General features: G+C 37.1%; 2 protein-coding genes and 2 long non-coding RNA genes across 6 annotated transcripts; 2 read left to right on the top strand and 2 right to left on the bottom strand.

Annotated features, from left to right (window-relative positions):
• Window positions 1-31,785: 31,785 nt before the first annotated feature.
• Window positions 31,786-40,435, bottom strand: LOC139149276 (metallophosphoesterase MPPED2-like). The gene is made up of 8 exons (XM_070720929.1): window positions 40,427-40,435; window positions 39,488-39,578; window positions 38,930-39,103; window positions 36,338-36,520; window positions 35,540-35,741; window positions 34,543-34,658; window positions 33,841-33,951; window positions 31,786-33,588 (listed from the first exon to the last, which is right to left on the bottom strand). Exons 1-8 carry the CDS (start codon window positions 40,433-40,435, stop codon window positions 33,476-33,478), a joined length of 999 nt encoding a protein of 332 aa, XP_070577030.1. The 3' UTR covers window positions 31,786-33,475.
• A 4,188-nt stretch (window positions 40,436-44,623) lies between these two features.
• Window positions 44,624-60,987, bottom strand: LOC139116056 (uncharacterized). The gene is made up of 3 exons (XR_011548232.1): window positions 60,888-60,987; window positions 60,067-60,223; window positions 44,624-44,723 (listed from the first exon to the last, which is right to left on the bottom strand). It is a non-coding gene; the product is annotated as an uncharacterized lncRNA (long non-coding RNA).
• Window positions 60,988-62,553: 1,566 nt separating this feature from the next.
• LOC139116049 (uncharacterized) lies at window positions 62,554-67,972 on the top strand. Of its 2 annotated transcripts, none has more exons than XR_011548230.1 (3): window positions 62,554-62,965; window positions 64,723-64,847; window positions 67,879-67,972. It is a non-coding gene; the product is annotated as an uncharacterized lncRNA (long non-coding RNA). The 2 variants fall into 2 exon arrangements; XR_011548231.1 differs by lacking the exon at window positions 62,554-62,965 and adding an exon at window positions 64,053-64,118.
• Window positions 67,973-68,551: 579 nt separating this feature from the next.
• LOC139115993 (nucleoporin Nup37-like) lies at window positions 68,552-71,250 on the top strand. 2 transcript variants are annotated; one of them, XM_070678480.1, is made up of 4 exons: window positions 68,552-68,714; window positions 69,407-69,588; window positions 69,795-69,924; window positions 70,299-71,250. In XM_070678480.1, exons 1-4 carry the CDS (start codon window positions 68,574-68,576, stop codon window positions 70,413-70,415), a joined length of 570 nt encoding a protein of 189 aa, XP_070534581.1. In that variant the 5' UTR covers window positions 68,552-68,573; the 3' UTR covers window positions 70,416-71,250. The 2 variants fall into 2 exon arrangements, with proteins under 2 accessions (XP_070534581.1, XP_070534590.1); XM_070678489.1 differs by having other exon boundaries at window positions 68,552-68,752.
• Window positions 71,251-71,544: the final 294 nt, after the last annotated feature.

The raw sequence follows: 71,544 nt of genomic DNA, 5'->3' as shown, positions 1-71,544 counted from the left end.
TGGATCTGCCAGTACAGAGAAGATATTTGTCCAAATTAGCAAATTATCTTCAAAAATACAATTTGCATATTTCATCAAAATTTGAACAAATCTGATAATGGTCATCCCTAGGGACCTGTATTCCAAATATTAAAGAAATACCAGTAGTACTGACTGTTTTGAAGAAGAAGCTTTGAATGTAAAAAGTTGACGGACGACAGACAACGCCTCACATCCACCTATTAGATAAGCTCCAAGTTGCTGACAAGGAAGTTAAAAAGAAAATTGTGACTTCGACAAAAAAGAACACAGCAATTTACATGTTAAAACATTCTTGAGCAAATGTTCACATCATTGATAAATTATGATACATATGAAAAATCATTACATGATTTGATATTTAAAGAAACAAATCAAAGCAGAAAAATATTGTATGTCTTATAATTACATTGCTCAAGTTGGTGATCCCAGGATATGGCAATTCAAACAGAAACATGATAAAAATAGATTATCGTGATATGAAAAAAAGGCAGTTGTAATAGCAGGTAAAACCTATAAATTGTCAGAATTCATAGAGTGATAGTGTCTTACATAGTTAAAATACAAACTTTGAAAATATATCAAAACTAAGGAAACAATACCACAACAACCAAACTTTGAAAACATTCACACCATTATATAGAAATGGTATAATACAGAAAAAATTGTATGTCTTATAATAACGTTGCTAAAATTGGCTGACCCAGGATATGGCAATTCAAAAAGAAACATGATAAAAATAGATCATGTATCTTGATATCAAAAAAGGCAGTTCTACTAGCAGATAAAACCTATAAATTCTTAGAATTCATAAATTGATAGTGTCTTTCACAGTTAAAGTACAAACTTTTAAAACACATCAAAACACAACAAAAGTAGCACAACAACTAAACTTTAAAAATATTCACACCATTATATAGAAATTGTTAAAACTTGTTTCCATTGGTCTCATGGAAAACATAAAGGAGATATAAATATACAAATTACACAATATGTACATGAACTAACAAAATAAAAAAATCTTAAGAACACTGATCTATTGCATCGTGACAATGCAAAGTTGCCTTTCATTTACATGAAAATATAACAGTACATGTATCATTCCAAAAAGTCATTAGTATGAATAGTACAAGTTTGAGCAGTAATACTGTTTTTGTGTGGGGAGAAATAATTGCATTCACTTGTTATAGATGACTGTGCTTATTCTATGTTGATGACACCATTGCACTGATATTTTGTTAACCTAATGGGCAGCAAAATTTCCAACAATGTATTATTTCAATTTAAAGCTTGTGAATAAAGATGTATCAAAACAATACCAGTAAAATCCTGTTACCAAAATTTAACTTTCTTATAACATAAAGAAGATTTAGAGGGTAGACGTAAATGTCCAAAATCAGATCAGAATTTATATTTGGCACTATTATGCTGAAAAAGTTTGACCCTATTGGACATAAAATGCTCTCTGTAATTTTGTGTGGATCACCTATTTTTGCTACAATTATTATCAGGTACACCCCTGTGACTTACTCTGGGGTAAGTTGATTATGTGGATGGAATTAATATTGTTTAATGTTGGTTATGTAATGACCTAATTAATGGGAACAACACCAGCTGTTATTATTTGCTTACAATTTTTTAGTTCTGTAAGCAAATAAAACATTGATGGTTTTGATCTTAAATACTAGTAATATGATTTTCTTTGCTCTTTATATAACCTACCACATTAGATGATAATGTTCTACCGTATGAGATGAAAAATCAATTGACCCCAGTTCCTTTGCAAGACATTGCAACAATAGTAACAGATTTGCCCTTTAAACTGAAAACAGTATCTCCTTGTGAGGCTGAACCAGCTGTATCACTCAATGCAAAGCCACCTGCCAATAATTTCTCTTTCACTAAATCTACATTTTGCAAGGACAATGAATCACAGAGCGTTATTGTTAGCTGGCTGCATCTGTGTTCATCTGCTTTGTTGACACTTTCGATGATTGCTGACTGACAGCTATCATTCAAATCACAGTCTTTGAACTCCAACTTTTCAAATGATTCTTTTGTAAGCAATTGTATCCACGTTTGTGAGAGTCAACCATTGAGGTGATTTTCCCACCAACAATTATTACCTTGGCCAGATTTGGTAATGCTAAAATGCATTCGTGAACATTTTCTATCAAAAACTCACGCAAATAATGAGTACAAAATTCATCTGACATAATGTCAGGTAGTTCAATACAGAGCGATTTGAGTCCAGAGATCTTTTGAGTCCGCATAACATAGCAAACTTTAATGTAGCTTTTTGTCAAAGCATTGCTGTCTTCCAGTACAGCATGGTTCACTTCGACATCGTCATAGCTCAAGTCAATATTTGACATGTGATTCAAAGCAAACTCCACTTCAATCGTTTTGGAGGAAGTCTTTATCCCCTCGGCATATGACCCTTGTATGGTCACTGTTTTGTCTTTGAATTTTACTCCATGTATGATTAGCCCATCACTGACAAGCTGTTCAATATTTACAGATATTTCAATATCCTCACATCTTTCAGTAGATGATATGACAACTGTTTGAGCAGACTGACATTGTAGCATTGCATTGCAAACTGACTTCATAAAATTGCACTGAAGAGATTTATTACTTTTGTATGAAAATTGCTGGGTATTAACTTCTGCTAGACACTCTAACACATCAAGAACTGGTGAGAGCTCATGTGATGTTTCAACATATTCAACATTGTTGAATGTTATATCCTTTGAACTGCCTATTACACACTGAATGTCGTCTTTGATATTTGAAGTGCTTTTAATATGAGCATCAACGATAATTCTCTCTTTGACTGTTAAAAGGTCTTTCTGAAGCTCTTGATACAAACTGATGATATCAAATTTTGATTTACAAATTCCAAACTCACTTGTGTGCTTTGGACTCTTAATTACGATGGTTGAATGTTCAGAAGGGGTTAGTTTGCAGCTACCTGAACACTGTGGCTGAAAGGACATGTGCATTAATATGTTTGGTACACATGTTACAAGCTGAGAATGTACAGTCATGATCAACTCAAAGTCCTCAGAAGGTAATCCTGTGATGACAAACTCTTTTGCTCTAACCTGTGACAAACTTTGGATTATATTTGAAGTATAAGACAGAACGTCTTCAGTGTCCAAGTAACTACCATTTCTTATGTGCATTGTCACCTTTTCAATATCAACTGATCCACTATTTACAAAAACACCTATGTCTTTACCGCTACTTTTCATACAATCGTAGTTCACTTGTATGGCCATTTTTACACTGCCATTATCAAGCGATACAAATTCTGATAGAGACTGATGCAGAATCAACAGATTGAAATTCATACTGTTCATCTTGTAACAAATTTTGAACTTTCCAAACCTTGCTTTAACTTCTAGTTTAGCCTCTTCATGTAATTTACAATTCCCAAGAAAAGTTAGTTCAACAGACTTCAATAGATTATCATCAGCCAAGCAGCAATGTACATCTTTCATAAACTTCAAACTTCCAACAAGAGGTAATCCGTTAATTACAAGCTTATTAATAGAAAGCTCTTGCAAGCGGTTTACAAAAGATGAAATTCGTTCACAAATATCCTTCTCATCATATTTCTCATAGTTAGATACTAGTATGGTCATTTTATACAAAAAAACTGATGTAATCATTGCAAGTGTATCATTTATATAACTTTCAACATTTGTCTTACCGAAATCAACCTCTGTACTTACTTCTACTGATACTTTCTCATCACTGATTGCTGCATACTTTGACAGCAAATTATAGATTGATAGAATATTTACATCACTGCATTCATATTTTGAAATTATGATTGTAAACCTTTGACACTTTATAATTATTTTATTTTTCTCTCCAGTTAATTCATTGATAAATAAAAGCAGTTGTTTATGCTCCCCAAAACTGTACCGATTTTCATTACTTTCAATCAGTTTCGTTTCCCAATTCCAAAAAATCATTTCGACTGACTTTATTGAGGGACGGCCACAAAGACATTTCATTGTATCTTCGAGAGACTGTAAACTTCCTTGTGGTAGCCCTCTAATGAGAAGTTTATTTGCAGACACCTGTGACAAACTTTGAATAATGCTTGGAACTTGTTTCAAAGTGTCCAAGTCCGCACGATCAAGATTAAACATTGTCAATACTATCTCTCCAATGTTGACTGATTTTAATCTTGGCAACATTTCAAGTATGTCATAATTCATTATGGTGTTAGAGACGTTATAATTAATCTCAATGTTTAGGGATACTCTGTCATTATTAGCAGAAGCAAGTTCTGTAAGCATGGTTTGAAAACAAAAAAAATGCAAATTCTTGCCATTAAGTTTATAGCAAGTTGTAAACGTTCCAACATTTGCTGTTATTTCCGCTTCAGCTGTTTCCCAAAATTGAACAGAATCATCACAGAATGTCATATCAACAGACTTCAATAACTTATTGCTTTGAAGTACGGTATGCACCTCGCTAACAAAGTCAAAATTTCCATGAGGTAATCCTCTCATGACAAGCTCGTTGGCAGACACCAGTGACAAAGCTTCCACGATGCTTGAAATATTTGACCAGATGTCTTTCTGGCTTGAGCTACCTGACAGTTCAAAGTTCAGTAATATGCGTCCAATGTGAACTGAATCACGTCTTTGAAAAAGGCCGCTTATGTCTGATGTATCCATAAAGTCACTGTTAATCTTAAAATCTAGAGAAACTCTCTCATTATTAGCAGATGCAAATTCTGACAGGAAATTACACAGATTAAGAATATCAAAATTCTTGTCATTAATTGTATAGTATGTTTTAAACTTTCCGAAATTTGCAGTTATTTCCAGTTTATCTGTTTCGCAAGATGCAAGAGAATCACAGCAGAATGTTATACAAACTGACTTCAATAACTCATTTTTTGAAGTACGGTATGTACCTCTCTAACAAAGTCCAAATTTCCGTGAGGTACATGTAATGCTTTGATGAAAAGAGAGTGTCTCTGAGACTCTCTCTCATTATTAGCAGATGCAAATTCAGAAAGGAAATTCCACAGATTAAGAATATTGAAATTCTTGTCATTAATCTTATAGTATGTTTTAAACTTTCCAAAATTTGCTGTTATTTCCAGTTTATCTGTTTCTCCATATCAAGAGAATCATCATATAATGCTATATCAACTGATTTCAAAACTCATTGCTTTCAAGTACAGTATGAACCTCTCTAACAAAGTCCAAAATTTCGTCAGGTACATGTATTCCTTTCATGACAAGATCTAGAGAGTGTCTCTGAGACATTCTCTCATTATTAGCAGATGCAACTTCTGAAAAAAAATTACACAGACCAAGAATAGCTAAATTCTTGCCATTAATTTTATAACAAGTTTTAAACTTTCCAAATTTACTGTCATTTCCTGTTGATATGTTCCCCAAGATTCAATAAATTCATGGAATGTCATATCAACTGACTTCAATAACTTATTGCTTTGTAGTACAGTATGTACCTCTCTAACAAAGTCCAAATTTCCATGAAGTAACCCTTTCATGACAATTTCATTGGCAGAGACCTGTGACAAAGCTTCCACAATGCTTGACATATTTAAACAGATGTCTTCCTCTATTAACCAAAATGACTTGTTAAAGTTCAGTAATAGGTGTCCAATGTGAACCGACTCAAGTTTTTGAAGGACAGTTATTTCTGATGTATCCGTGCAGTCACTGTTAATCTTAAGATCTAGAGACACTCTCTCATTATTAGCAGATGCAAATTCTGAGAGAAAATTACGCAGACCAAGAATATCAAAGTTCTCGTTATTAGTCTTATAGCATGTTTTATATTTCCCAAATTTTGCTGTTATTTCCAGTTTACCTGTTTCCCAAGATTCAAGATAATCATCACCGAATGTCATGTCAACAGACTTCAATAACTTATTGCTTTGAAGAACAGTATGTACCTCTCTAACAAAGTCAAAATTCCCGTGAGGTACAGGTAATCCTTTCATGACAAGAGAGTGTGTCTGAGACACTCTCTCATTATTAGCAGATGCAAATTCTGAAAAGAAATTACACAGACCAAGAATATCAAAATTCTTGTCATTAATTTTATAGCAAGTTTTAAACTTTCCAAAATTTGCTGTTATTCTCAGTTTACCCATTTGCCAAGATTCAAGAGAATAATCACAGAATGTTATATCAACAGACTTCAATAACTTATTGCTTTGAAGTACGGTATGCACCTCTCTAATAAAGTCCAAATTTCCATAAGGTAATCCTTCCATGACAAGTTCATTGGCAGAGACCAGTGACAAAGCTTCCAAAATGCTTGAAATATTTGAAGAGATGTTTTTCTGGCTAAAGCTACCTGACTGAACAAAGTTCAATAATATGTGTCCAAGGTGAACCGCTTCACGTATTTTAAGAAGGCCGGTAATGTCTGATGAATCCGTGCAGTCACTCTTAATCACAATATCTAGAGACACTCTGTCATTATTAGCATATGCAAATTCTGAAAGGAAGTTGCACAGACCAATAATATCAAAATTCTTGTCATTAATATTATAGTATGTTTCAAACTTTCCAAAATTTGCTGTTATTTCCACTTTAGCTGTTTCAAACATTCAAGAGAATCATCACAGAATATCATATCAACTGACTTCAATACTTATTGCTTTGAAGTACATTATGTACCTCTCTAACAAAGTCCAAATTTCCATGAGGTAATCCTCTCATGACAAGCTCGTTGGCAGACACCGGTGACAAATTTTCCACAGTGCTTAATATATTTGAAAAGATGTCTTCCTGGCTTGAGCTACCTGACTGTTTAAAGTTCAGTAATATGCGTCCAATGTGAACTGATTCACGTCTTTGAAAAGGGCCGATTATGTCTGATGTATCCATAAAGTCACTGTTAATCTTAAAATCTAGAGAAACTCTCTCATTATTAGCAGATGCAAATTCTGAAAGGAAGTTACACAGACCAAGAATATCAAAATTCTTGTCATTAATCTTACAGTATGTTTTAAACTTTCCAAAATTTGCTGTTATTTTCAGTTTACCTGTTTGCAAGTATTCAAGAGAATCAACACAGAATGTCATATCAACAGACTTCAATAACTTATTGCTTTGAAGAACGGTATGTACCTCTCTAACAAAGTCCAAATTTCCCTGAAGTAATCCTTTCATAACAATAGAGTGTGTCTGAGACACTTTCTCATTATTAGCAGATGCAAATTTTGAAAGGAAATTACATAGACCAACAATATCAAAATTCTTGTCATAAATTTCATAGAAAGTATTAAACTTTCCAAAATTTGCTGTTATTTTAAGTTTAGGTCTTTTCAAAGATTCAAGAGAATCATCACAGAATGTCATATCAACAGATTTCAATAACTTATTGCTTTGAAGTACAGTATGTACCTCTCTAACAAAGTCCAAATTTCCAGGAAGTAATCCTTTCATTACAAGAGACACTCTCTCATTTTTAGCAGATACAAATTCTGAAAGGATGTTACACAGACCAACAATATCAAAATTCTTGCAATAAATTTCATAGAAAGTATTAAACTTTCCAAAATTTGCTGTTATTTCAAGTTTATCCTGTTTCCATGAAAAAGTATCACTGAATGTTATATAAACTGACTTCAATAACGTATTTCTTTGAAATACAGTATGTACCTCTCTCACAAAGTCCAAATTGCCGTGAGGTACATGTAATCCTTCCATGACAAGAGAGTGTTTCTGAGACTCTCTCTCATTATTAGCAGATACAAATTCTGAAAGAATATTACACAGACCAAGAATACCCAAATTCTTGTCATTAATCTTATAGCATGTTTTAAACTTTCCAAAGTTTGCTGTTATTTCCTGTTGGCATGTTTCCCACCCTTCAAGAGAATCATCAAAGAATGTCATATCAACAGACTTCAATAACTTATTGCTTTGAAGTGCGGTATGTACCGCTCTAACAAAGTCCAAATTTCCATGAGGCAATTCTTTCATGACAAGCTCGTTGGCAGAGACCAGTGGCAAAGCTTCCACGATGCTTGAAATATTTGAACAGATGTCTTTCTTGCTTAAGCTACCTGACTGTTTAAAGTTTAGTAATATGCGTCCAATGTGAACCGATTCACGTCTTTGAAAAAGGCCATTATGTCTGATGTATCCATAAAGTCACTGTTAATCTTTAAATCTAGAGAAACTCTCTCATTATTAGCAGATGCAAATTCTGACAGGAAATTGCACAGATTAAGAATATCAAAATTCTTGTCATTAATTGCATAGTATGTTCTAAACTTTCCGAAATTTGCTATTATTACCAGTTCATCTGTTTCGCACAATGCAAGAGTTTTATCACGAAATGTCAAATGAACTAACTTCAATAGCTCATTGTTTTGAAGTACAATATGTACCTCCCTAACAAAGTCCAAATTTCCGTGAGGTTCTTGTAACACTTTCATGACAAGAGAGTGTTTCTGAGACTCTCTCTCATTATTAGCAGATGCAAATTCCGAAAGGAAATTACACAGACCAAGAATATCAAAATTCTCGCCGTGAATTTTATAGTAAATTTTAAAGTTTCCAAAATTTGCTGTTATTTCCGCTTTATGTCTTGTCCTATATACGAAATCATCACACAATGTTATATCAACTGACTTCAATAACATATTGCTTTGAAGTACAATATGTACCTCTCTAAAAAAGTCCAAATTTCCGTGAGGTAAATGTAATCCTTCCATGGCAAGAGAGTGTTTCTGAGACTCTCTCTTATTATTAGCAGATGTAAATTCTGAAAGGAAATTACACAGACCGACGATATCAAAATTCTTGTCATTAATTTTATAGCAAGTATTAAAGTTTCCAAAATTTGCTGTTATTTCCATTTTACCTGTTTTCAAAGGTGAAAAAATATCATCACTGAAGGTTAAATCAACTAAATTCATAACGTATTACTTTGAAATACAGTATGCACCTCTCTAACAAAGTCCAAAATTCCGTGAGGTACATGTAATCCTTTCATGACAAGAGAGTGTCTCTGAGACACTCTCTCATTATTAGCACTTGCAAATTCTGAAAGGAAATTACACAGACCAACAATATCAAAATTATTGTCCTTCATTTTATAGCAAGATTTAAACTTTCCAAACGTTGCTGTTATTTCCGGTTTACCTTTTTCCCTACATTCACGAGTATAATCACGGAATGTCAAATCAACTGACTTCAATAAATTATTGCTTTGAAATACACTATGTACCTCTCTAACAAAGTCCAAATCTCCGTAACGCACATGGAATCCTTTGATGATGAGAGAGAGTGTCTGAGACACCCTCTCATTATTAGCACATGCAAATTCTGAAATGAAATTACACAGACCAAGAATATCCAAATTCTCGTCATTAATTTTATAGCAAGATTTAAACTTTCCATAATTTGCTGTTATTTCCTGTCTGCCTGTTTGCCAAATTTTCAGAGAACCATCAAGGAATGTTATATCAACTGACTTCAATAACTCATTGCTTTGAAGTACAGTATGTACCTCTCTAACAAAGTCCAAATTTCCGTCAGGTACATGTAATCGTTTCCTGACAAGAGAGTGTCTCTGAGACATTTTCTCATTATTTTGTGAATTTTGAATATATTGTCTCCCCTTTGTCTGATACTCATATAAATCTAAATGTATTTCAACTTTGAAATCAACACGTTTTGGATTTTGTTGGAGGGCATCATAACATTTTTATACATGTCTATTGTGTCAACATTTGATGCTGACAATATGAAGCGAACCTCATCTGATCTTAAATTTGAACATTGAAAAACAGTAGTATTCACATCAAGTCTATTACTGTCAGACTGGGAAGCCATTGTGTTGAAGTCGACTGTTAGCCTTTTTGGTAAGAACTGAGCACAATGTTCAAAAACTTCAGTTGATCTACAACAGCTCTCATATAGAATTTGTCTTGGATCAAATAAGAAATTCGGGTAGAAATGCCCTTCATCCCACATCTCAAAGCGCCTTTTCTCCCACACCTTAAAGATTTCAACCACATTATCTTGTAGCCCAACCCCTATGAATGCAAACAAAGTGTCATCATAGAGAAAATTTGTTCTGCTGAAGAAGTCAATCGCATCAACAAATTTGGATCTCTCTGTCGTGAAGAGATCCGTCACATACATGGCTGCAAAATATTCCATGAATGTTAAATGATAAAAGCCATACTTTGCAGGTGTTTCTGATAGTTTAGTCAGTAATCCTAACTCACGTATGTAAGGAATATGAGAGATGTCTTGTTCACTGAAATAATTGTTTCCATCACGCTTTTTTAAACTTGTATATGATTTTCCCCCAATGATAAAAAGCTTGCTTGATCTCCATATCAAAATGTGCAGTACACTCATCATTTCCTGTGTATCTCCTTTTTATATAATTGATGATTTCTTCATAGAGTTCCGTAATTGTGTGAGGCAGTTTTTTTGCATATATCCATATGTCACATAACATCAACGTATTCAAAGGGCTCTGCATAAAATTCAACAAAACATTTTTGTGACCAGACACCTCCACTTCTTTCAGAAAGTCTGAAGCTTTTGCCTCTGTCTGAAGTTCCCCTGTTGAATTCATTGCTTTAATGTGTTTCTCAACAAAGTCCATTGCTTTAACACTGTCAAATCCTTTGATCAATAATTGCGTGTCATACATTTGTTTTGAGTTTTTGTCCCTAATTTTTCGAGAAGTTACAATGACTGGGCAATCAGGAAGGAGAGGTTTTTTTAATTGAATCATTTCTTTAAAATACTCTGGAAGATTTTCGGTTGGAACTTCATCCAGCCCATCGAAGACAAAACATACTTTCATTTGATTGTCTTGAATGTAATTCCAAAGTTCCTGTCTTTTTCCTTCCTCCCTGACATCCCATGATAACTGATCAAAAATAGCGTCTTGAATATTCTTGCCATTACACTCTAACAAATCCTTCAACTCAAAACAAAAAAGTAGGTTAAAACGAGTTAGGTAGTCTTCAGTGCCTTTTGCCCAATCATAGGCCAATTTTTTACAAAATGTTGATTTGCCATACCCTGGATCGCCCTCAATCAGCACTCTTTTCGGGCTGTCCCCGTCGTCTTCGTTACGAAGATTTCTTTTCTAGCGAAGTCTCTCTTAGTTCCGTCCTTAGTTTGCAGTTCTAATTCAGTGTAGACATTTTCAAGCTTCAATCTGTACGTCCCGTCCAACCATGGTAATGGCAGAATACGGGATAACCTCTTGTAATAAGACTTCAGTTTTTTCTGGCACTCCAAGACAATATCTGAAGAGAAAGACTCAAAAAGTCGATACTCACAACCTCATAGGTTTTACTCATTTTTTGTCGTAAATGAATAAAAAACATCAATTGTTTGTTACAAGTGTGAGTCGTTTGTGTCATGACTTGATTGACATTACCGCCTTTCAAAACTGCCGTCACCAATTCCCCCTTGCACAATGGTTATTAGTCCCCACGGACACCGTCCGGGGGGGGGGGACTTATACCGGTAGGTCTGGTGATGTCCGTCCGTCCGTTCACGCAGATATCTCAAGATGCCTGGAGTGATTTCATTCAAACTTGGTACAAGGATTACTTCATATGTCATACATATGCACGTTGATTTGTTTTGTCATACGATCCAATATGGCCGCCGTGCGGCCATTTTGGTACAAATTTTCATGTACGGAGTCATAAAGCAGGCACGTTTCAACTTATTTTATTGAAGGTTGGTACAAGGACATTGACCTATGTCATGCATATCCACATTGATTTGTTTTGTGATACGATCCAATATGGCCGCCGTGCGGCCATTTTGTTACGATTTTTTCATGTACGGAGCCATAACTCAGGCATATCTCAACCGATTTTATTCAAAATTGGTACAAGGACATTGACCTATATCATACATATGCACGTCAATTTTTTTCACGATATGATCCAATATGGCCGCATGGCGGCCATTTTGTTACAATTTTTTCATGTCCTTAGCCATAACTCAGGCATGTCTCAACCGATTTTATTCAAAGTTGGTACAAGGACATTGACCTATGTCATGCATATCCACATTGATTTGTTTTGTGATACGATCCAATATGGCCGCCGTGCGGCCATTTTGTTACAATTTTTTCATGTACGGAGCCACAACTCAGGCACATCTCAACCGATTTTATTCAAAGTTGGTACAAGGACATTGACCTATATCATACATATGCACGTCAATTTGTTTCACGATATGAACCAATATGGCCGAATGGCAGCCATTTTGTTACAAATTGTTCATGTCCTTGGCCATAACTAGACATGTATCATCGGATTTTATTCAAAGTTGGTACAAGGACATTGACCTATGTCATAAATATGCATGTCAATTGGTTTCACAATCCGATGCAATATGGCTGCCTCTTGGGGCCATTTTGTTGATTTTGTCATCTCCTGAGCCATAATTTGGATATGTATCAACTGATATTTTTTCAAAGTTGGTACAAGGACATTGACCTATCATGTCATAAATATGCATGTCTATTGGTTTCACAGTCCAATGCAATATAATGGCTGCCTGGTTGCCATTTTGTTACAATTTTTTCATGTACAGAGCTATAACTCAGACATATTTCCACCAGTATCATTCAAAGTTGGCACAAGGCATTGACCTGCATCATACATATTCACGTCAATTTGTTCACGATATGATCCAATATGGCCGCATGTCGGCCATTTTGTTACAATTTTTTCATGTCCTTAGCCATAACTAGACATGTATCATCGGATTTTATTCAAAGTTGGTACAAGGACATTGACCTATGTCATAAATATGCATGTCAATTGGTTTCAAAATCCGATGCACTATGGCTGCCTTGGGCCGTTTTGTTGATTTTGTCATGTCCTGAGCCATAATTTGGATATCAGAAAATGACCTCTATGTACTCGGTGGAATTGATAAAAAAAAGAAAAACGGAGATTTTGGACCGATGCTCTACCAGACTGTCGTTATTATCGAGATCTATCTTCAAACTGGCAAAAGAACATTGATTTAATATATATTTTCCTCATAGTACACACATCTGGACACCTCACTCCTCAATCTCATGATGGCGGACATCGAATTTAGTATAAGCTTGTCTCAATCTGTCAGTGTCACTTGAGAAACTGCCAGTTGTACTGAAATAACACCTCTCTGTTGTTTGCAAAATCGCGTGATCCGCGTATACATTTTTACATTTTGTCAAGAAGTACAAAAATGAAACTTACTCCACCGTATAATTACTCACCTGGATATTTTTTCGCTGTAATTTCAGTAGGGCTTTGCGTGTCAGGAGAATGTGTGCAATGTTCACTTTTCACTGATCCTGTCAATCGTAAACCAACAAGAATATAATAAATTTTGCAGCAAATATTAGGATTTTCAATAGTATCATAAATTTGATTGAGGGAACTTTAGAAAAGACCATGAGTGAATTCATTTTTTTTATTTTATGTTTCATTATATGACACAAAATGCAATTTAAACTTTCATCAATCTCATAGAAAGCTATTGTCTTGATCATTTATACACACCATCAAAACATCCATTTCAATAAATGCGATAGACCGAATAAATATTTATTCATTTTAACTAGGGTGACTTCTGTTTTTAGTTTTCATTTCCTCTATACTTAGCGTGTTTAGAATGCAAGGTGCAATGAAAAAATACGCGAAAATTTATCCTCGCGATCTTTTGGTCTCGGAGAAATTTGTGAATATTTTCCCTTGAACCAACAATCTTGAATTGTCAATAAGTGATCGAAGACAGATTTAGAAACTATAGTTTGATCGTACGCTTCAAACCATTAGAACTTTGGTACTATAATTAACTAAAATGCACAAAATAGTTCTAGGTGCGAGGTATCTTCGCAAAAACTTCGACGCGGGTTTTTAATTTTCAGGACGACAATAGTAAAGCTAATGGATAGAGTGACTACAAATCCTTGCCCAACCACCTTTATCGTAGACAGGAGGATACGAGTCGCTCGAAGGAAGAGTACACAGCCCTGCCTGGAGTGACGGATCTTGCAGTCTACCTTTACCGAGAATCAATGTATATTACTCTACATATTGCTACATATTGACTTTGATCGCTGATATAGCATTTACCGCTTAAAGCTCCATAAGCTGTATCTTTTGGCTATTTTTTCAGAACTTTTGTTTGTGGTTTTGCTACACTTTCTGCACTGAATCCCTAAACTAATTTGATGCCAAGTATTTAGCATATCAACACGACCTATATGAGTACAATCTCCATTGTTATTGTTGAAAATTGTATTCAAGTCCCGACTAGAATTCATTTGTAAACAATAAACAATGATCGCTACACACATACAAGCTGTGTTGACAAAAAGAATACTCGAAATTTCAGCATGACAAACGGATGAGGGTCAGATAGTTAGTAGATATATAAAAGCAGCATACTGAAAAACTTGCGACATGCAAATTTTAAAAACAATCCGACGAGAAATTTCGGAATATTTCGGTTTATTTTACCAAAATAGTAACTCTTTAACCGACGAATTATTAGTATATGATCAGACGAATTATTAGTATATGATCAAGCTCTCTATGTTCTTCACAAGTCATGACATTTTCATGTTTGCCATCTTTTCGTTATTCCGACGTAGCGTATGGCGACCCTACTGCTTCGTATACAGCTACTCTACGAATCAGTGCTTCGCGCAAACCAAAACGTCAAATGAGCGCCCTTCAAGGTGAGAAACCTATTATAACCGCGTTAAACCTGACCTACATGTATTCTTTATTTCGCGTACAACTTGCCATATGTGTGATTTCCAATTTAGAGAGTGACACTAACACGTTATGAGATGTCAGCACTTTTATATTTAGTCGAGGGTGATGAGTAGACAAAGTCAACTTTCCTTTTCATTGCAAGAGTCAGAGAAGAAGAAGAAGGTTGGCATAAAACATAAATCTAATCTATGATGGTCTAAAGCTGCCGCGGATGAAACTACGTCAAAATTAATTGTGTGTTTAGTTTTATGTTAGATATTTTAATAGAAGTGATTCACTTTAAATAAAGTAATATTGAAACAAAACATAACAAACGATTGCATATAAGATAAAATAATTTGGAAATTTTTGTGTGTTTTGTAAAAATGAAATCAAACTATTAAATGAAAAAAAAACTCAAAGTAAAATGAAAAACAAGTTAAATGAAAATTAAATGAAAATAAGAATAAATTTAAATTAAAATGAAAACGAAATGAAATGCATTTCAACTATGGCCGAGAGCTGCCATAGTAACGAACAGCATTCTTTTCGGTTCCCTTAGAGTTACGCGCAGTCGAATGGAAACCGTCGGCGGTCGTGTCACAAGGACAGAGGGGGAAAATCAGACTGTAGCGATGACTGAGAGCTGCCAAAATTTTCTGTGTACGTTACCATTTTCAACTTAGCCCATCATTTGTCATGTCAGGGTAGGAATATTTCTTCATGTAAGTAGCAGCAAGGAACAACGGTGATAAATCGCCGATGTGTCTTGAAGGTCGGGTAAGTAGGCAAGCGTGCGTGGCAGGCGTCCGATGTCTGGGTCGGATTGCAGAGAACGGCTCTGGCTCGGAGCAACGCAAACGCCGATCGTACGTTTCGAGTGAGCCAGTCGTGCCTTCGACGCTCGCTCTTAGGCCGTTACCTTTGGTTTGTTGGAAAAGTAATATTCCTGGACACTTACCACGGTGGTTACATTAGTGGTAGGCAAATAGGGCACTCAGGGAGACTGTTGACAGTCTTCTGCGGGCCTACTGCTGTGTCGCGTGTTTATACTAATGCCGTTGCCACTTTTATTATTTCATTGGGACACTTATTTCAATTAGCAGTTTGTTAACCGAAGTGAGTCTAAAATGTGAAGTGAAGGTACAGAAAGGGGCCTCAGAAACTTTTGTCTTCTAATCCCTGATGTATACCGAACCATGGTATGACTGACCTATCCACAACGAGTGGGCTAAAAGTTTCCAAAGCCGAGGCTCGCGTCTCTAATTTCGCGTTTTGGACTCAGTGTGGCTGACAAAAGTAATAAAAGTATTTAATGAGCAAAGGAAATCATAAAATTGACGATGAACTTAGAATATTAAGCGTGAAACATCCGCAGGATTACGGAGCGCTCATTCTACATGCATGGATAAGCTTGATTTTCGGAGCGACTGCAGGCCCGAGGTAAACTGTCAATAGTCTCAGCAGCCTGCCCTGTGCCCTATTTGGCTATCTATACACTAACGCGGCTACTGTGGCAAGGGTCCAGGAATAAGATTTTCCCGAGGACCGAGAGCTAATGGCCTGAGGGCGAGTGTCGAAGGCGCGAGAGGCTCGCTTGTACCATAGGATGTACCTAATCCCTAGAGGAAGTATTTTTGCCTTCGGAGATTAGAAACGTATCTTGGAGTGCTGGAATTGTCTAAAATATTGATACATTTATTTTTTCGCAGTCAATATACTCGTTATTATTCAATGCCTGGGCTAACATTTCTAATAATTTAAGTGTAAAATATTTGACGTTTTGATCTTGTGTATCTCTCACACAACTTATGTATCCGTATAATTTGAATCGTATTGGTTAACGAAATATTTGCCTCCATGACATTGCATGAGTATTGGGAAAAGGATATCTTACGAACATTATAACATTGCGCCAACCGTATGATGCCATTTTTCGTCCCTTGGACCACAAAACACAACCGTCGACGTGGAATAGTATAGTCATGTTTTAAAGCATAGTAAATTTGACATGCAACCGGACGACAACAAAATGTTATCCTAGTCTGCAAATGCAAACATTTCCCATCGTATTTAACCTACTGCCATTTTCGCCAATGAAAAAGGCTAACGCACGTGCACTAAACTAAATCGACGTGCAGCAACAACTATTTTAACCTTTACGAATAAATATTCGACGATTTTACTCTGCCGATTGCACGGGTAATGATGTTTTGAATTAAATAAAAAAACACGAGAGAGCGAAAAGGTAGCATAAGATTCAGAATGGGTCAACAACAGTTGAACACCAGCCAAAATGGTACAAAAATAAACTAATAGTCTTTTAGATTGACATTAACTAAACTTGTCATTGCATTCTAGATCAAATATTATTTTAATTAATTCTGCCCACTGCTTCTCGTGTACATTTTTACATTTTAGATTTTGACCAAACGTACAAAGATGACACTTACTTCACCCTACATTTACCCACCTGGATATTTTGAGGGGCGTTGCGTGTCAGGAGAATGTGTGCGATGCTCACTTGCCGCTGAACCTGTCAATGGTAAACCAACAAGAATATAATAAATTGTGCTGCAAATATAAGGATTTTCAATAGTATCATAAGTTTGATTGTGGGAACTTTAGAAAAGACCATGAATGAGTTCATGTTTAGATTTGATGTTTCCTTATATGACACAAAATGCAATTTAAACTTACGTCAATCTCATAGAAGACTTTATTACACCTCCCTCATTCAGCGTGCACTGCCATTGGTTAAACACGACTCACGTGACATGTAAAAGAACGTGATGATGCCCTCTGCGAATGTGATGATGCCCTCAGCGAACTTGATGATACCCTCTGCATTTGATATTACATGGATGACGTCATTTTACTTACTGCGCATCCTTTCTGCGCAAACAAATTGTCGTTCGCTTGTTGTACTTTGCAGTTGGCAACTTATGCCTGCGAAACGTCATGCAGAGCTGTCACTGGCACAGACGATATTTTGATGCAAGTAAACAGCAAACGAACGAAGATGGCAACAAGGAATGCAATTTCTGTGTTCAGCGACTATGCAAGCAACAAATTTGGATACGCCACCGAGGAGATCGGCAAACTTTAGCGGCAACCCTAGACTCAGCACTGACAACATTTTACGCTGAGGTCCGGACTCAGAAGACGAACTGTACGCGAAGAAGTCTTTGTGTTTTTGTTTCTATGCATGTTTGCTTGTTCGGTGTAATAAAAATAATAACACATGAGAGCTAGGCAATGTCACGATTTTTTGCCTACCCTCGGGCTGGTTGTCATGATCGAAATACTGATGATGCCCTCGCCTACGGCTCTGGCATCATCAGTATTTCGATCATCCATCCCTTGGGCAGGCAATAAATCGTGATATTGCCCTCGCTTTCATGGTGTTATTATTTAAATAGTGTTTATCATTATATGTATACACCATCAAAAAATTTTTTCACTGAACGCGATATACCACATAAATATTTATCCATTCTAAGTAGAGTGAGTGCTGTTCTTAATTTCATTTTCTCTATACTTAGCGTTTTTAGAATGCAAAGTACAATGAAAAAATACGCGAAAATTTATCCTCGCGATCTTTTGGTCTCGGAGAAATTTGTGAATATTTCCCCTTGAAGCAACATCCTTGATTTGTCAATAAATGTTTGAAGACAGATTTAGGAACTATAGTTTGATCGTACGCTTCAATCCATCACAACGTTGGTACTGTAAGTAACTAAAATGCACAAAATAGTTCTTGATGCGAGTTATCTTCGCAAAAACGTCGACTCCAGTTTTTAGTTTCAGGAAGACAAGAAGTAAAGCTGATTGGTAGAATGACTAACAATCTTTGCCCAAACACCTTTATCGTAGACAGGAGGATGCTTACGAGTCGCTCGAAGGAAGAGTACACAGCCCTGCCTTGAGTGACGGAACTTGCAGTCTACCTTTACCGCCAATCAATGCGTATTATACTCGACATATTGATACTTGCTGACTGCCATCGCTAATATAACTTGGGATGCATTATGCTTGTGATGGACAGCGTGTTGACCAATATAACAAGCTATTTCAAAGTTTAAAAAACAATTCGACGAGAAATTTCGGAAAATTTCGGTTTATTTTACCAAAATAATATTTCTTTAACCGACGAATTATTAGAATATAATCAAGTTCTCTATGTTCTTCACAAGTCATGACATTTTCATGTTTGCCATCTTTTCGTTATTCCGACGTAGCGTATAGCTACAGTCACTCCGCGAAACAGTGCTTCCACCACCCAAAACGTCAAATGAGCGCCCGTCAAAATGGGGAACCCATTATACCCGCATTAAATCTGACCTGCATGTATTCTTATTTCGCAAATAAACTTACCATATGTGTAAGTTTAACTTTAGAGAGTAACACTAACGCGTTATGAGAAGTCAGCACTTTTATGTTTAGTAGAGGGTGATGAGTAGACAAAGTAAATTTTCTTTTCATTGCAAGAGTCAGAGAAGAAGAAGATGGTCGGCATAAAACAGAAATCTAATCTATGATGGTGTGGAGCTGCCGCAGATGAAACTACGTAAAAATTAATAGTGTGTTTAGTTTTATGTTAGATATTATTATAGAAGTGATTCACGGTTAATAAAGTAATATTGAAACAAAACAAAAAACGATTGCAAATAAGATAAAAGAAATTTGGAAATTTTTGTGTTTTGTAAAATAAAAATCAAAGTATAGAGATTAGAAACAAAAATTGTTTTTTATAATTTTCTTTTGATTAAAAAAACACAGGAACATTCCTTTGAAACTTTTTTGTCGCTGTAAGAAACAAAAACCCCAAAAATCCAAATTTAAATTTAAATTAAATAAAGTAAATGAAAAATGAAACGAAAATAATTTCAAAGTGAAATGGAAAAAATGAAAGGTAAATGAAAATTAAATGAAAATAAAAGTAAATTCAAAGTAAAATGAAAACGAATAAGTAAACACACGAGAACCTGTACAATTACCTACTTATACCACGAAAAAAAAGAAAATTTGAAAAATATCATTGCCCAGTTGTGCGGTGCTATCTGAATGATCAATTAGCATTGCGCCTTAAAACACCTGGTGTCATTACGGATTGCCATTAGGGCAGGTTAGTTTCATTTATTTTCTCACATTTTCCAGGCGTGACCGTTATCGTTATTGTTTCTTCCATCGTGTTTTTGAAAGGCCAGTTTAATATGACATGATAATATTTGAAACGTTCGATGCAATGGGTCTATCCCGCCCGCTGAGTGTTGTCCTTTGAACGGAGTTTCAAGTGTGGGATTCCATTACTTTCCGCTCAAATGTCATTCCTTTTCGACGGCAATATTTTCAATTATTGATTATTTTCATTAAATTCAGATTGCTGCAGCAACTTCTTTGAATAAGGGCTTCGATGTACAACTGTTTAAAGAAGGCACTAGTCATTGTCTTGATGAAGAATTTCGCACGTTCACTGCGTATCAGCAATTTCCTGCAGAAAACCGTGTCTAACGCTTTACAATCCCACAACCTGTGACAAAAGTTGATGTAAAAGTTGAAAAGTTCCATTCTCCGTGCTGCTCGTCTGATACCACTACGTATAATAACCTGGTACACAAGTTCATCAGGCCATATTTTCATTCAAAACAACACGGTGATAAGTTTGTCATTGAAATGTAATAGTCTGGTTCCCTGACCCATTTCCCGGTAGAGGGCGTGGGGAATATAGGGTCAGGTACCGGCTAATGTAAACATGGACGTTATTGGGGTAAAATAAAACAAGCTGTGATTGGATGAAAGTAACACATGTAACTTTTTCTTATCTTTCTTGGGTTTCGCACTTTCAGGCTCACTTGACACCAACTTCTTGTTTGTACCACAAAGCCGTGGAGGTAGAAAAGAAAGACTTTCTACCTCCATGATTTAGCCACTGTGATTTAGCACACCTCTTAATACTTTTAGAACGTCGACATGATGCCTGGCATTTTTCACGAAATTCGGACACCATTCTATCCATCGAAATCAATCGTCGTTCACAGTTCCAACAAAGTTTGCTTTCAATTAGCTGTGATATCGCAGCAGTACTTGTGGCGTGTATCGAACGTGCTCGGGTCATTGGGGTCACGTCACAGTCGGCGATGACCTCAATGACCCTAGCGCGTTCGATACACGCCACGTACTGCTGCGATATCACAGCCAGCCTTCAATCACCTCTATTTCCCCGTACTTCTGGATTAATCCTTTCAGTTTATGTTTCCCGTCTCGTATGCCAATGTTTTTGGTTCGGATACCAGTGTTCGAACATAATTCTGATCCAGTCGAATTTTGACCGGCGTTTTCATGGTAGCAGTCATATTTGTTGTAGCATGTTCTGTCAGGTGACTAACCTCCGCCATCTTGAACAAAATTCTGTTCAAGATGGCTACCCGGTACCTGACCCTATATTTCCCCACGCCCTCTACCGGGGAATGGGTCAGGGAACCAGACTATGAAATGTAATTTCGCCAGTTCATTAAACGTTGCCATGTGTACAATCTGCCAGATGTTTGATTTTCGTTTGTATGTAGATAAGTAAACCTTTACGCGTGCATTGATATGGAAAGTAGTAAACCTTACGACTGTATTCATATGATAATGAAGTCTATTTACTAAACTGTAAGGTTTATTAATTTCCATATCAATGGACCGTAATGGTTTACTTATTGCATAAGAACAATTGGTGTTGCGATAATAAACGTAGGGTGAGAACAATGTGTCACATGACCATGAGTGCTATAAATGCATTTCAACTATGGCCGACAGCTGCCATAGTAGAACAGCTTCATTTTTGGTTCCCTTCATAGTAGGGTTACACGCAAAGTCAGAGTGTAGCGATGGCTGAGAGCTGCCAAACATTTCTGTTGTGTGGGTTATCATTTTCTAAGCCCGTCATTTGTCATGTCATGTCAGGGTAGGAGTATTTCTACATGTAAGTTAATGTGCAGATAAAGTAAGGAACAAGCGTGATAAATCGCCAATGCGTCTTGAAGGTCTGGTATGAATTGCAGCGTGCTAGGCAAGCGTCCGCTGTTCGTTAACGCCATGCGCTGGGCCGGATTGCGGCGCAAGGCAAACGCCGATTGTACGTTTCGAGCGAGCCTCTCGTGCCTTCGACGCCCGCTCTTAGGCCATAGCCTTTGGTTTGTTGGAAAAGTAATATGTCTGGACACTTACCACAGTGGTTACATTAGTGGTAGGTAAATAGGACATTTACAGAGACTGTTGACAGTCTACCGCGGGACCACGGCTGTGTCTGCTGGCTCAGAGTTGATCGAGCTGTACTCTAGGGCGCTTTGTTACTGATACCCAACATGTTTCGCGTGTTTATCTAATGTCGTTGCCACTTTTAGTATGTCATTTGCATACTTATTACTATTAGCAGTTTGTTAGCCGAACTGAGTCTAAAATGTGAAATTTAGTTACAGACGGGTGCCCCAGAAACGTACCCAACCATGGCATGACTGACCTATCCCAACAAGTGGACTCAAGTTTCCAAGGCCGAGGCTTGCGTCGGCAATTTTGCATTCTGGACTAAGTGTGGCTGACAAAAGTGCTAAAAGTAAAAAATGAGCAAATGAAATCATAAAATTAACGATGAAATTAGAATAATCAGCTTGAAACCTGCGCAGGGTTACGGAGCGCTCACTCTACATGTATGCGGATAAGCTTGATTTTCGGAGCGACTGCAGGCCCGAGTTTAAACTGTCAACAAAAGTATCCACAGCCGGGCCTGTGCCTCTTATTCTATCTAAACACTAAAGCAGCTACTGTTGCAAGGGTCCAGGAATGAGACTTTCCCGTCAACCGAGAGATAATGGCTAGAGGGCGAGTGTCGGAGGCGAGAGAGACTCGCTTGGCAGTACCCTAACCCCTAGACGTGTTTTTGCCCAAGGAGATTTTTGGCTTTCCCCCACACTCTGTGTGACGGTCAAAAATCCCCGAAGGCAAAAAATACTTCCTCTAGGGATCAGGCTACATGGGCAGCAAAACGTACCTGGGCGGCATGCCCTGCCCCGGGCCAGGCGCTCTCTGCAGCCCTGCCTAGTTGAGGCAGTTACCCAAGAGCGGACGCTTGCCATGCGTGCATACCCAGCAATCAAGACGCATCAGCAATTTATCACACTGGTTAATTACTGTGGCTGCACATTTACTTCCAAATATTCCTACGAAGACAAGAAAAAATGAGCTCAGAATACCACATTGAATGATAACCTACTAATAAAATTTTGCAGCTCTCGGCCATCTCTACATTCTGATTTTTTTTCTTTTTTCTTGCCTCACAGCGACTGAGGGTTACCATTCTGCTGCGTGTAACTCTATGGGAACCGTAAAGGGTGTTGGTATACTGTGGCAGTTGTCGGCCATCGCCAATTTGTGATTTTTTAAAAATTTATCGTCGCGAGTTTTTGGTTTCGGCGAAATTTGTGAATATTTATTTGGTCAATAATTACTCGAACACATATTTAGTTTTTGGTCCGAGGTGTATTCGCGCAATCGCAGACTCCGTCTTGTAGCTTGAAGACAACAAGAAGTAAATCAGATAGGTAGAATGACTAACAATCCTTGCCAAACCACATTTTAATTTACCGTTGACTGGAGTTTGCTTACAGATCGCTCGAGGAAGGGTACACAGCTTGCCTCGGATGATGCATGATGGATCTTCCAGTCTATACCTGAACCGCCAATCAATTTAGTTTTCGTTATATATTGAACTGTGGTCATAAATACTATAACATTTACCGATTGACACATTTTGACGAGTTATGTTTGTGATAGACAACAAGTTGAAGACCTAAATTGAATGACCTTATTCAAGGTTCAAAAAAGCCAGTACGACAAGAATTTTCGGAATATTTAGGTTCATTTTGCCAAAATGATCACTTTTAACCAACGGGCTCTAAATGATCACACTCTCTATGCTCTTTACAGTCATGACTTGTTCATGTTTGCAAACTTTTCGTCATTCTCACGGAGAGGCCGGCGACCTTGTTGCTTCGTACTCGGTAACGACGCGAAAACGTGCTTCGTGCCACCAAGAACGTGAAAAAGAGTACCCGTCAACGCGGGGGACCTATTATATACCCTTGTTAAATCTGACATGTGTACTGCTTTCGGACATGTTTGATTTCCAATTCAAAGCGTGAGTGTAAAATGTTATGAGATATCAATACTTTTATATTTTGACGAGAGTGACTGAGGAGAAGTAAACGATACAATGTTTTTCTTTGTAAGAGTCAGAGAAGAAAAGAAAGGAGATTGGGAGAAAACTTTAATATAATCCTTTGTGTCACCAAAAACGTGTGTGGTCTATCCCTGACATGTTACTATGTACTCGAGGTGTCTACTTTCTTCACAGTTACTTTTGGGAAGTAACTTTCAGGAGCATGGTGACTTTTCGTATACCTTGTAGTCTACGAGTACATCGTGCTAGTATTTGTGCAAAGTCGGAACGTGACGGAGTTAACACGTTATATTACTGTAGGCTACCGTAGAAAATTCTGTTCACCCTTATATCAGCATATTGGTGAAATTGAGACAGAAAAAGAATCCCCGATCCACTGATCAATGAGATACAAACGATAATTTTCTAAGGCTATTCCTTCCCTTCGTGCTCTGAACATTTCGCTTTTTTTAATAAGCGTTATTATGATTAAAAATTGGTCCCCTTTGACAACAATGGTAATACCTGTTTAATTCATTTTACCTGACAATATTAAACCAGATAAAAAGAAACATTTGTTGACTTCTTACATGTAACTTGTGCTACAACATTTTCACATATGAGAATCAGACAATCCGATATTACACGATAACGGCAGCATTTTTTCCCTGAAGTGGAGCATTGAAAAAAACAGCCATGGTATTCACCATGACTGACAGGAATTATTTATCAATGTTAAAATTTGTTTGTAATTCGTACGCGTAGATATTGAAATGTGAATGCATCCCTTAAAAGTTGTCAAATCAATGTAAACTTATGAAGCTTGCCTTCCTGAGAGTAAAAAGCCCCTGCGTATTCATAAAATTTAAAGCCCCAATATCTGCGAATTTTATGCACTATTTTAACATGCTAAGTAAAGGACATGTATGAAGTATCACTGTTCGCTGATTTGGACCATATCTACACTTTTAACAGGCTGAAATTGGTTCCGCCCAAATAAAATGGTGTCCCCACGGGAAAATATAAAAAAACACAGTAATTCTTTCTCATACACATCGTGATCATACCAGAAACAAGCATGATGCCATTTACTTGAATGCACAACACACGATGGCGAACATTTGTTGTTGTCATCTTTATTTTCTCTGTCACATGATTAGTTTTTGGAAATGACAGGAAATCGAAAAAGACGTTAAAACGTTTGGATTTACCTGCCACTTTTGACACTTACGACAGTGCTATGCACTTTTCAGTCTTTGATCATGAGTTTTATTCAAAGAAAACTCTTGAAAACTGAAGATATTTTGAGATCGGTTTATTGTGCATTCGCAAATATCTGGGCTTTAACGCTGTTTGTAACGAATTCACTTACATAAGTACGAAAATGATCTCACTTGTAATAATTACATTAATCGTAAACGCAAACCCATATCTGTATAGTACAAATAGGCATGGATTTTTTATTTGTCGAATATTGCGATGCTTTGTTGCTATACAAAGTGCAACGCGGAGTTGCCGACGGGAAATTATACCTCCGTGTCCTTTCGTCTTGTAAAGTTAGTGACGATAGTTTTTCACGCTGTAGTCGTCCGACTAGTAGTATAATATATGTTAGCGATGCCAAAAAGTATGACGTACAATGACATATTTACGTTTGCAATGCCATGGTAGCATGCATAATGTCACTTTGATATTTACGAGAAAACGACCCAATCTTACCTTTGCTCTGGTCATGCTGTTGCCCAACTCCTTCACCGGTGAGACTTTCAAGCTGATCTGCCTCAAACTTTTCAACCATGTTGACGAGGGGTCTTCGTTCAAGCTTTTCAAGAAGTTCTTTCAGCAATGAAAGATCATTTTCCGATATATGCCCCATTTCTTCAAGCTTGATGAAGATTTCCTCGGCTTTTTGCATTTCTTCAATCTCGCGAATAGTGATCTGTTTACCCTTTAACAGAAGTTTTAAAGTCTTCACCTCATCTTTCGATAATCTTTAGCTATATCAACGAACAAGATTCGCAGCGGATTAACGTCAGCCATCTTGTTTTTTAGCGTTTAAAATCAGCTAAAAGAGGCAGAAACTACGTGCAGTGCGCTGTATTATGAGGTGCTCGTCAAGAGACACGCCAAACTGGTATGGTGTAGCTTTTCGATCCTGCTTTTATTTTAAAGTCTTCTGCGCAGAAATTAAGTTGTCCTCATATGCGCAGATTAGGGCCGGCCATGATGATTATCAGTTGGTTTTGTATTCAAATACCTATATTTTGATTGAAAACCTGTCATAATAATTAATGTCATTGTTGTACCACGATGTTACCAGTACACGATTAAAATGTTTAAAGGTATTCTGACGCCAGCAGAAAAACAAAATTATCATGTTTTTGACGCCTTGCTGTAGAATTTACGACAAAAAACTGGAAATTGCATGCAGAGTTCGGTCTTTCAAAAATAATATGTGTTGCCATAGTGAACAAAGTACTTTTACAAAATATTTATCCTTTTATCGTGTCCTGATATCAAGGACCGTAAAATAACAGTCACTCTTGAGTAACCATAGTATAATCTAGTTCAACAAGCTAGCCAACGAGTGGCGGTTCGCATGTTTGTTTGTTTTGTTTTGTTTTTTGCAATTCTTTGGTTGGTCACAGATTCTCCGCCCTCGATTCCTTCATCTCGGAGCCATTGGTCAATATCTATGACATCTAGTTGGCTGCACGATTCCAGATAAGAAGGCCTGCCAATGGGAGATACCCGCAGCTATCAGACTAGGTTACAGTTCGAATGACGCAATTACCTTTCTCACACACCCTGAATCATATGACATCTCATAGCGTCTGATGACAAAATGCCTAATCTCAATAAGCCAATCAAGTTACGGGAGTCCAAAGTCATCCACCCCTGATGGTAATACATTTACTGAAAGTTCTGATGAATTTCTAAACAGCGACAGGCACGGGCCATTACGTCGAGCTACGGTGTAGATTTTCGACACCTGGCAGCTTGTCCAATCGGTCTGAGCAAAGAATATCAGTCAGTAAAGTCGAACATAACTGTCCCTAGTTTTGCTAGGCGTTGGTGCTTGATTTGCAAGACGGCTAGAGAGATATGTGTAGGGTGGAGACTATGAGCTACATAGCCAGCAAGGTGCTGTATAAAAGTTTTATGCACAAACGATAAAAGAATATGGTTAAGAAGATTATGTAATTCGTCAGACATAGATCTGTACTGGCATTGTATATTATTTTACATGTAAAATAACTTATCGTACCTGTTCGATAGAAATTCCTTCATACAGATGTATTGCGGAGGAAATGGATGGTGTCAATATCGTGTCCTTTTCCTAATGTTTCACCTCTTTGGGAGACATTTACTGTGTCTCCACCGTGAAAATAATCGCTTCTGAGGACTTATCCTATTGCCAACAACTCAATGACGAATGCTTTGACTGACCATTGTGATTGAAGTGCTTTAACGGAACAACCAGGGACGGTTACCGAAAAGTAAATTTATCATTGAGATATCAGCTTATCCCTGTGTCGATGACGTTTTTATGTGAAATTCTCTCAAATAAGACAACATTACGAAAGTATACACCGTAACGTCCGCATGGCTTTGTTCGTCGGCATAGTATACTAAACCTAACATGTCCCACCGGAAGAAAATATACTCTTGGCAAACGAAGGTGGAAGTCCCACAAAGTAATCTAATATCTGTGTTTCAACTACAATGAGGCCATGGACCTTACGTTCTAACTTTGAAGGTTTGATTTCTTGTACTGAAGCGTTACAACCACTTCATGCCATTATATCAAAGCTATGTCTATAAATAAAATGAAAGCATGCACTTTCTCATGTTTCTGTATCATTCCGGCTCTTCGACTGGCAATTACTTTTAGTTGAACATGCACTCTATGAGTTTCAAACGATACCTGAGATTGGTTCTTACTTTCCATGATAATTTCTATCACTGGCGATACCTCTACTCTACAGTAACCGTGGTATATTCTAGTTCACAAGCTGGCCACCGAGGGGCGGTTCTTATGTTTTTTTCGCAATTCTTCGAATGGTCACAGATTCTCCGCCCTCGATTCCTTCATCGGGAAGCCATTGGTTAATTCCATGACAACTTGACTGCATGATTCCAGATAAGAAAGCCTGAAATTCCTCAATACCGAGGTGTCGCAGAGGAAAATAACTAGGTTACAGTTCGAATGACACAATTACCTAAACTCGGACACCCTGATGCGATATCTCAAAGCGTTTGATGGCATGCCAATCAAGTTGAGGGGAGTCCTAATACGTCGTCCATACCTTATGGTGATACATGAAGTTCTGATGATGTTCGGAAGAGCGAAAGGCACACTACAGGCAATTACGCAGAGCTACGCTGCAGATCTTCAGTCTCGACACTGGGGAAAACTTTAAGCTAGATCGGAACAACTTGTCCAATCAGTCTGAGAAAAAAACGAATCAGTAAAGTCGAACATAACTATCTCTGGTTTCGCTAGGCGTTGGTTCTTGATTTGCAAGACCACGAGGGACACATCAGTAGGGTGGAGACTATACTCGCTGCGAAGCCAACCAGGTGCGGTAAAAGTCTATCCTTGCACAAACGCTAAAAGGAATTTGGTTCAGAAGATGTGTAATTCGTCAGGCCTGGACGTTATATAGTATTTGACATATAACCTAGCTTTATCGTACCTGTTCGAGAGAAATTCCTCAATACAGAAGTATCGCATAGGAAAATAAACGGTGTCAAAATTCGTCCATTTCCTAATGTTTCTCTCGAAATTAGATATTCGTCCGTCAAATTTTAGTTGTCTAGTGCGGTGACGGTGTTAAAAACTACGAAAATTTGGACAAATTCAAGCATTATTTAGTTATAAATAAAAATCAAAGAGAGACTTATTTCAGGTTGCAGGATGGAGAGGATTGCAAGCGTTTTAGGAACACGCATTATTCTTCGTTTGAGGGGATTATTTGATAGTGAATTGTTTCCTTCAGTCCACGCTGCTGTGAAACTGGCAAATATTTCCCTATACACTTGTTCATCTCTTGGGGGAGACATTTATTGTGTCTCCACCGTGAAAACCACTCACTTCTGAGGACCAATCCTGTTGCAAACCAATCAATGACGAATACATTGATTGACAATTGTGATAGAAGTGCTTAAACGAAACAATCTGAGACAGTTACTGAAATATTATATTTTGTCATTGAGATTATATGTGGGTAGATGATTTTAATGAGAAAATCTTTCAAATAAAGGTAATTTTATGAAAGTACACACCGTACAGTCCGCGTGGCTTGGTTAGTCGCCAGAGCATACTCTACCGAACATGTCTCGCCCGAAGAAATACTCTTGGCAAGCGAAGATGGCAGTCCCATAAATTAATAAAATAACTGTATTTAAACAACCAAATGGCCACGGATCTCACGTTCCAGTCCTAACTTTGAAGGTTTTGGCGCCTTGTACTGAAGTGTTATAACCACTTCAATATCATCATTTTCGAGCAATGTGAATTTATAAATGAAAGCATACAATTTTTTATGTTTTGTGTATCATTCTGGCTCTTCGGCTAGTAAGTACTCTTTGTCGAACTCTCACTCCAGAAGTTTTGAAACGATATATCAGAGACCGTTTCTTGCGTTCAACGAGTTTCCTGTGTATACCTTTAATATTTTACCTTTAACTGCGTTTCCCATAAAGAGTCGATATGTTGCCGAAAATTGCACGATGACACCACAACTGCACCTTTAATTCTTGCTTTTGACGTAATAGTTGAATGGTGCTCCAACAGCAACGTTGTAGAAGGATGTTCATCGATTTTCGCAAAAATGAGTGTCACATTGAACTTCAATTTACATTGTTCGGGTCACTGAGCTATAGTGTTATATTAGTTTTGAGGAAAGTTGACTAAACGGTGAGGTACGAAGTGTTCCTTACTGCTAGCTCTTTATGAAAGAGTAAATGACATTTATAGAAACCCCTAAATTGCATATGTCTTTAGGGCGAAAGATTTTTTAAAGTTTGCAACAGAACACGCAAAGAAAAAAACAAAAAACATGAAGACATCTTGCATTTTTTTTAAAGTCGAAATTATGATAAGACTGTATTCACAAACAACCTCTGCAGGGGTTCGGGAATCCAAAACAATTTCTCTGATTTTTTCAAATGCCTCCCCCGCCGTTCATAGTAAAACCGGCCTGATTACGAAATGGACCAATAAATGCTTATATAGGGCCTATTTACAAAATATAGCAAGCAAATGATATGAATCCTATTTTATCAACATCATTGCATCATTCAAGAGAAAGGAAATCAGAATCGTTCCTTACAGAATGAAGCGGATGTGAAAATAAGTTTAATCACTGGTAAAATTCTCAGTCCTCCTTTTCCTGCAGCCCGATGTAGCTGCACCATACAACTTTGCGAAATGTAAGACTGTAGAGGGCGCTGTTGAAGACAAAGCGAGAATTCGGTGAATTGTGTATTTGACAGACGGTACGGGAAACAGATGACATTTGAACCTGTATAATTCACATCATTTCGAAGACGTTACACTAGACAAACACAAACTGCATTCATACAAAAGGAAATACTTCAACAATCATTTGAAGGGCGCAGTGGCATATTAAAGTGAAAACTGAATGAATCTTGCACTTTCTTCCGTTTTTTCGAAGTATTTGCTCCCCCCCCTTTTGGGGTTTTGAGCGGCAGTCTCATTGTTTTCAATTAGGAAATTATAAAGTGCATCTACATGTACCATGTAAGTAAGTGCATCAGGTTAATAACATACGATGCTTCGCTTTTGATATAAATATCTCACACATGACATGGTAATGGTGTGGATTCACGCAAAGTACTCAGTGTTGTTCTATATAAATGAAGGAGTAATCATAGATCACACAAATAGTCGATTGAAATCATTAAAGAGCAATGTCACAGTCGCGAGTTTCTAAAACTCTACTCTGCCCGTATGCGCCCCTTAGACGTGTGTGCACACACGGCGTATGAGAAGAGGCTTATGTACATGGACACATGTCGATCGGGCACATAGGCGAAGAGCGGAATTTTACAAAACTGGTGACTGTGGCTTACTAAGATGTTGTGCAGCACATGAACGTATATGGAGTCTGATAAGTGAATCCACCAAATGTACTCCTATAAGCTTGTTCTTTTTTCTATAAAGGGGAAGGAATTTGAATGCAGTAGACAATTTGAAATCAGTGACTGTCATGGAATCATTAATTGAAGAAGATGGGATCTATCCCTTCAATAATCTTGATTGTACATCTTACAGGTGTATATTAAATAATATACCAATAACAGTAATAAACACAAAACAGTTAAGGTGTTTTAAGTCTAAGAGAGAAAGTGGTATTTCAGTTGACAAGACTGATCTTCCCGAAATATTCTCTACTCCCTCCCTCTTTGGATTGGGTATCCGTGTCTTTGAAGTATGGAGACAAAAATAACACAAATATTCTGCTGCTGTAGGACAAAAAAATTCCAGGTTTAATAGTAAAATTTAAAGAAATTCAATTCATTATATTTCTAAAACTAATTCAAGTCATTATACTGACTGAGATGTATATACTTCAACTGTCCTTCCAGAGACAGACTTGTAAATCCGTCGTTTGAAAAGACTAAAATATGTCGTTGAGGGCGCTCTTTAAGTTCCTCCTTAGATTGAACCCTCAAACGACCGATTTTTAAGTGTTTTCCTTTGATAATAGTTTTACGTTTACCTACTGCATCAAGAAAACATGGAAACAAAAATGCAAAATGAATTTCCCTGATACCTTTTATTGGAGCAATAGCCCTGATACAAACACATACATGTATGAGGTATGATGGTAATTATAAACACTTACAATCCTTGTTTATTGATACAAATAAGGGTAACAAAACCAATTTCCAAGGTTGTACTTTTTTAGTGTAAATTTTTGTGTGATAAGATAACTGACAAGCACAACATGATGGTTATACTTTTGATATGTATCATAATCTGGATTAAAGTCTTAATATATGTCACCACAGTGTTCGATCCAGCTTTCTATTTACATGTTCAGAATAATTTTACCCACAGGACATTACTGGATGTTAAGATTATCCTGTTTTCTGTAGAAAATATCGACCAATCAAGCTCTTGCAACAGTCAAGAAGTTGTGTCTGAGAATAGAGAGTAGACCACTTTATACTTGAACTAATCTCTTCCACAGGCTTGGTCTGTTATTTTCACCCTATGTGGAGCTATTTGTACATTTACTTCCTGTGGTCGACTAGATCAAGCTTTCACAACATGTAATCTGATATTAGTGCTGTATCAAAGCTACAAATACATGTATGAGGCTTATATCTCTAACATATCTGGGAATAAGATGATGATCTGCATGTTCTAGGGAAGTTTTGTATATTGTCTTCACCCTTAGTTTAGGTAGAATGCATCTCGGAGACAGATATTATGACTCAAATTTTCCAATTCTTTCCTGATCTACCACTTGTTAGGGCCAGTTTGAAAGCTCTTGGAGAAGGAAAATTTTATACTGTCTTTTGAAAACCGAAAATTTCATTTTCCCCACTAAGTTATTACTGGTATGGTAGTTATTTCCAATTTCAAAACTGTAGGGTAATGTGTTTCTCTAGCACCAAACTTTTCAGAGTGATCCCTGATTTTCATTCTAGGTCTGGTAAGAGAATGAATGATTGAAATTTTTGATAAGGAAAATTTGAACAAAAGTTTAGGTCTTTCATCTTCAAGGCAAATAAATGTACTACAATAGACCTATCCTGACTGTACATAAACATTTTCCCTAGTCACTACATTCTGTAAACACACAATCTCATAATTCCATTTTATAATATACCCATGCCCATATCAATCAATCCTGGTAACATTTACCGTAAAACATCAGCTGTGATATTTAACGGTAAATGTCTTGATATGCCAATACATGTCATCAGTTTTGGAGTGTTCCTGAACTGCATTTGCAATTTTATAGTAAACAAACAAACAAAATAGCTGCTGCTCTATTGGGTGATAACCTCTACATATCCATCTTGTCACAGTACATTTTTGCTATATAGATAAAAGCGCATAGATGTAAACATTTCACCGAAATGACTAATGTGTAACATTTCAGATTAAGTTAAAATAACCGATATATACAAACAACATTTCTCTCTAAGACTTAAACTGGTAGATGATAAAACATTATGTAAATGACCAGAGTACAGGAAATGCCATGTCTTTACAGATTGTTTGCTTTAAACTTTCAGTCCAGGCAAACTTACATATTTACAAAAACACCACAAATCTTCACACCAAAAATTATTTAACAGTGGTTGATTTGATTGCTAACAGTGCATGGTTGTAGCAGTACCAGATTATGTACAGTATGGTACTTTGTGGGATACACTTTCTATTATTGCAATATTGTGGAGCAGAAAGACTTGGTAACAAAGCTTCGATGAGTTCAGGATGGATTTGGTAAATCAAATATGACTGGTTTGTTGATGGGTCTGTATCTGAGTGTGCATGTTGAGGCATTGATATAGGTTGTGTAGCCATCGGATGTCACACCGTAACCTGTAAACAAAATATATGGAAAATAGGTAAACATACAATAGCAAATATATATGGCAAATTTATGACAATTGGTTTGAAAGGAAAGGAGAAAAATTTCAATAACTTTAAACATATGTTGGTAAAACTTTCTTGTATCCGGCAAAACTTTAACCTGTTAGAAACTGATGAGAGACAAACTTTTGCAGATTTCAAATTAAAATGAGAAATGAAAATTATCAAGTTATTATTCTGGCAGTCAAAAACCATTCATACCTTCATGTATGTGTCCAAAGATATGATATTTTGGTTTCACTCGTTTCTGAATTGTATTCAGTAATTCCATACAGCCAGCTCTCTGCTCTGACATGGTTTTATCTCCATGACCTTAAAAAATAATATTGAGTACAGAATGTCAATAATCTACTAACTTCTAAGAATGTATATACTGGTAATATACATATTATGTATTTATGAGAATATATACAAGAACCATATGGACATTACATGTAGTTCTTATTTAATTTATATAAAACTTTATCTGTGAGTCAGTTATCGCTACATGACTACCTGTCCTTTTGTTGTACATTGGTACAAATTTTACATCTCCTGGGGACATAATAAACTATAAACTTGTTTACCCAAGCATATGAAACTGCAATATTAGATGTATCAAAAGTTACTGCGATTGGTGCTGAAACTATAGGTTCATCCTAATGTCTGACCTAGCTTGGCTTGATTCATGGCTGCCAAATGACTGACAGTAGAGTAACCATTGCTCTTATTGTTTAATACTAATGTCAGCAAGGTTCATAAAACAAACAGAGATTTTGACAAATACCAAACTTTAATAAAATATACACTTTGAAGCATTGCATGACGAACATGCAGCAGACACTTTTGAAATATTTGCATTTGTACAAGATTAAAAACACTCACACACACATACATACACACACACACACACACATCACTCACCTAGGGGAGGTCCATGAGTAATTAAGATATCAATGCCTTCAGGAATTTTGTTCCATACGTCCAGCATTGGTTGACCCCTTGGAAGGTTAAAACTCCAGTCAAAAAATTCTGGTTGCCTTGGTGGAAAAAATGTAAGAAAATGGCAAACAATTTATCTAAACATCACACTTCCTGTTGGAATAAGTAATTATTTGTTACCGAACAAAAGTAACACATAAATGATATTTACTGCTGGTGACAGAATTTTGGGCAAACCTTTATAACATTTGCAAAAATATTTATCATTGCAGTTGGTGGTTGGAGCTCTTGGCACATGAATTTTGAGTTTCATCAAATCAGTGGCACTAGCAAAGTCATACATACAGAGCATGTAGACATCAATGGGGAAAAAATCATAAGGTGTTTCACTTGGAGTGTGTAATGTTTTCTTTGTGACAAAACACATAAAGTATAAACACAGATCTCTTTACAGCTAAAGATGATAATTACATTTCCTTACTTGACAATCGGATGTGTTAGATTTGTTTCAACATGATTTTGCTAAACTGGACAAAAACTTGTCAGGTAAAGAGTACATGTAGGTGTGTCTTACATAGTATACATTGTTTGCATTTCAGAAATTCAACTGAAGTCGCTGGAATCACCACACTTGAAGTCATTCATGACCTCTTCAAAACCACTTGGCCAAATTCCCACTTTAATAACAGAGTTGTTAAAATGGCCACCTCCATACAGTGGTCCATTTTTCTTAGTCCCTTGTGTGACCACTGTACACAGGTTTTGACTGTACAATAGTGAGCATTTGGTCTTTTGTCTCAAGGGAAACATAACACACTACTATACCAAATAATATTATTCCCTTTATTATGTACATGGTACAGTAAGTATTACTTTGCCATAATCTCTCTAGACTCTGGATCACTTTGATATCACTACACATTCTTTGAATGCCAATACAATAGTGAGCATTTGGTTTGACAGTTTATTCAAGACTTACCATGGTGAACCATAGATTCTGAATCCAAGAACATTGGTTTCTGAATCTTCCAAGTAAGTACAGTTGGTAAGTTTCAAATACATATCTTTCAGTTCACTTTCATCATATCTCTGCATGCACTCCCAAGATTTGATTGTAACGGGGTCAAAGGACAACTCATGATTACCAGCGATAACAATCTTGTGTTTGTATGGCAGTGTACCTGTGAAGATAATGTAATAAATGATAGAAGTCTTCAGTGAGGTGGGGAGTTTTTATGTTGTTTGCGAAATCTCTGGACATCCACCTTTAATAAAGTTCCGCGACAACTGATTTGGATTTGCTTGGAATAGAAAGATAAAGACAAACCAACACCTATATGAGTTTATTTGAATGCATTCTCCGGGATGCTGTAAAATATATCAGACCCAGTTACGTTAGGGCTGAGCCCTAGGGTGGAGTGGGGGGCGGGTGGTTGAGGCAAAGTTTGTTTTGGATTGGTTAAGGTGTAACAATAAGTTGGTTTTGGATGTGCTCGGTTAACAAGGAGTTGATACTGTTTCTTTTGCACACAAACAGTCACTATTTGCAATCCTTATTACACACGACAATATCTGTGGCATGAACTCAACAGAGTGATGAATATTGCATCTTTGCTAATTCACCTTTGACATTGAAACATGTTGAGTAAACATTACTAAAAAGACAATTCGACTTTTAAGTTTGGAGAAGACATTGCTACAGTGAAATGAAAACAGTCATATCAGGATTGTAGCCATAATCCCTTTACATGCATTGAAGGGAACTTCAGTAACTGACCTAGCCAATCGTTAAATTTCACAACTTCTTGAGGCAACCCCTCTTGAGTGAAATCTCCAGCGTGTATTAGAACATCTCCATCTGGTAGAGGATCCATTTTATGGGTCTGTAAATGAGTGTCTGACACACAGACAAATCTTGTATGACCTAATAGTGTAAAAGACAGAACAGTGATGCATGATACTGTGAGAACATGACCAAGAGGAAACAAACAAACAACATACATTCATATGTATATGCAAACATATAGTATCACATGTACACATATATTCATACATACATGGACATTCATGTATTCATACATACGTCATACAGCATTATAAATATACAAAATAGTACACTGGGACATAGAAGACTTTGCTTACAGGTGGCAAAAATAAAGTGAAGAAATTAAATGTGTGTAAAATGTCCTTGATTTCTTAGTAAAATAACAATTTCCAGAATTGGTTACAGGTAGATTTTAGCTGATAGCTGATTGTGTTTGCCAGCTGTCTGATATTTTCTATATCCCTAGGTACATACCTACTTTCAACAGACATACTAGTACACTGGGACAGACAAAAGACAAACAATTGATGTCAATTGCTACCAATACAACACAAAGGTATGGCAAATTTTAGCGAAACCCCTGAAGCCAATTTAAAGTACCAGTAAGTATATTTTTCATCTATTCTTGGTCCCTTTCCTGTCATGTATTTCCTCAAAAATGTACATTACCATATCACTTTGGCTGGGAAACAAGATGTTCTTTCCAAAGCAGAACACAATTAACCTTTGACTGTGTAATGTTATGATCTCATGGAAATTTGAGACAAATATTTGCATATTTATGTATGGCCTGCGACAAGTGACATAACTTCTGGCTGCCCTTAATTTATTCAAATGCTCAACAGCATATTTTTGCAGTCATGTACATTTTGTAATTAATGAATTCATGAAGAAAACAAAATCTCTTTTGGTGTGGAAAATTGGAATTTTGAGACTGGTAAAAGGCATAGAGATACATGAAATGATGAAGGTGTACCTGGTAGTATATTCAGCACATTTGTAATGGTAATTGCCAAGTAATTGTGGTAATTGTGTCAGGTTTGGAAAACTGATTGCCAAGTTTTAGTCAAGAGTACATGAGCACCAGAACTATTGGAAATTTATAACCGCAAATTTCACCTCATGGGAATGAATGTGATGATAGGGTTATGAGGCACAAGCATACCATAATGTCCACATTTTTTAAGTTGCATCGAGAACCGTACATGGTAACACATTGTCTAGTTCCATTTTTATTAGACGTTATGAGCATGTAAATCTGACATAACTTATAACGTTTCCTATGGAAAATACTTGTGAATAAAAATCTGGAATTTGTGTTATTTTAATAATGAATGTGTTAAGTTGTTTGATTGCGAAATGTGAGGTTTGCATTGAAAAAGTTAGTGATGAGGCCCTGAACTCAAATGATTTACCCCTCCCCTTGTGTTTGATTGACACTTCCTACTTGAATCCAAATTTAGTCATATTATATGAGGTGATAAACGTTGCGCTAAGGTATTTATTTGTGGATATAAGACCTCTGGGGTGAAATTTACCATACCTAAGTGAAATAATCACCTCGCTTTGATTGGTGATAATTTTCACCCTAGGGGTCTCATATCAGCAACCAAAATCCCTTGCTTGCTGTTTATAACCTGTATTCTGCTTGCTAGCACAGGTTGTATGTGTACATATCCAGCTGTCATCTGTCATCTGGCAGAGTTTCAGGCCATGGCAGACCACGTCACACTTGCCTGATATACAATGACAGCAAATAATTTGAATGAAATGTTGTTGCATAGTTGAGTCAATCTGCATTAAATAAGTTGTTCATTTGAGACACAATGTCTGTAAGTAGAGTTGTGAAGTTGTATCTCTGTACATGTTCTATGACTGAGTGTTTGCTAGTTTGTGGAGATTGCAGCAGTGTAGAAGAAGCAGGAAATTACTTATGTTTGATACAATTTATTCATAGTCATCAATCATTTTGGGAGGGGCAAAAATACAGAAGTGTTCATCCTTCCTGCATTCTATTAGCCTTCATCTGCAACAATTCCCAAACAGTGGAATAGTACCAGCACGTTTCAACTCAGACATACAGGTAGTGGAAAATCACTTCTGTCAAGAGCGTGGGCTGCACAATGGTAATGAACATATTGTAGCTATGCCACCTATTGCAGTACAGTTCATGCTATCATAATTGGACAGTCGTTGAAATCGAGGGGAAGGAAGTCGAATGCAGGCATTGCAACCACTTAGCCATTTAACTTCTACATCAGAGAGAAACAAAAAGAAATGACAATGATTCACAATGTAAATATAATATACTTGGTACAGGTGTCATTGAAAATAGTTCACCTTGAGCAGATATCCTGATTGTGGAAGATAGGATGATTCTTTTTTATAATCTGAATCACAGACAGAATATTGTTAATTTAAAATCTGACATACTGTATACTGAAATCAAGAAGAAAATCCATATGATTTAATGTGCATGATAGGGTGATTGTAATTTTACAAGCGTAGTGTATTCTACTGCCATAATAATTTAACTAATCATACCTGGCATAGCTAACACGTTGTCTGAATAGCATCGATCCACATCATATCTAAGTGAAAACAATCTAACAGGTTCCTCTCCTGGAGGCAATGGTCTGTGTAAGCGTCCTAGAAGAGATGTTGTTTCTTCTGATGCATATCCCATGGCAAGTTCATTTACTGCATTGATTAAATCATCTACAAATAAATCAAAACAAGTTTATTGTTGAGTGTTCATCCACTCCCTATATGCTAACACAGGTTGTATAGCAATATGTACATATCTAGCTGTCATCTGGCAGACTGACAGCTGACTGACTGCCTGATATACAATGACAGTGAATAATATGAATAAAATGTAATGTTCTTGAATAGATAAGTCAATCTACAGCATGTTGAAACATCAAATATTCTACTTCCTTATACAGGTTGTATGTGTACATATCTAGTCATTGTCTGTCATCTGTCCGGCTGACAGGCCACGGCAGATGATGTCATCCTTGCCTGATATACAATGACAGCAAATAATATGAATGAAATGTACATGTAATGTTGTGGCATGGTTGAGTCAATCTGCATTACATAAATTGCTCATTTGACACCCAGTTTCTGTCACTTGAGTTGTCAGTTTGTGATTCTGTTTGTCTTCTATGACTGGGTGTTTGATAGTTCGCTGTCATCGCAGAAATGTAGAAAGACCATGAGATTGTTTGATACAATTTTATTCATAGTCATCAATCATTTGGGGAAAGGCCAAAATACTGAAGTGGTCATCCTTCCTGCATTTTATCACTTCTGACAGAGTAAAGTTTCCGTGTAGTTTATTTGTATACAGTTGTTGAGGGAAATATTCATGAACAATTCATGCTAAATATTTGTTATAAATGAAAGCATGATGCATGGTGCATTAGACATGAAAAATGGAATGAGCTATTGGATGATTGCTAGATTAAGTCTCTTAATCGCTTGTAAACAGGAAGACTCAGCATGTGACTCATTGTATATCTGTACATATGAGTGTTGGCGACATATTTTCATTTTGTATCTGTAAAAGAAATCACAAATGTATGATGCAGAGTAAAGGTATTAGGAAAATACCACAAAGTATGCACTTGGACAGAGCATTGTGGTTTGCCCTCAGCTTTACATTGGCTGATACACTATATGCTGATGTCCTTGTGCATACTTTGTGGTATTTTCCTAATAATCTCATAATATAACCATAACCAGTAAATTGATATTGTAAGACTAAAGGTATCAGCATATTACTGTATGTATGTAAAACACCTACATACATACAGTACTTAATTCATCACTGCAAAGATTACGCACCCCTCGGCCTCATACCAGACATTTACCATGAAAACCAAATGGAAGTGTGTTTGAGAAATAAAATGACCTGACACTGACATTTAAACATCTCAAAATGATTTAGAGTACAAAAAAAATCAATTTGATATGCTACTGTAACTTTGATTTACGCAAGAAAACTAAAATGCATGTCTCTGGTAACCAACCTACCTCAGACATTTTTCGTCTGCATTTTCTGAAACCCACATTTGTTTGTATTTTATGCCTTAATAATAAGCTACCAATCACACCAGTACACAAACCTTTGAGTCCATTCAAAAATTTCTGAACCTTTTGGCCCAGTAGCCATACACTAGTATTCATAGGTAAATTGTCTTGTATTAATGAAAGCTTTTCTGAGTGAGTGGCGTGTCAGTTTGGACACAGCTTATACCCTTCGTATCTCTCAAACATCTGTCCCTCCAAGTCCTCTCTCTTTCAACACCCCATCTTACCCTCACTAGAACATTTCCCTCAAGTAACCCCTCTTGCACTGTCCCCATAATTCTCCCCATCCTCAACATTCAACTTACCTATTTACTGTTCAAGTCTACTTTCTGGAGTATTTTCAACTCAGATCTTTCCATGCTGTGCAAGCAACACTACACCACCAGATCTGTTTGGAAATTTGAGAAAATTAGTACAATTGGAAAGTATTTGGTCTTTTCCTTGACTTGTCAACACTCACATGATGCATATTAGCTTATTATGAAAACATCATTACATCAATGTTCTCAACAGCCTTGAAAATTAGATGGATGGATAATTTTCATAACAATATAAATATAATTTGAATGTTTTCATGAAAATACATTCTTTTGTTTGGTTATTAACATATGAATAGATTGTTCAAAAACAGAGAGATGGCCAACCAATCATCACAATCAGTGTGCCCTCTAAGGGAAGGTGAAAAAAAATTTTGAGTCGAATTGAAGAAAACTTGATTTGCTGTGCGTTACGGCATTCATGAAAATGGTTTTAACTAAAAGTCAGCAGTTGGAAGTATAGCGCCCTCTATGGTTGTATGTCTTTCTCGATTCTTGGTACTCTGGTGTGAGTCAATGAGAAGACAATGAAAACAACAGTGGCTGTCTCCTTCCCCATCGATCGATCGGCAAGAGAAGTTAACTATCGGCACGTAGTATCACTGCGGAGACTTACAGAAATGACATATTCAGATATTTTTTTGCCCAAAACTACAGTGAAACATGTTATCTGTGTAGATTATGAATCTGCTTAGCATTTCTAATCATTGGCAAGCTTTTTACAGCTGTGTCAGTGACAGGTAAGATTACTTGTAATTTAAATACATCAGGTTGGTTTTCCCTGCGTCATGATGCGATCATCCTTTTGTGGTTAAAATCTGAAATATTACTCACTGCTAGGTTAGATTTAAAAGAGTAAGTCACATGGACGAAGATATTTCTAAGAAGTGATTGAACTTACATATCACTGTCCAAGAAGTTTTCTTTATCTATTGATACATCAACAGATTTCTTTGTTTCTTTCTTGTAAGCTTCAATACACTGAGGTAGTACACTCTGTAGAGAGAAAACAGAGACCAATTGGTTAGTTATGCAGGAGTGTAAGTACTTGATAAACCTTCCTTGAGAATGTTTCTCGCTCATTTTCTATCAGTAAATCCCCATTTAATTTTGAAATGTTTGATGGAAATGAAAGTCGTATTTGATTGTATCACAAACAAATTGATGTCCATGATGACCTAAAAGAGTAATCCGTGTACCAAGTTTGAAAGAAATTGCTCCAGACATCTCTGAGAAATGTGCGTAAGTGGACAGATGGACGGACTGATGCAGGCATGCACAGACACATACACAGATGTACGGATATGACAGTTTGCAATTTGTTCTTTTTTCATGTGCTCACAGAAAATTTATATGAAAAAGTTACATCGTTATAACAAAAAGCATGAATCTACTCCTCAATAAAGGCTATTTCAAAATAGAATTAGAAACATTTTTTACATATTTTACACATCAATGAACCCATTTAATGTCACTGAAAACCAACTTAACAGAATTTACGACACTCACATGTTATTGTTACATGTATGTAAAATTTGTACATAAAAATATTCCTCTGCAGCCTCTTTTAAAAACAAACATTTCCATTCTTAACTTAAGGATGTACGAATGGTAAAATTAATAGTAATGTCATTTCTCTAATTTGTCGATTTTTGAATTCTCCTTTGTAAGTATAAGCAAAATGTGTGATAAAATATAGGGGTCACTGCGCTCGTTTTTGAGATACATGATCATGAATTTTGCCATTTATGAGAAAAAATGCTGAGTCAGCATTTTTCACCATTGCATTTTCTATGGACGAAATAATTCAATGCTGTTTATCTCAAAATTTAGCGCGGTGACCATATCATTTTATTTGATCACTATTATTTCTTTCTCTAAACTGAGCTTTGTGCAAATTTTCATGAAAATGACAATAGTAGGAATTGATTTTCCAGCAAATTTCAATGTAATCCTATGGGAAGTGACAAATTCCACGCGCGCGTACTGCTTGTACATCCTTAAGGATATTAGATTTGACATAGCTACACTGGTTATAATGCTATACATGTATATGTATTCTATGTGGCAGGGCTCGAAATTAGCGGTAGTCCCGCGTCCACAGACTACCAACTTTTCCCTTGGGCTACCAAAGTCCATGAAATGGTAGCCCACACGGACTACCAAAGCCTGGGACATTAAATACTTGGCGTGCGATGTCCGACACTTTGAGACGAGCTAAATGCAGTCAAATGCAGTTTCATTTGTTTGAAGCATTTATCCTTTCATCTGTGCAGTTTTTCTGGTGACTATTACAACTTTCACTGCTATGATGTTGTTTCACAAGATGCAGAGCGTTTGATACTAGAAGTTTGAGTTGCTTTTCCGTGTGCAGTCTTTGCATGCCAGTTCACACTATGCTGTTGATCGGCAGCATACAAGACTTACTTGTGTCAGGTTTGGGGGTTTTGCTGAAATTTCACAAAACTGTCACTTCTGTATCCAGAGATTGTGTAATCAGTTTGATTTGAAATAGTAATATAAAACACTGTGTCAGTTAAGCTTGGAAATCGTCGCTGAGTTTCGCCGTCTTTTACCTATGGTTGTCGATCAGTATCAACGTATTACGTTCTGTACAGAGAGACTCGGGTGTAACAAGGCATGCCAGTTCATAAAGATCATGAGAATATTTTTTGTTTTTTCTTTACTCAAGTGACATAATAATACTTTACTTTATTGTCCAATCTAAGTGGAAAATTATCTTTGGCACCAGGCGTTAAAAAGCAAAACACTTCAACTACATAAAGAACAGTTACACAAAACGACAAACTACACATAAGCCAATCCTAAAATCCTCTGTTAAAAATGGAAGCTCTGCTTCCTGACGATAGTTTTGACATGTTCTTATTTAAAATGGCAACAGCAGACGGGATGAACGATTTCTTAAAAACATTTTTCTTTGCTCTAGGCACCAATAATCGGCGACCCGAAGGTAAATATTGGAAATGACTATGTAATGGGTGAGATTTGTCATTCAAAATCAACAAGCTTTCCTCCGAAGAGCCTGTGTGTACATTTTTTCCAGGTCATTGAATCGTACCCCAACTAGTTTGTTGCAGATATTAACAAGTCTTGATAATCTCGTTTTATCTCTGACGGAGAGATGGCCAAACCAAGAGATAATATTAAAAGTTAGCACACTCTCGATACAACAACGATAAACCGAAACTAGTACATGGGTGCTGACATTGAAATTCTTAGTTTACGTAAAAGATATATGCGTTGCTGAGCTTTTTGTAGATGTTATCGGTGTTTAACCTGAAACTGAGATCCTTATCTAAGTGTGAGCCAAAATACTTGAACGATGTCACAATTTCTACATCTTGACTGTCAATACGAATGGGTGTCATTTCATTTGATTTACAATTACAAGAACCAACTTGCAATTTCTTTGGATGTATAAGCCGATTTTGAAAGTGATAGAAAGTGTTAAAATGTACATAAATTAGCATAAATTAAGCGTTCGTGATACATAGCATGGGGTCATTCGAGGAGAAGCCCCTGGTTTTACTGCTATTTTGTGTTGCTGAACCAGGGGCTTATACTCGGGCAAGTACAGTATACCTTAATAACCAAAGAATTCATGGACTACCAGCCATTGTCACTGGGCTACCAACTTCAGAAAATGGTAGCCCAAGTGGACTACTGGGGTAAAAAGTTAATTTCGAGCCCTGTGATGGGAGAGATGATGTTTGGTTTACAGAGTGTGTCAAGGCACATGTAGTGTGTGAAAGTCAATGAAGTGTACAGCGGGTGTCCAGCTTTGTTTTCTTACATTTTGTTCTGTAGCTTTAGGTTTTTCTCTTTCTTCTCATAGTATTCCATGATCTTCACACGTTGTTGCTGGACCAGGCGACCTTCTCTATATTGAACTCTTCCTCTGCCTAGAAGAGCAGCAAATAGTAATTAACATAAACCTTGTTACCTGTCTGAACATATTGTAGCAATGTTTTGATGGTTCTTGTACACATTTGATTAAGCAACATATCAAAATATCTTGACCTTTGATTAAAATTGCATTTTTGCTGCAAAATTATTCAAACATTCATGTTTTTCACATATCTAAATCAGAAACTTTCACAAATCAGCAATTTTTGATAATTTTTGGTGAATTTTACCCACAGTTTACATGTACCGGTATATTGACATCAGAAAGATATTATGAAATCAAAGACACTTCTTTACAAATGCAGTGTGAAATGGCAAATATATTTTGACATACTTTTACACTTGACTAAATTTCCTGCATTGTCTAAATATTTAAACAAAGATCAAAGTTTGTGAAAATTTATTTCACTTCTTAAAACAAATGATCATCAGAATTTTGAAATATCTTAGTCTAGGACACACTGCATGTAATTGCAGATTAATTAGAGATACATGTATACCGGTATTTATTGATAGTGCTATTCTCCTTGATGTTATCTTTAACATTTGGAAGATGTAATATCATGCTCCCTTCAACACTGAACACTCAGAAACAAAAAGACTGTTCAGGTTAAGGTAGGGTGATGTGCCTAGGGGACAGATAGTCAAACTCTAAAACTTTCACAAGATTCTTTTGGGCAACCACTTGTAGGGCTCGAAATTAACTTTTTTCCCTGGTAGTCCACTTGGGCTACCATTTTCTGGAGTTGGTAGCCTGGTGACAGTGGCTGGTAGCCCATGCATATTTTAGTTCAGTGATATCTTTTTTCGTTAACCAGACAAGAAAAGGCTATTTTTCAAGATTCTGCCGATGAAGTGAATTTTCTAGTCATTTGATGTGAATATTGCACACTTTTAATACCTAAGGAAACAGGTATAATAGACTATAGTGATACTTAAAAGTTTGGTGACCTATTGATAACCCCTTTCCCTCTCAGATTTGAATGCAAATTTTGATAGTTATCATGACAACGACACTACCTTCTCAGCACTGAGACATACTGTAGCAGGGCTAAAAATAGACCACAGGCTTTCTGTAAGAAGGAGGCATAATTTCCGTGTAATTGTGATTGATACATTACAATATGATCAAAATGCACCGAAAATTTCCTGTGCCTGTGATTTAAGTCCGTCAGTTTGTTGCAAAGTTCCACCGCGTAGCCAGTCATCTTCGTAATTTGCATAACAAAGTCATAGTGCGGCCTTTCTGTTTGACTGCATTTTAAATGGATGCCGTATGTTGTGAGTTATGAATACCCAATTCAAAACTAGCCATATTTTAGTGCGTCCCAAAGTGACGGACCGAACATGGCATGCCAAATACTGACTGAATTCAGGTCCCGGGCCTTTGGTAGTGGGCTACCATTTCATTGATTTTGGTAGCCCCAGAGAAATGTTGGTAGTCAGTGGATGCGGGGCTACCGCTAATTTTGAGCCCTGACTTGTGGAGGCATGACAATTTGAAACTTATGGAGTTTATAAAATTGTTACCAGCTTAGTTTTTTCTCTAATAGAGATAACTTTAATTAACACATATATAGCGGCTATTTTGCATTTCAAATGTCAGTAAATATTGGATAATTTGTTTCTCTTGTACCAAAATTTGCATGGTAACCCCCCGGATATTATTCTTGCTTTCAAAAGAGAAATGAAAATGGTTGAAAGTTTGAACAAAAGTTTACATCTTCATTTCTGAGGTGTGAACTTCCACAATCAGCAATAGTGGGATCAAATTATGATTTGATTTTCCAGAATAATCACATTTTAGAAACTCCTGCTACAGCAAAATTTGGTAAACTCCTGTACGATTAAAACAAAATAGGGTAAGAGGTTTTAAATAGGGTTAGCCTGGTTACTGGAAGCAGACCGTGATGCTATTTTGATTTGGCATAATTGATCATTGATCCTATTACTAGTATATTAGCCTAACTGTGGCACAGATCTTCAAGTTAACAGCTTCTTGATTGCAGTTCAGTTGGACTCAAATTTTTAAGTTCACTTCTGAGACTACTTGGTTAACGTGAGAAGCTACAACAATTAAGGGACACATCAGGGTGGTCCCCGAAAGTTTCAAGGACTCATGTGGGTGATCCTCAATGTTTCAAGGTCACATTAGGATAGTCCTGAAAGATTCAAGGACACCTCAGGTTGGTCCCTGAAAGTTTCAAGGACTGTGTTCGCGCTGCCCATTCGCCACGTTCGCAAATGCGAATTGAAATCAGAAGTGGCGAACAAAAATCGATCCTAATTCGCCACAGTGGCGAAAGTAATTTTTGTTTAAAAAATTCCGCAAAATAAGCAAAATCGTGGGTTTTTGTCAATCTTTTGTTCATCTGCGCTTCTCTTTCGGCGATTCATGAAAAAAACCATATCCACTTCCGTATTGTTCTCTCCGACGTACGCAATTGCAATCAAGCCAAGTCTCGCGAGAGATTTGACATCAATATGTATAGTGGCAGCATAGCGCATGCAGATAGGTGCGAAATAATCTGTAGACCAGTACGCGCGCACTCGGAGTATGTCATGTGGTTGCAAGCCTGTCACACGAGTACCAGTAGGACGTTCGCCCTCTATGGTCACCTCTCTCGTCCGAACATGTTATGCAGAGTTGCATTGAACTTACAAGTATTACTGGTGAGACGGCGTGTGTTTTGCCTGAAAAATTTCAATAATTTTTCTGTTTTGGTAGAGCAATTGGGTGTGAATTTATTAGAATCTTTTTTTTTCTCTGATGGTGAAACAAGACAGGAACAACAGTGACACAGGATCATGTTTTACTTTCCAAGATTTTATTCATTTCAACAATTCAAGATTACAACAAGTAACAACACAATTTTACATAATCAAACTTTCTAAGGTTAACAAAGGATGAAGAGTGAATAAAATTAACGTTTTCCTGTGGTAAAAATCTTACTTAGGGAGTTGTAATTATTTACGACCTTGGGGGGGGAAGTCTGGGGAATTTCATAGTATTCTGAAATTTCGAGTAAACCCCATGCCAACCCAAATGCATTTGAGTAACCCAGTCTCTAACACAGAAATTTTGACTGATCCCTCCCCCCCCACTTAGACCAGTTAAATACCAAGACATGTATTTGTATTATTGACAAAACTACAGCAATAGTCAGACCTTTCATATCCTGCTGGAATATCATCGGTTACCTCATGACAGTTGAAAAAGATGTGACCGGCAAAAGAAAATTCAAAGTCACAATAAAATGTAGATACAAAAGCTCATGCTGTAACCACTATCCAACCATATAGTATTGTTTACCATACAGTATTGTTTATTTTGGATGGGTATCATGACAAGGTTTCCACTAAGATATCTGACAGGGCAGAATTTGAAAGTACAGGAGAACAGTCAGGAGGCTGGGGGGTGGGGCAGTGTCAGAGGAGTTGTACCGTCTCTTGTTGAAAATTTGAGAGATTGATGTGTGCAATAATGCAGTCTGGTGCAATATGAGAGATGTTATCAATTTGTGTAAAACTGTTAGAACACCCAACAGGGGAAAAGTGTGAGAGGCGTGTCCCCTCTGCCACGTCGGAAATTTGAGAAATTAATGAGTTCAATGATGCAGTCTGGTGCAATATTAGGTGTTTTCTATTTGTTTTACTAAGTAAAACTGTCAGAACACCCCAGGGGGAGAGGAAGTGACAGGGGGTCGCATTAAGAATTTTGAGAAATTGATGAAATGGTGCAATCTGAGAGGTATTTCAATTCATTTTGTACCAAAAATTGAGCAACCCCCTTCTTTCTTTCCAATTTTGAACAACCTCCTTGTAGCTTTCAATTTTTTGAGTGACTACCCTCACATTCCTCTGACCCCCCCAGGCCCTTATGTTAATTACTCTAAAAGACCCATAAAAATATTCTTGATGGCCTTTAATTTGTGAACAACATGTACAATAAAAGTGGTCAACTTTGATGCAGTCTTGCTGATGCATTTTATGAGGCTTGAACTCACAATATCTACATTACTAATTCGTACTAGCTTAGCAGTCATTAAAACCCTACAAATAGGCGTTTCAACTAGCAGCGGCCTGGTATCTCATGTAGCTGTACTGTGATAATGTTCAAGAGAATCCATAGGATAGCTAGGTGTGTGCCTCAATCAGGCAAAACAACAGTTAGCAATAATAACAACAGTAATAAATATCAATTTCTGCAAGTCATTTAAAAATATACCACCAAGGGCACAGTATTGCTCCTATCTGACAAACAAAAAGAGGTATTCCTATTTCCACTTATTCACTCAAAATACTATTGTGTTTGCAAAGAGTTTGAACTTTCAATTTTCATGGCAGAATTCCGTTTTAACAGCCACTTTTTCAATTTTGTAGATCAACAATAAAAATTTGATGGTCCTTGCTTGAAATGTTAAGATTTACTCAGAGTCAAGTTATACACAAGTTGTTTGTGTAAGTAAGTTTGTGTGGTGAAGTTACCTGATATTATCATTCATCACTCATCTTATTCAATCTACACATGATTTCACTCGGCTGCCTTCATCTTTGTGAAGATTTACTTAATTAAGTGATACCATGACTGGTTTTTGTTTATGTAACATAATGATTGGAACTGATACAAATAAACTGGAGTCTGTTTTATTGGTATGGTGCATCTTGCCATATGCCTTCTTGTGGATTGAAATCCCTCCTCAGTGTATGGGTTTCCTCCATGAAATATTTGCTAAAGTTGATCCACTACATAAAACATAAGCTCACAACTTTTTTCTAGATCATATTTCACTACAAATTGGCATCAAATAAAACTACATTATTTTCAGTGTCTTCAAAATTGATTTACAAGGTATTCCGGGTTGGAATAGGTCATTCAAGCTTGCGGACTAATATATTGGCTCCAAAAACAAAAATCATTGGTTCCCCCAGTTTGAAAAATGATTTGGCTTAGGTATTCTCCAGGGATTTTTATAAGAAAATGCAAAGCTATCAGATAAACACCAATGAGACAAAAGCACTTTTTGACCGAAATTGACAAAAATTGCTCCAAAAATACAAAATTTTGCATTTTCTCACTGTATAAAAAAATCTGACTTAAGTCATCCTAAGGACCTGTATACTGAATATCAAAATGTCTGACAAGGAGTTTTTAAGAAAATATAGATCTACAATGACAAAAATAGTCTCAAAAATACAAAGTTGCATATCTTGGCACGATTTTACAAAATCTTATTGATGTCATCCCAAGGGATATGTATAATCAATATTGATGTGTCTGACAAGAACTTTTGCATGATATTTTTGGTTAAACATGACAATAATTGCCTTAAATTTAAGTTTTAAAATATTTCATAACAATGTGGACAAATGTCAATAAGGATATGCCTGTAGAACAGTATATTTAGATTTCTGTGCCAATACTAGAGTTCATTTGCTTCTTCAAGCATAACCATTCTTTTCCTTGACAAAAGGTAAACTTCAGCCTCCTTCAACAACATAATTGTGATGTAGTCTACAACAAACCTGAGTGAGAAAAATAGAAATATAGATATACTATTAATACATTTTTGTATATTTCATATGCTATGCTGACAAGCTAAATATTGATTTTTTAGCAATCTTTTTGTAGTAAAATAACAACTTACAGTGGACAAATATAAATAATGAAAATAATATCAAAAGTAAGCATTACAGGCCCTCTAAATTTTTGAGAGTTGTAATATAATAACTTACACAATTATCCCAAACCATTCACAGGATACAGCTCAAGTTGTAACTACAAAATGGTACACCAATGTGAGTAGCAACATATGAACATAATACCCTACTTACATTGACGTTTCTTTCACATTCCTCTTCCATCTGTTGTTAAGGCAGTGTCATATCATTCAAAGATACTGTCAAAACAACAGAAATCCATTATTACATCAGAATGAATAAACACTGTTAACAGACGTTTCATATTAAAAAGTATTCTTTTTTTAATACTCTCTGTTTTCAACAGACATGCCATAAACCTTCAAAAGACACAGTTTATGTTTTACTTTGCACATAAAAATGATATTAGTCTTGCAATGGTTATGTATAAGTGGAGCTGACAACAGTTGCCCCAAATGGGCAGTGACACATATGATTTTAATAAAATATCACTTTATAACATGGTCGTCATTTCCTCTTTTGGCAGGTTACATCTGAACATATTTTACAGTACATGATCCTCATACAAATTAAAATGCCTCTTATTCAAAATGTAAGAACTTTATTGCCAATCAAAAAAAGTTTTGTTTAACAACATTTAAAGAAAATAATGTGAAAATTTAAGAAAGTTTGACCAAGTCAGTATGGAGTTAAATTGTTTGGAAATCTTGAAATTGGAAGAATAGTGAAGCCAGGAAATTGGGTGATTTGCAAACATTTGCAAAAATTAACACTTCTTTATCAAGCAACCTACGACTGCTTGACAGCCTTGAAGATGAACCCAAATAATAATATTTTAATCTTGGTTAACAATTTCATTAATTAAATGAATGTCTACAAAAAAGTGATTTTGGTGCAAAATACCCTGTGTTGGGTGCAGCGCCACTTAATTAGCAAGTTTTATACCACTGCAAAGTCTCTGTGCAACCAGGTGACACATTCTGACTCAGCATGATCTAACAGCAGATTCCTGCATAAAATTTTGATTTGAAAACTTGAATCACTTTTTAATAGCATGAAAAGAGCAAAACATAGGAGAAACTTAGATGACAAAGCCTTATAAGGGAAAGAGAGATGTACCACATGACTCCGTGCAACCAGGTGACACATTGTGACTCAGCATACTCCTAAAGCAGACGACTGCATAAAATTTTGATTTTGAATCACTTTGTTATAGTATAAAAAGAGCAAAACCAATGAGAAAAATTAGCATTCACAGCCTTAGCACAGTAAGAGAGATGCACCAGAGTGTCCGTGCAACCAGGTGACACTAGCATACTAAAAATGCAGTTCCTGCAAAAAATTTAGATTAGACAACTTAAATCAGTTGGCGATAGCATAGAAAGATGAAAACCAATGAGAAAACTTAGAAGTCACAGCCTTAGCACAGTAAGAGAGATGCACCAGAGTGTCCGTGCAACCAGGTGACACATGGTGACTCAGCATACTAAAAATGCAGTTCCTGCAAAAATTTAGATTAGACAACCTAAATCAGTTGGCAATAGCATAGAAAGATGAAAACCACTGAGAAAACTTAGCAGTCACAGCCTTAGCACAGTAAGAGAGATGCACCAGAGTGTCCGTGCAACCAGGTGACACATTGTGACTCAGCATACTAAAAATGCAGTTCCTGCAAGAAATTTAGATTAGACAACTTAAGGCTATTGTAGGGGCTATTTTAAAACACTAACCGTGTAGTACCTTGTTTTCAGAGTTTGTCATCTTTTTGTTGCAGTAGATGGTAAAATGCAGTGCAGGGGGAAAACCGGATATTCGATTGCCATGGCGACAATTTCAGGGTTAAAAATATGAGGAAATTTGTGGCAAAGATATCTATTGAAGGAAAAGTCATACAACAACCGAATTTTTTCTGTAGCATTCAGATGTATATGTATTACAATATAAACCTAAATCTATGACTGTATAAGATGTCAATATAAATTAAATCATAGTCATCTCGGTAAGATTGAAAAATTAATAAATTTCACTACTTTCCGTCAAGATTCTACTATGACATGATTGGATGACCTGTTTTTTGAGGTTTATTTGTAAAGTATTTAATTTCACATATGTTGGCTGATTTTCATTGCATTCCAACCATTCTTTCAAGAGTTATTACTGCCACAAGAAACGAATGCAGTACAAAAACACAATTGTTAGGAGTATTGGATTGAAATGTTTACAACATAAAGGTGATACTCATACTTCATGCAAAGTTTACGACCTCAAAATAGGGTATTCGACAAGTTTAAATTGTCAGTTAGAATTCTATTTACAAAAGCCTGGTTGTAAATGCTTTCTAAGTGAAAAATGAACTGTTAATTATCAAAAAAACATTGATTTTGTAATCAGCATGATAATGAAATTCATGTGAGATTCTTTACTTGTTATGTATATGGACACCATAACGTCTAATATGGTTTGTTTTCTGGTTTAAATTGCTATACCTGAATGAAAATCTTCATATGCCTTACAGTAATATCCACACAAAATATAAAACAGAATCATTTGTTGCAAATTTCTTCCCGATTACTCATTGATCTGGCTTTTTTAGACTGCAATTAGTCTCAAACTCACAATTTCCACAACGCCATATTTTTACCTCTGAAAAGCTGCTTCAATAAGCAAGCAAATGGTCACTACTTCATACATGATGCCATAACTCAACAAAGTTTTTAGGCAACCAAAAATAGCGATTTACCTGTTTGAATATATAATTAGACTAAATAAAATTTGACCAGGGGTCAGTGGGAAAAAAACGCGATTTTTCTCGATTTTAGTTAATATTTTTTGAAGATGATATAGCATATTTGAAAGTATACATGTCGAGGGTGACAATGAAGGAAAAAAATAAAATTTGATTTTTTGAGCATTTTGACCGACATTAGCCCAGACGATGGCCTTAAATCAATTAGTGATAGCATGAAAAGATGAAAACCAATGAGAAAACTTAGAAGTCACAGCCTTTGCACAGTAAGAGAGATGCACCAGAGTGTCCGTGCAACCAGGTGACACATGGTGACTAGCATACTCCAAATGCAGATTCTGCAAAAAAATTTGATTAGACAACCTTAATCAGTTGGCAATAGCATAGAAAGATGAAAACCAATGGAAAACTTAGAAGTCACAGCCTTAGCACAGTAAGAGAGATGCACCAGAGTGTCCGTGCAACCAGGTGACACATGGTGACTAGCATACTAAAAATGCAGTTCCTGCAAAAAATTTAGATTAGACAACTTAAATCAGTTGGCGATAGCATAGAAAGATGAAAACCAATGAGAAAACTTAGAAGTCACAGCCTTAGCACAGTAAGAGAGATGCACCAGAGTGTCCGTGCAACCAGGTGACACATGGTGACTAGCATACTCCAAATGCAGTTCCTGCAAATAATTTAATTAGACAACTTAAATCAATAAGTGATAGCATAGAAAGATGAAAACCAATGAGAAAACTTAGAAGTCCACAGCCTTAGCACAGTAAGAGAGATTCACCAGAGTGTCCGTGCAACCAGGTGACACATGGTGACTAGCATACTAAAAATGCAGTTCCTGCAAAAAAATTAGACAACTTAAATCAGTTGGCGATAGCATAGAAAGATGAAAACCAATGAGAAAACTTAGAAGTCACAGCCTTAGCACAGTAAGAGAGACACCAGAGTGTCCGTGCAACCAGGTGACACATGGTGACTAGCATACTAAAAATGCAGTTCCTGCAAAAAATTTAGATTAGACAACTTAAATCAGTTGGCGATAGCATAGAAAGATGAAAACCAATGAGAAAACTTAGAAGTCACAGCCTTAGCACAGTAAGAGAGATGCACCAGAGTGTCCGTGCAACCAGGTGACACATGGTGACTAGCATACTAAAAATGCAGTTCCTGCAAAATATTTAGATTAGACAACTTAAATCAGTTGGCAATAGCATAGAAAGATGAAAACCACTGGGAAAACTTATAAGTCGCAGCCATAGCACACTAAGAGAGATGCGCCGGAGTGTCCGTGCAACCGGGTGACACATGGTGACTCAGCATATCAAAATGCAGTTCCTGCAAAAAATTTAGATTAGACAACTTAAATCAATTAGTGATAGCATAAAAAGATGAAAACCAATGAGAAAACCTAGCAGTCACAGCCTTAGCACAGTAAGAGAGATGCACCAGAGTGTCCGTGCAACCAGGTGACACATGGTGACTAGCATACTCCAAATGCAGATTCTGCAAAAAAAATTGATTAGACAACCTTAATCAGTTGGCAATAGCATAGAAAGATGAAAACCAATGGCAAAACTTAGAAGTCACAGCCATAGCACACTAAGAGAGATGCACCAGAGTGTCCGTGCAACCAGGTGACACATGGTGACTAGCATACTCCAAATGCAGATTCTGCAAAAAAATTTGATTAGACAACTTAAATCAGTTGGCGATAGCATAGAAAGATGAAAACCAATGAGAAAACTTAGCATCCACAGCCTTAGCACACTAAGAGAGATGCGCCAGAGTGTCCATGCAACCAGGTTACACATTGTGACTCAGCATACTCAAAATGCAGTTCCTGCAAATAATTTAATTAGACAACTTAAATCAATTAGTGATAGCATAGAAAGATGAAAACCAATGAGAAAACTTAGAAGTCACAGCCTTAGCACAGTAAGAGAGATGCACCAGAGTGTCCGTGCAACCAGGTGACACATGGTGACTAGCATACTCCAAATGCAGATTCTGCAAAAATATTTGATAGACAACTTAAATTAGTTGGCGATAGCATAGAAAGATGATAAACCACTGGGAAAACTTAGAAGTCACAGCCATAGCACACTAAGAGAGATGTGCCGGAGTGTCCATGCAACCAGTTTATAATGCTTGACTCGAGCATTTTCGACCGTTGTTACTGAAGCAGTGCCATGAATACAAAAGGAAGCACAGTAGCTTTGTACGGCTTTGGACCATAACGATCAAACACTAAAGTGCTGAATCTGTTGAGGTCGATCATGATGACTGATGTATGTAGACACAGCACAGTCAGAGGCGAACTGTCATGTAGACCTGGTTTCGTCTGACCTCTGAATTTAAAGACCCCTGAATTTTAAAACTGCCTGCATGCTAATACCAGAGATATATGAGACATCGTATCCTTGTGTTACAAGCCTACGATCAAAATCGAACAGACTACTATACTTGTACTCACGTGAAAACGTGCTCTGACAACCAGAGCTAGCACAAGGTATCAGAATGCAAGGAATTACCCATGCTTGAACTTTCAACTCTGATCTTTGACATCGAAACATAACCAAATATGGGTGTGTCATAGCCAACAACCACATGACATATTTACAACCAGATGACAGGACTCCCAAACGCGCGTACTCCCTCTATCCATAAATGACTATCATGAGAATTGAAAATATTGGCAGACGCAATCGAGCCCTAGTCTCGCGATAAATTTGACATCATTTTGTCTAGTGTACAGTAAGCAAAGTGAACACTCACGAGAATTGAAACTAAAGCTACAGCAGACATACGCATTTTAATCGCGGTCACAACTTTCGGTGTTGAAATTTATTTGCATCGCGGTCAAGACGTTCCGTTTTGCGCATTTTAATCGCGGTCTATTTTAATGGTGGTCGATTTGCATCGCGGTCCTCATGGTCCGTATCGATGTCATTTACATGTAAGTTGCCATCCCAACGACGCATTCCGTGTTGCTGTCGATTTGCATCGCGGTCTCGACGTTCCGTGTTGTTGTTCATTAGAGGTTTAGTTAAACCTAATTACGTGTACGTCTGAAGGCACACAGTGGCCTACGCATATCCGTGCTCAGTTGTGATTTTTTTGGTTGATTTTGCAGTATTGTTTTTTTCAGAAACTTAAGAAACAATTAATTTCTCTACGTGAGGCCTATTCAAGCTTGTATCCGCGCATTAAATTTACCGATTTTCTGTAATACAGTTATTTATGTGGTTTAAGGAAATCTTTGTGACAGCTTCAGATAAAAAATTGAATTAGACGACAACATTTCATTTTAATGTCAGGAAATCATAGCACGTAGCCTACGTCTTGTACCGGTGAACTCTACAGAATTTTCTGATATCAAAGATGCTTGCTATTTACAATGATACTCATACTTAACGAGATTTCCTGTCTAAATTCCCGGAAATCATCAAGAAAATCTAAGAATTATTTCACGTAATTATGACTACATGTAGAAGTGTCGTTTGATGACGTTCCGAACGTCTGTACCACATGTACGCGACGTCTTGTATAACGTGACAAAGACGCTACGTGTACTAATTGAACGTAATTACGTGTAACCAAACTTCTATTTTAATCGCAGTCCGCACATTCAGTGTTGCTGTCATGCTATTGATTTGCATCGCGAGCTCAACCTTGCGTGTTGCAGTTCATTTTAATCGTGGTCTCAACATCCGCGTTGCTGTCGATTTGCATCGCGATCCAGAATCTTGCTGCGGATCCCTAGCCCTACCACTCCCTTTGACTGGTTGTGTTGGGGGAGTGGGGGCTACGGTTCAGACACTGTAGAAAGTGCACAGTCGTGCGCGTTTTCAAAAATGCGGCGAGAAAGTGAGCGTTTTTCTTGCAATTCTCCAGAAAAACAACAAAAAAACATCATAATCCGGAGTCGGAGTGCATCGAGCGCCTACCTATGGAAGGATGCCTACGTAGATGTCCATTTTCCTCTCCGTTTAGTCACTTTTTCGTGTTTCAGCGAGCGGGTGATTTGGAAAAATCCGCCATCGTGGATGTTAAACCGTTGACCTATGACGTCACATTTTAACATCGGGATCTCAACAAAAACACGTTTTCTTGGTCGATACTTTGTTTATAAGCCAAGTTCAGCTCCGTAATCAAATAGACTCTCCAACAACATTTTTCCCACATTGTAAGTTGCTGAAAACGTGTCGCATTTTTGAAAACGCGCACGACTGTGCACTTTCTACAGTGTCTGAACCGTAGCCCCCACTCCCCCAACACAACCAGCAAAGGGAGTGGTAGGGCTACGGATCCGCAGCAATCCAGAATCATGCAATTTCCAGTGTTACAATGAAGGCAATTGGATACAAGGTTGATGTGTTGATAGTTTATTCTTGTGCATGCAACGGACATTGGAGATAATAGAATTATAGATAGCTTTGTTTTCGTAAAAAAGTGTGACTAATAAAATTTGTCTGGGCTAATAAAATTTGAAACTATTCGCCACAGTGGCTAACAGCTTTCCAAACCCAGCGCTAACACAGAGGATCATACGGGTGGTCCCTGATCTTTCAAGGACTCATCCGGGTGGTCCTTGAAAGTTTAAAGGTCACATCAGAGTGGTCTCTAAAAGATCAAGGGACATATCAGGGTGGTCCCTGAAGGCTTCAAGGACTTTTCTTGGCGGTCTTTGAAAGTTGCACGGTCACATTAGGATAGTCCTCGAAAGATTCGGGGACACCTCATTTGGTCCCTGAAAGATTCAAGGACTCATAGACTTAGTCATGTTCACGCTACAATCACAGTTGCTGACATCATTGTCGAGATCCGGAACAGCACTGTCACTCCACAAAGGACCTTGGTAACATACATCAAATTCATCGGTGATATCCAGTATTCCGTTGCTTTCCATGTAGTCCTGTCATTAAATAACTGAGGTAATGGACGTCCTACATTCAGAATCGGTAACCTTTCCCAACAAAGGAATTAGTGCAGTGGACAATATTCATTCGAACATCGCGTCGTTTACACAATCGACTTGAAACAATGCAGAGTCTCACAACAATGTGACCCGTGACCTGTATTATGTTAATTAGGAAGGACCATATTATTTGGTGTACGATTCGGTGTCTCACTTAACAAGAAAAGCATCATTGACAACATCTCCAAATTAATCATGAAGACTGTAACATACAACCACAGTATTTTAAATGGTGGGAAAACTTTACAGCATGAAAGAGCAACATGTACCTTACCCGGGACCTTACACAATCGCGCGATGCGCCCTAGGTGTCCCTGTAGATTAAAATGGAATATGCCATCATGCAAATTGTTTACCAGCATCGCGTCGGCTGGGCCAGCATATTCAACAAACGAGTACATTGCCATTAATCGTCAAGAGGCTCGTTTAAATCGACTGAAGGTTCAGCCACTGCCCAGTTCATCACATTTATGCCAGGGAGAACATGCCTTGTAGATCTCGTCGCGTGATTAATACACAAAGACGTGTTTCGGCGCCGGCCGACCAGTCACACATCGGAGCCATGAGGACGCCGGGTTAAGCCATTACATAATCTTAACTTCGAGGTGCTGAATATTGACGCTTATGTGCAGGAAGTTTGACCAAATCTTTCCAGTGATTCCTCTGCCTGTCAGCTTTACCAAGTAATGCTTGTGAATGCACAAGCTGATGAGCGAAGGTCACATCAGGATAGTCCTTGAAAGATTCAGGGTCTCATCTGGGTGGTCCCTGAAAGTTTCAAGGACTCATCCGGGTGGTCCCTGAAAGTTTCAAGGTCACACCAGGATAGTCCTTGAAAGATTCAGGGTCACATCTTGGTGGTCCCTGAAAGTTTCAAGGACTCATCTGGGTGGTCCCTGAAAGTTTCAAGGACTCATCTTGGTGGTCCCTGAAAGTTTCAAGGTCACACCAGGATAGTCCTTGAAAGATTTAGGGTCACATCTGGGTGGTCCCTAAAAGTTTCAAGGACTCATCTGGGTGGTCCCTGAAAGTTTCAAGGTCACATAGGATAGTCCTTGAAAGATTCAGGGTCACATCTGGGTGGTCCCTGAAAGCTGCAAAGACATCTCTGCACAGTCCCTAAAAATTCCAGACAAAAACTGTTGGTTTCCGCTGTTGATATTTTAAGGTTTCAACAGACAGATGATATTGATTACATTTCTTTGCATCTACCAAAAATAGTTCATTTTTAATACAAGAGCTGAAATAATTCAGTGATTTTGTAAAATTTTCCAGCATTAATTAGCACACTTACAAGAAAAGGGTAGTTTAATCAAATTTACCAGGTCTCATTTCCTTGTATATGAAATAAATAAATGTACAAGACATTTTCTTAACATCTACCAAATCATTTGAAAGAGAGATCACCAAAAAAACATACACTACAGCAGAACTAATTTAAGTAGAGGTAGAAGGCCACTTTCCCATCGAAAATTTAAAATTTCATCATGCATCGTTTGTTGAGAACAGTAAATGCCTTCAAATCAACCTTGGAAGGGGAATTTGTATTTTGACTTAAACTAAACAAAATTGACAAATCAGTTACGTTTAATTGGTTCTCCTTTCCTAAGCAAGCGAAAAGCTAGACAAAAATGTAAAATTTGTTCGAGATGTATTTGATGATTGTGCAATTATCAATAATTTATGAAATTTGCCCCCGCCTTCACACAAAAACACTGTTAGATTGATGATTTTTAAATAGATTATAACAAAATGCTCAAGATCTTATAATCACAAAATAGTTCCAATTGTGTTAATGCCATTCAAACTGATGTATTGCAGCCACATAACCAATCTTATGCATTACATAGACTGTTAGAAGTCAGTAATATATGAATGCGGACATGAATACTTCCAACAGTCTCAAAAACCATGCAGGTCATTTCACATATGTACATACAAGTGAACATACCTTTGCGTCAATTTCTTCAGCCTTTTCATTGACTTCCTCATCTTCGCTTGCCAAGGCCTGCTCTTTGGGCAGCCGGATGCTTCCCGAAATCAGGGTAGCGAGCCGTGCTGGCGGACGATGTGGCTTCCTGGTCAATGAAGGCCATCATATGTTTGATCTGAAACACAACATTTTAGATAGGTTTATTTTGGTTTCGCAAATGATCGGAAGTAACGCGATGCTAGTAGTAAAAGGTGTAACACACTTTTACTTGGTACGGTACACCCGCACGTTTGCCAGTCGGTAGCTCTGCATGACAGGCTGGGTGTTACTGGCGTTATACGGCCTCCCACCACAGCCCTGCAGACTGCTATAGGCAAAACCGCTGGTAGCTCCTCGGAAACACGACGCACAGGGAGGCGTATAACGCCGGTAACACACAGCCATGCCATTCAGAGCTAGCAGTCTGCAGGGCTGTGGTGGGAGGCCGTATAACGCCGGTATTAACACACAGCCCTGCCATGCAGAGCTAGCCGGCCGGTTCCTGGGTGAATGCGCCTTTACCAAAACGAGTAATTCCGTAGAGCTTTTTCTCACTTGATATGAATCACTTGGGATATTTCTCAGTTTTTTTTCTGATCCTCGAGGGTTTTGTTTTGGAAGAAATGTCTGTTCATTATGTTTTCCATATCACAATTATTACAAAGAATGATCGCCTGAGTTCCCGTCGTCTGGACCGTAGAGGTACGAGAAGATGCCCGGACGAACACCATCAAAAATGTTATCAATGCTCTTTAAATGGTACAGTTTGGAATTTTAGACTATCTGGATTCAAAACATACCTGTTTCTGCGCATCTGCGTCACTCAAAGCCATTTTGATGTCTTACGTTTGATAATTCACGACGAAAATATCAAGCAATTATATCAACCAGGTTGCCCTCCTCAAGCAATATTCTTGTCGCCCATGGCAGATGAAAACATGATCATGTGAGTATGGTTGAGTGTACTTGATAGAAGGGGTGTACGTTGTTCTGTATGTGGCTTTAAGACAAATAATACATTTTTCATTAACGAAATGTGAACCGAGCACGGTGAATTTATATAACATATTTTTTTTACTTGAAGAATTCATATTTCATAGATTATTTCACAAATACTTGAGGTATAGCATGTTATCAGTTCACTTATATTCCCACGCCGCAACCCTGATTCAGTGACCCACTGTATCTGGTCACCTGATCAAAGTCACCCATGACCTGCGTGCTAGTAGCACGCTTCAGATTAAGAATCTGATTACAATCATTGTATTTTGTTCACTGTGTGCAAAAGGGCTTTCGATAATTGTTTCACAATTAATGTGAATTAAATGTTGGCTACAGTTTTTTGTTCTATTCCAGAAAATATGTTTTTATGGCATGATTTGTGTGTTACCTCCCTTACATGAGATACACATCGTTGAATTGTCAACTCAGCCTATAAACTGCATTGGTAGTGTCGAAAAGTAAATTCTGGTCCGGACTACAAATTACAATTCAAATGTGAACGTGATAGTGCATTATACATATGTATACATGCTGAGTTTACGTGCTTAACGATTGTTGTTTCTGTGTTTCAACAGTCGAGGAGTAGAACAAAAACTTAGAATATTAATATACCAAAGAAAAGCAGTAAAGCAATATAAAATGTTACTCATTTAACTGAAACTTGTATTAAACATCTATAATTTAACTGGAGAAGGAAAGCATTACAAAAATGACAAATGAGGCAAGTATGATGTACTGTATGAACTTGTAGTTAACTAACAAACAAGCAATGAATAGATGACTGATAAAAACAAATAATTTAAACTGGTGAATAAATTCAAAAAAGGAAGACAATAAATTGAATATGAATTGAAATAAAGACAGAAGAACACATGCAACATTTGGAATCACTTCCAACGATAGCGATACTGAAGTCACATTTTGAATATTTATGTTGCATGTCTTGTTTGGTCGCTCACTTCAATTCAATTGAATTTATTGTTTTCTCTTATATTTATTTATTTTTTTCTTTGCTTTTTTATTTACTTGTTGTGCGTTTCTTACTTTTGTGTTTGTTTTAGTTTCATTGGTTGAGTATTTTTGAGCGTTTTTTTTTTTTACGTTTTCAACCCCGCCACCACTTTAGCGAGGGGTTAAAAGCGTAAAATTCAAAACCAGCCCGTATAAAAGGCAGAAATCCCGTACGAAAACACCACAGTTATGGACCCACAGCTAATACCTTTTCGATTATCAACATGTGCGATTATCTTCTCGAGTGATTATCGTATCTATGTCGTAGCAATATTCTGATGAAATATAAAATATTTTAATTTACTCCTAGCCTGTGCCTGTCATTTAACGAAGTCATTGACGTGCATCACTACATAAGATCTGAAAACGAATCACAGTTAGAAAATGTTGTAAAATGCCTGGCGGGGCATTCGAGGACATTGATTCGATCTCGGGAACACCACGTACCGTGTACACTAGACTTGGTTCAAGTCTGTGATTTGTGAATGTTTGAGTGGAGTGAACGCAATGATTTGTATTCTGCTTTCATGTGAAACGCGCGCGCGCGTGAGTGGACGCGATGAGTGGGGTGAACGCGATGAGTGGAGTGAACGCTATACAGCGGAGTTTCACCCGGAATCCGGCAGAAACTAACTCACTACTGCGCAGACTCAAACGTGACGCATTCAATCGCTGGGAAAACCTGGCGTGAGCTGCCAAATTCCGGATAGGTTTGTACGAAATAGGAGAGACACAAGAGAAACTATTATAAATTTTTTTTTTTTTAATTCACCGACTTGAACCAAGTCTACGTGTACACCTGTTGCACACATCTAATTGCACTGTGTCTTAATTTATCATAGACTCTCGAGAGTCTATGTTCCAGGTAAGACAATATATACCCTGAATACTGTGGTTCCGTAGCCAACAACTTTCACCGGCGATTTTGATGGCCTTTTCCACCCAAAATCGCTGAGGAATGTTATTTGCTACGGAACTGAAGCAATGAAAACGAAAGAGATCCTATTTCTTTATTCTTTACTTTCACAAAAGACAAATTCACTTTCCCCAAACAACATGTCTACTATCCAGTGTTCAAATACTTAATGGAATAGAATGTCACTACACATCCTGCAACTCACGCGTCACTGTCCCTTGTGGTTCGATACTTGGCAAAGGCCCCTACCCTGTAAGATATTTCTATTATGTTTTCAGGGGCCTTCACTACCATGTATCGAACCACAAGCGATGGTACTAGTGCTACAACTACTGGTTGCCCAAACTAGGTGATATGGCCATACCCGCTTTGGTGGTAGTAGAATCTTTCAGTCCACATGTAGACACAAGGAGAGTGTCCACAATGGCTTTGCCTTGTGATACAATGGAGTGCTGGCTAGAATTCAGTCTGGCAGTAGTATGCTGCATCACTAAACAAAAGCAATTTATAGGTCTCTGCATAGTGGCCATTAATATGGATATTCAGGTGTAAGGTGACAATGTTGCAGCCAGGAATTTTAAATGGGAGGATACTCTGTCCCGCAACACCATTTACTCTGTGGGACATTTTGCACAATCCATGGGACAACGCATGTCAGTTGTCAATAAAATTTTACTTTATTATAAATCAGTTTCACAAAACAAATTTCAAGCTACCGGGACCGCGTCGCTATGATTAATATCAGGCACAGCATACCATATCTGCCTCCAATCAGAGCTCAGTTGGACTAGAACCAAGTGCAGTGTTTATGTTATCACAGCTTTCAAAGTACATAAATATAAGCCTCAAAATAATTATGCAAAACAAAGGCAATTGTCATTAACAGATATCACGTGCAGACTACATCCATTGAACTCAGTCGACTCATGAGTATGCCTGAGGTGGCCCGCAGTGTGCAAGAATGTGGGACAACGGGTTCCATTTTGGGGACATTGTTGCAAGGGCATGTCCTGGCTGCAACACTGATGGTGCACACCTAGTTGCTATATGGTATATGTACCCCTTGGTATGGTAGAGTGCAATGTAGAGGATATACATCCTGGTATGTGAATAACCCTATTATTATAATAAATCTTTTAAAGTCGTAATTTACTAGTCGAAAGTATAGTGTTTTCAGTTTGTCTTATACATACACTGTGTTGCGGGGCTATTTCACATAAAATCACAGATAATCTGTGAGGTGTTTGACTCGCCTTGATTGACTACATTACTGGGTGATAGAGAGATGTATAGTTTTTAGAAAGTTATGAGATCTTGTAGTTTTCCCAATGTTTACATAAAATGTGACTGTGAGTTTGTATCTTTGATATACATCAATGGGCAGGTTTTAATTTGGTTTATGTTGTACCGGACACATCAAGAAACAACATCCATAGGTTTGTGTGGCGCCCCCACATTGGCCTCTTGTTTTACCATTTGTTTTCATTGCTCTATTCCTGCATAGTATTTGCAATCTTTCATGACAGTTATGTGGATGTGTTTATGAAAATTAATGCTTAGTGACAAAATGATAAAAGTAGATTTCTTTTAGATCAGTCAGTTGCTGAACATTCTTGTTGTTTTACAAAGTAATATTATTGTTGCATTATATTCATATATTTGATGTCATGCTGTTCTCACACATATTCAACATCTTCCTATCACAGGATGAAGACCCAGAGATTGATGGTTTTGAGTTTGAACATCTCAGAGATTTTCATCATGGAACAAGGGTAACAACAATAGCATGGAGCCCAGAAACTTCATTAGAAACTCTACCAAGACAAGTCAAGTAAGTTCCAATTCTGTAAATCAACCTCTCAGTTATTATGGTACATGGATTGTCTCATTTTAGCATAGGCTTTGAATTCTAAATATTGTCTATGGCAACCATGCATGTACATACAAATTGAAGGTTGATTTCTAGAAATTGACTGTTAGTGTTGGTATCTGAAAAGAATGTTGACTATAAATGATTGCAATGCTCTCCAAATGTTGCCCTTTTGCAAAATTTTGATATGTGTTCAAAAGACTGATATGTGACCACTTTGTACCATATTCCTAGAAAATGTGACAGATACTTAGATAGAAAGATTACATAATGGAGCAGTACAATGCATCTTATATCTGTACCAGCTTACAAGATGAATATATTTTTCATAGGATCTCTTCATTTGAATACTAGTACTCATTTTTTAAACAAAAGTTTTTTGTACCAAAGACCCCAAGTGGTCAAGATTGGTGACCGTTTTTCCTCTTGTATTGTTCTGAACAGGGGCGCTCCTCAGGGTTGTGTCTTAAGTCCTTATTGTATTCACTTTACACATACGATTGTACAAATGTTTGAGGGAAATGTAATGGTAAAATTTGCAGATGATACTTCAGCAGTTGGATTGATCAGTAATAATGATGAGTCAAATTAGAGAAAAGAAATCGTTAACTTAGTGGAATGGTGTGATACAAACGATCTTGAACTCAATGTCAGTAAAACAAAAGAACTCATTATTGATTTTAGAAAGGTCAGTCAGCCAATCATTTCTATTGTTATTGAAGGCAGCAACAATGAAATTGTGTCTGTTTTAAATATCTTGAAATTCAACTCTCTAATACTTTGTCTTGGCAGACAAATACAGAGTCTTTAATTAAGAAAGCTCAGCAACGCCTGTATTTTTCGAGATGCCTGAAGAAATTTGGCTTGAGTCGTGTCATTTTGATTAACTTTTACCGCACTACAATTGAGAGTATTTTAACATATGCTATAACAGTCTGGTTTGGAAATATCACTATTGCAGAGTTTCATTCACCAGTAAAAGTCGTTAGCACTGCAGAGAAGATCATTGGTTCAGATTTACCTTCATTGCCATCAATTTATCGATCCAGGACCATTCGGGAAACCACATCTATCATTAATGATGAAAATCATCCAGCCCATAAATATTTTGAACTTTACCTTCTGAGCGTCGCTATCCATGCATCAGAACAAAATCTGAACGCTTTCGCAGGAGTTTTTATCCATCAGCAGTTCGAATTTTAAATCAAATGTAATAATTTGTTTCACATTTCGTATTTTTAGTCTTCGTATTTTAACGTGTGTTTATTTTTAGTATTTATTCCAGTTTATGATTTTTTAATTCTTTCACTGATGCGCACGTGAAATCAATTTCCATTGTATTTTAATGCATATGGCAATAAATAAATTATTATTAGAATTATTAAGAGCCTTCAAGCTGACTCAAACAAAGCTTAAATTTCAATTTCCATACTGGTTCTGAAATTAGACATCAATCTTGTCACTTGATGAAATATCAACCAAAAGGCTGTGTTACAATCAGAAGACCAATGTCACCGTCAGATTGGCATCACATCCGCTGTTTTATGACATATACACCAAAACTAGAGAGGGCCTTGCAAAGATTTCATGACATTTTGGTCTGATGTCCAATCACAGCTCATACTCTGTAAACATGTACAATGAAGAATTGTTTTGGTCAAGTCAGGTGACAAATACAACAGAGCAAGATTTTTTCATGCGTGGCAGGTCAATGATGAAAAATAAGTTGGCTGAAATCAATGCGTAGACTGTGATATTTCTCATTTCTAGCAAGTTACATAGGAATACATACACCAATGCTCATAGCCTCCCCTAGCTGTGATATCGCAGCGGTACTTATGGCGTGTATCGAACGCGCTCGGGTCATTGGGGTCATCGCCACAGTCCCGCTGCGAGCCAACGCATAGGCTTAGTTGGCAGTTTACTACGAGACCGACCGGTATCGTAGATTAAGCTTGCAAAATAATGAACTATATTAGCCTTTGAATAAATAAACTTGTATCATCTTTATCATTGACTATCTGAGACTCATTCTGTACGCCTGCTAACTTTTTTGAAGATGTGAACACGTATTTTCGACCATTTTCCCGTGAGCCGTCGATGGTTTCTACGATGTTTGCTCGATCGCGCGTAAACGCACTGAATACGTTGGAGGTCAAAAGTTCAAATTCAAGCAGGACCATCGACAACTCACCGAAAAACGGTCGAAAATACATGTTGTCACGGTCGGGCTCATTAGCAGGAGTAGAATATGAGTCTCAGATAGTCAGTGATACAGTAGGTATAATTTTATTTATTGCATGCTTTGTCTGTTTTATTATTTTGCGAGCTAAATCTACGATACCGGTCGGTCTCGTAGTAAACTGCCATCAAAGCCTATGCGTTGGCTCGCAGCGGGACTGTGGCGATGACCCCAATGACCTGATCGCGTTCGATATACGCCACAAGTACCGTTGCGATATCACAGCTAAGCCTCCCCTTGCCAGTCAATCCTTGAAATTTCTGTTTGATCATTAAGGTGGAAATAATTTTGACAGTATCCTTATTTTTATATTGAAATAGGCATGCTGACAGCATATTGTTTGAAAAATTGTTCAAAGTTTGAGACATCGCATTCAGGAAAGTAAAATTACAAAACTATGTTGTTACTTTGTGAAAATCAATAAATCAGTTATATCAACCAGTGAGATGCTTTGAGTTTTCTCACATTGTGCAGCAAAATGCTACCTTTGTGAACCTATTGACATCTACAGTTGGTGATGGAAGTAGTGTAGGTAATAGTAATACCTTATTTGTTAACACATGCAAAGTGGACTTAAAGTTTTGACAATACCTGCAGGAAATATATGCAACATCCTGTCCTCGTGGTGTTCAAGGCAAAAAAAAATTGTTTTCCAAAAATGTGGTTAATTAGTTACCATTGAATACCGGTAAGCAAGAAAGATAACAAATCGTTCAGCTTCTTTATTTCCTTGTTTTACTTTGTCTACAGATTTTGTACAGCAGGAGCAGACAGTAAACTCAGATTGTTTTCATCAGATCTTAAAGGGAAGACACTGTAACAGTAAATAATATCACATACGGTAGGATAATTCTGTCGTGAAATTTATACCATACATTCAGTGTTCCCGCTAAGGCTTATTTGTGCGCTCGTTGAGCAGTGTCTCTGACTGCTCTCGCGGTGGACTTTCATGTTTTGCACAAGTATAGTTTTCAGTCATTTGGATCGGTATTAGTTTTGGTAAGGATAAACTTAAAACTCCTGTAAAAGGTGAGATCTCAGTGCCAATTTTACTTCAGCGTTTTGAGTTTCAGTGCTTGTACTTGTGGTGCAGTTGCTACCAACACACGTATATGTGTTCAGGGTAGTTGTCACATACAAATGTAGTTTTTGCGTCCTTTGCATTAAACAGCAAATTAACTCACCATGTCAATCTGAAGAGAGAAGTTCCTATTCTGAAACAAAATATCATCTAAATCTTGAAATTTAATGATCAAGAATTTTAATTTATTTCATACTGGTTTGTCATTCTTTCCCTTAAATTTACTGTGTCTCTTCATCAATTATATGTATCGCAAGCCAAAAACCATCTCATCACATCAAATCATCGCTTGTTTCGATCATTTGACTAATTGCTACAAACTCTAACAGGTTAACAGTTTGTCCTGTTTGTTTTCAGGTAATGGATGGTCACACAAGTTATGTCAATGATGTTGTCTTTGAACCAACAGAAGGTCAACAAATTGCCAGTGTCAGTGATGATCACACTTGCCGAGTCTGGGACTTGGATGGACTCCAGAGGGCGTGCTTTCCTTTGTACTCACCTGGTATGTCTGTGTGATGGCATCCAGATGAACCGGCCAAGGTAACTTGTCACTGAGCCAAACAAACATTCCTGCACACACTTTGGTTTGGTGTTTTCCACGCAAATCACAGATCTTGAATAAGGTGGTGCTCTTTTGACCTCAGTGAAACTGAGGTTCAGTGTTTTCCACATCAATCACAGATCTTGAATAATGGGAGCTCTGAGTGGTCTTTAACCATTGTGAAAGTGAGGTACTGTGGTGCTTTCAAAATCATTCATGCATCTTGAATTAGGACAAAGCTCTCCCTACCCCTATGAAAACGTGACCTGAAAACTCATACCAACTGCAAGCGTAGCAAACAAACAAGGGTGACCCAATTACAGAAAAAACATTACTGATACACTCTCTCTGTTGCTGGAAAATACCATTCACTGAATGCTATGCAACATTTCAAATGATATGTCAGAGTCCTTAAATTGTTATCAAGTCTATATATCTTGAACTTTCGATAGTTAGTTGCCAATGATTCCTGGAGCACATCAAAGAGGACAGACACTCTCTAAAAGTGTACTGGTTAAAGTGGCACTTATTTTCAATATTGTGATGAAACATAAATGAATTCTACAAAACCGAATCATTTAATCCTCTTTTGTTATCATGTTTAATTCCATATTTAGCTTAACAGTTCTATTTCAACATTTCTCTACTACTAGCTAATGGTGGCTGAAAAGAAAGGCACAGTCAGATTTTATGATCTCACAACCCACCAACCAATTATGTCACTAGATGCAGGTCATGTGGCCCTAATGTCGGCTGATATCTGCTTTCTTGATCCAGTTCGCATTGGTTGTATTGCAAATGGAAATTGGATGATGTGGGATTCCACAAGGTCAAGGTGAGAAGGTCTTCAGAGTTGGATTGGTGTGTATTTTTACAATTTTAAAAAGTTTCAATTCAAGTAAGCCTTTCAAAATTGTGTAATTCATGTGTATTACAAAACAATATTTAATATCTTTTTCGGATATTTTGAATACCTGATGTAAGATGAGTGTCATAGTTGCAGAGCATTATTTTCAAAAACTTTATCCATTTATTTTTCAGCCTGCCACAGGAGAACAGACAAGCTCACAATGAGGGTGGTAGAAATTTCAGATGGTCACGAGTCAGTGAGAATCTGTTTGCCACAACAGGACAAAATGAGGTCAAGGTATTCCATCTGGGACACTCACAGGTAATGGAGGCTTTATGCACAAGTCAAGCTGTTCAACTCTTTATTTACAAAGCACAGCACTTCAAACAACTCTATTAGTGTAAACAAGTACTAGTATTTGTTTGTTTTACAACCATCAAATTATTCATGTTTTCTTGACATTGGAGTACAGAACATTAGACTTGACAGTGCTTGTGGTTTTAGTCTAGAGTATGCTTTATACAGTTCACTTGCCAGACTTGGTACTAAACATTTTCGCATTGTGGACTTTGAACAGAATTTTCTGTGGTTATTTGTGAATGAAATCTGATATAAAAAGCAGTTGTCTCATTCTTGTTTAGAAAAAGTAAAATAACTCTGCTCTTTAATCAGTATGAATTTCCATTGATTTTCAGGTACCTGTGTCAAGTTCTTTACCAGTCACAGCAGGGGGTCTGAGTTGGCATGCTACTTTACCAGTTTGTGCTGTTGGTGGAGATAGGAAAGTACATCTATGGATGACAGAAATATAAACTCAGTCAGTGACAGATGAGTACAGACAACTATTCCACTCTCAGTATTTCTACATGTTGCAAATTGAAAAGCTGTTTCAAACTTGTTCTTGAGATAATGTAAAATGGAAACAGGCTTTGAAAAATCAGTCCTACTGAGAACCTGACAATTGACAGAAACATTGTTACCATGGATGGATACATTTTTACCGTGGATGGATACACTTTGCTCAATGAAAAGTTCATTTGTCATCAAAATGGAAAGAGGTACATCTATTGTCATGAAAGTTCAAAAGAAATTATGCATTTTAACGGTAAAGATGTTCCATTCCTCATCTGGTTTTGTCCTCGCATTATAAATTTCCTGAAAATAGATTTGCATGGGGAATTGATATCACGGACACCTTTAAGAAGTATGTACAATGCATTTAATTTAATGATGTGTACAGTATGCAGTACCACTACAGCTGTAAACCAACCATGTTCTGGCTGGATATTGTTTCCTTCAGGCCACAGAGATAAAAAATATGCAGACTCAGATTTCCACTTTTTATCATCTCTTTGTGAGACAACCGAACCAATCATTGAAAGATTTTTCTTTTCTTTTTTTGGCAAAATTAAAATAGTAAATTTTTCTTTTATTTCTTAATATTGAATATGTACTTCCTGTGCAAATACCATACATCTTGGGAATGAAAAAACAAAATATTGCTGCCAACAATTGTATTTGCTGTATATTGAAACAAGAGCACTGTCAGAAGCACTACAGAAGCATTTCCAGGATTATGTGACAATGTTTACAAAACAAGTTCAGCAAATAAAGAATGGTGATTTGGAGAAAAATTCTGAAATGTCATTTAGCTTTCAGAACTTTTAATTGTTCTACACATCAATGCTGGAATATAAGTTAGGATTTGAAATCTGCCTGTAATTCTGTAGTGACTGACACATTTATTGTCTGTAGAGTTAAAGTAAATGATATACACAAGTTTCATATCTTTAAATGTTATCTCAATGTAGTTTATTACTCTGAACACCGATCAAAGTACATTGTTCAATCTGAGGTTACTCAACAGAAATTTACAGAAGGTGAAAATAAAACAGGGAAGTAAGATGAGAAGCAGTGCCCACGCTAGGATGATAATAACAG

The sequence above is a fragment of the Ptychodera flava genome, chromosome 2 (assembly GCF_041260155.1).
Source record: "Ptychodera flava strain L36383 chromosome 2, AS_Pfla_20210202, whole genome shotgun sequence".
Classification (NCBI taxonomy): Eukaryota; Metazoa; Hemichordata; class Enteropneusta; family Ptychoderidae; genus Ptychodera; species Ptychodera flava.
Note: the sequence above shows the minus strand (reverse complement) of the source record. Positions and strands in the feature narration are given on the sequence as shown.

Coding starts and splice junctions, on each gene's coding strand:
- LOC139149276 (XM_070720929.1), bottom strand. Junction 36,521..38,929: donor CAACGTGTTAGCTATGCCAG/GTATGATTAGTT, acceptor ATGTTCTCACAG/TATCATGCATCACTGTTCTG. Junction 35,742..36,337: donor GAAATTTAACGATTGGCTAG/GTCAGTTACTGA, acceptor TTATCTTCACAG/GTACACTGCCATACAAACAC.
- LOC139115993 (XM_070678480.1), top strand. CDS start 68,574: ATGGTCACACAAGTTATGTCAATGATGTTGTCTTTGAACCAACAGAAG. Junction 68,715..69,406: donor CTTTCCTTTGTACTCACCTG/GTATGTCTGTGT, acceptor CTCTACTACTAG/CTAATGGTGGCTGAAAAGAA. Junction 69,925..70,298: donor TCCATCTGGGACACTCACAG/GTAATGGAGGCT, acceptor ATTGATTTTCAG/GTACCTGTGTCAAGTTCTTT.